The 60,948-nt window shown below is 41.8% G+C and overlaps 4 protein-coding genes and 2 pseudogenes across 5 annotated transcripts; 2 read left to right on the plus strand and 4 right to left on the minus strand.

Moving 5' to 3' along the window:
* Positions 1 to 9,969: 9,969 nt before the first annotated feature.
* LOC135707516 (low density lipoprotein receptor adapter protein 1-A-like) lies at positions 9,970 to 60,648 on the plus strand. 2 transcript variants are annotated; one of them, XM_065229366.1, is made up of 5 exons: positions 9,970 to 10,420; positions 10,580 to 11,033; positions 44,805 to 44,993; positions 59,809 to 60,368; positions 60,440 to 60,648. In XM_065229366.1, the coding sequence occupies exons 2-5, from the start codon at positions 10,988 to 10,990 to the stop codon at positions 60,533 to 60,535; spliced, it is 891 nt and encodes a 296-aa protein (XP_065085438.1). In that variant the 5' UTR covers positions 9,970 to 10,420; positions 10,580 to 10,987; the 3' UTR covers positions 60,536 to 60,648. The 2 variants fall into 2 exon arrangements, with proteins under 2 accessions (XP_065085438.1, XP_065085434.1); XM_065229362.1 differs by having other exon boundaries at positions 9,970 to 11,033.
* On the minus strand, positions 26,023 to 47,176 carry LOC135707488 (uncharacterized; annotated as a pseudogene).
* LOC135707159 (luciferin 4-monooxygenase-like) lies at positions 39,659 to 41,871 on the minus strand. Its single transcript, XM_065228905.1, has one exon. It carries the CDS (start codon positions 41,540 to 41,542, stop codon positions 39,896 to 39,898), a length of 1,647 nt encoding a protein of 548 aa, XP_065084977.1. The 5' UTR covers positions 41,543 to 41,871; the 3' UTR covers positions 39,659 to 39,895.
* LOC135707168 (probable 4-coumarate--CoA ligase 3) lies at positions 42,145 to 44,727 on the minus strand. The gene has a single exon (XM_065228916.1). The coding sequence runs from the start codon at positions 43,874 to 43,876 to the stop codon at positions 42,263 to 42,265; it is 1,614 nt and encodes a 537-aa protein (XP_065084988.1). The 5' UTR covers positions 43,877 to 44,727; the 3' UTR covers positions 42,145 to 42,262.
* Positions 49,274 to 50,427, plus strand: LOC135707174 (uncharacterized; annotated as a pseudogene).
* LOC135707234 (uncharacterized) lies at positions 50,355 to 51,447 on the minus strand (the record flags this gene model as incomplete). The annotated part of the gene is made up of 1 exon (XM_065229007.1): positions 50,355 to 51,447. A coding segment is annotated over one exon (981 nt), but the record flags the coding sequence as incomplete, so codon positions are not given.
* Positions 60,649 to 60,948: the final 300 nt, after the last annotated feature.

Below are 60,948 nucleotides of genomic sequence, written 5' to 3' on the forward strand. Positions count from 1 at the left end.
TTTTACCAGAGGCATGGTGTTCGGAGTGTTAATAGAACTTCAGAGAATTGTGTAGAACTAACTTCAGAAAGTTCAACGGCGCCGGTGGTGTAGTGGTAAGCGTGATTACCTCTCACCCCAGCAGGCCTGGTTTCAATCCCAGTCGGCGCCGCCGGGATGTTCTGAGGCATAACATCTCTGATCACGCCCTTCCTTCGGATGGGAAGTAAAGCCGTTGGTCCCCGGTTCATGAGTTGATGGGTCGATAGGTAGGGTCCAGGTGTGGGAGCTGCTTTCCTGGCACGTCGGTAGCATTGGTGCTCAGCACGGAAAACAAAATCGACGGAAAAAACAAATCAAAGGAAAAAAAAAAAAAACTTCAGAAAGTTTAATAGTTGAGTACTGTGGAGGCTGTATATGTTTTGACTAGACTAGACTATACTCACTTTAGCATGTTTTATAGAAAATCAGATAACTTTGTAGAACTTCATAAAACATTGTTGATAATTTGCAAACTTTAGATAAATTAAGCGAATTTTGTAGAAGTTCCTCGTTTAAGCTGAACGATTTTTCTTAAGCTTTATTGGACTTTTTAGAAGTTCAAGGATTTTGTTCAAGGGACATTGTAGAAACTCTGGAAATTAAATATAAATTTCAGGAACTTCATAGAGGCTCAGAGAATTTAGAAAGAAATTTAGGGTGCTTTGGAAAAAATCGGAGAACCTTTGTACAAGTTTGGAAAACTTCGTTGAATATTAGGGAACTTTTTTTAATTTGCAGAAACTTCATATAAGTTCTTTAAGCTTCAGGGGATTTCTTTAAAGTTCAATGGGCTTAGAATAGAGCAAACAATAGAGCTCAAAACTCTTTCTTCATGAATAGCCTTTTGATAGACCTTGGATCAGTGACCACATTGGCCACTCTGAGAACCACGGGGATGTCCTCGGGGGAATCTGTATCAGGGTACAACTGCAAGTTTACGCCAAACATGCCGTGCGACAGCTCTTTATTCATGTTTACCCTTTATCCCATTGTTCCGAAAGGTACACGACGTTAGGCATAATGTACGATAGGCATAATGGACATTGGGCATAAAGGACGTTAGGCATAATGGACGTTAGGCATAATCTACCCGATGAATTCCAGAAGGATGATAATGGGGACCGTCTATTGATTGCTGACTTCGGTGACAATAATTAAAGAGCCTTAATTTTTGGAACTCATAAAAATTTGCGACGTCTTGGATAGGCAAAGTATTGGGTTACAGATGGTACGTTTGCCACAGTTTCTTGTTTGTTTCGGCAACTCATCACTGTTCATGGAAGCATCGCTCCCTCAAATCAGCAGACGGTTTCGCTAGTGATCGACATGATGACAGAATCGTTGTATGGAAAAGTATGGCAGGAAATCCTGGAAGCAGCAGGTATGTTTTATTTTTGTTTTTGAATGAAAAATCACAGAATTCACCATTATTTATTTCATGAGTTGTTCTTTGAGGACAACCTTTTCTTCTTTGAAAATTGCAGTATGTGTGTAAGAATATATTACAACAAATGTGTGATTTTTTTATTTCTAGATGCGATTGATTTCAAGATAAACTATGCTGAGTTTTCATTGCCAGATTACTTAACCGCTATCGCTACTAATCTTGGATCTAAGTAAATATGTAGGTACGTCACTTATGATATGATAAATAATGGATTCCAAACTGTGCTTATTAAATAAACTATGTTTGTTTAACTTGTATCATTTTTTATTCAACGCTTAGCCTAATATATACATTGTTTACAATGCTCGAAACAGGTTTCTAGAGTTGCACAGCAGCAAGATATTTTATGCCATTATGCCTAACGTATATTATGCCTAACGTCCTCCTCCTCCTTCTTCGAATTTCAAGCTTATTGCATATCGCATATTAGCTTATTGCGTGCTCTCAACTTAATGTTCTACTAGATGCACTTCCACAGTTATTAATTGAGAGCTTTCGATGTCTGTACCATTTTTGCATTGGTATAATTGTGTGGCAAGTCCAATCATTCTTCTAAGCTCAGGGAAGTTGAGAAATTTTCCAACCCGAAAAATTCCTAGACCGGACCGGGAATTGAACCCAGCCACCTCCAGCATGGTCTTGCTTTGTAGCTGCGCCTTTACCGACTGAGCTAAGGGAGGCCTCCGTCCATTATGCCTAATGACTTTATGCCTAACGTCCATTATGCCTAACGTCCGTATGCCTAATGGGGTACACTCTGTTCCGAATGCGACCAATGTGGTCAATGATCCATTGAAAGTTTATGGAAAGCCATTTCATGAAAATAATGAAGAATGAGCTGTCGCACGGCATGTTTTGAGTCAAATTGAGTGATTAAAAGTTTGCCGCATTCAGAACCCTCCATCACAACCGATTCCAGGGAGTTGGACATATCTCAGAAGATTATAAGTCAATTTCAATTCTTGGAATATTATTCTATTTGGAAAAGGTTCTGTATATTCACTAAAAATATAGATTTTTAATCGGTATCCTATATAAAATCTTATGAAAAATTTAGTAAGTTAGACAAGCCCTGCGTTACAGCAGTTACGACACTCCGTATGTTGACCTATACTTGCGTATACTAATTATTTTGAGCATCCCCTGTAAGTTGGAAGGGTTGTATACTAGATACGACCGCAGGGTTGGCGTTGGATAACGTCTGTTATGTGTTGTACTTAATTGTGTATATTATATTTTAGGAATATTCCTTAATAACTCTTTTGCGAAAGTTTGGTGGCCCTGAAAAGGGCCGTTTTGTTGGGCTGATGTTGTTGGGTTTGCTCTACTCTGTCGCCCTGGAGGAGCTTTGGAATGATGTTGGTAGTTCGAAGACAGACAGCATCTCCCCTTCCAGCGTTCCCACACCCCAGTATAGTCCCCAAATTTAAGTGTAACTGTGATATTCTGGAAAGAAATTGTCTTCAAAACTAACTCTTTGTCGAATTATAGGTGGCCCTGAAAAGGGCCGTTTTGGTTGTGGTTTTGGAATGATGGTTATGCCGAGCATGGGTACCGGATGGCGATGGCGATTTTGATGAGCGGTTTGCATGCCGGGCGCTTTGCTTCAACCACGAGTGCGGTGAACTCCGGGTAAATATTATTACCAATCAGTAGAACAGCGCTAGGTGGTATGATGAACCGGGAAATCCACTCGAGATGTCGAGAGGGTAGATGGTTGTTTTGGAGGATGTGATGAGGACGATTTTGGAACGGAACGGGTTGTGCTCGATGATGCATCGTTCTTCTTCACACAGTCTGTGAAGACGAGTTCGATTCTGAAATAAGCTTTGTAGAAATGCAATAAAAATGGAATCTATGGCTCTGCGAAGATTCAACTTTCGATATTCAAGTGTCGGAAAGGCATTAGAAAATTAATCGTTAAACTCTTTCTTGATAATATTGTGGCCCTGAAAAGGGCCATTTTTCCAACGCGTTCGGCGTAGTTGCCCTTGCGGAGCAGACGGTGTGAATACAACCGACTGAGAACTGCAGCAGCTGGGCATTCCATGACGGCGGCCCAGTATACCGGAGCAATGGCACCAACGCACTCGGCGTAGTTGCCCTTTCGCCCCCAGGCTCTGCTGCCGCTGCTCTGCTGCCGTTGCTCTGGTACTGCTGCTCTGCTGCTGGGTCGATGATCGGATAGACAATGATGGAACGGGCGACTTTTGACTTTAAATGATCTATATTTCTTGAATTTGTGTGGTTTACATGTATAACTTATCAAGTGACACAGATGCGTCTTTTCAACTTTAGTTCCTGTGAAATTTCAATTATTATTAATTACAGTTCCTAGTCCTATCAGGCCTGTTTTAGAGAATGACCACCTTGGTGGGATTGGTTTGCTTGTAAATTTGAAAAAGAAGACTACTTATAACTACTATTTACAACTACAACTATCCTACAACTACTATGTACACCTAACCTACTATATACAAGTTGCTTATCAAAGCATGTTCTGATAAATTACATTTTTGTGCAAATTTAGTCTTAATTTCGTTAATTTTGGAATCTATTTTGGCAATGCCTGCCTCTTCATGTAAATTTGTTATTCTAGTGTCGAAAGGACGATCAAGAACCATCCTCAGCACTCTATTCTGAGCGACCTGGATTTTGTTCCTGTGAGTCTGTGCACATGATTCCCACACCGGAGCTGCGTAGAGGATCGCAGGTGCTATGATTTGTTTGTAGACGGCCAGTTTGTTCACCCTTGAGAGGCGGGATCTGCGGCAAATCAGCGGATACAGACACCTAACCAAGGCAGAACACTTGACTACTGTTTTCTCTACATGCGACCGGAAGAGGAGCTTTTCATCGAACAACATCCCGAGATAGGTTACTTCGGCGGACCACTCAACCCTTGTGCCATCCATGATTACAGTACAAGATGGAGCCGGTTTCAGTTTGGGCGATTGCCGATGGAGGAACATGATCGCTTGTGTTTTGGTGGCATTGATTTTGATTTTCCACGTGGTGGCATAATCAGCAAAGGCGTTAAGGCATCGTTGAAGTTTGTTCGTTATTTCGCGAGGCATCCTTCCTTTGACGGCTATTGCGGTATCATCTGCGAACAGGAAAAACACGCAACCGTCACCGAGGGGAGGAATGTCGGAAGTGTAAATGCTGTAAAGCAAGGGGCCCAGCAGACTACCTTGCGGGACTCCTGCTGGGATCGAAAACGTGTCTGAGAGACAACCATTCAACGATACCTTAAACGACCTTTGCTGGAGGTAGTTACGGGTGATTTTAATAAGATGTAAAGGAAAGTTGAAGTTACAAAGCTTGTACACAAGTCCATCATGCCAAACATTGTCAAACGCCTTTTCAACGTCTAACAAGGCCATGGCTGTGGACTTGGATACAGCTTTGTTACTTCGGATGTTATTCATCACCCGTACTAGCTGATGATTGGTGGAGTGCCCCTTTCTGAATCCAAACTGTTCCGGAAGGAGAATGTTATTTTCCTCGACAAACTTGAGCAAACGATTGAGAATAAGTTTCTCGAACAATTTGCTCAGCGCTGAAAGGAGGCTGATTGGTCTGTAGCTTGAAGGCAATGTTGGATCCTTACCGGGTTTGCGGATTGGTATGATTTTTGCTACTTTCCAGATGCTTGGAAAGTAGTGCAGTTCCAAACATCTGTTGAAGATAGCGGTTAGAAGAGACTGCACTTTCATGCTGAGTCTCTTCAATATCAAGTTGAATATACCGTCAAACCCGGGAGCCTTCATGTTCTTGGTGCATTTCAGCGCTGAGCAAATTTGTTGTACTGTAATCATATCCGCCGGAGGCACGACACAAGGGGAGGCATCTAGGTTTTGAACGCATTGCGCAACCTGATCATCGAGCGGACTTTGGATAGTCGAGCCAAGCAAATGCGATGAAGCGACATGTTTGCCGATCGCATTTGCTTTCTCCTGTGGGGTAATTAAAAGCCGATCGTCATCATTTTCGACTTTGAGAGGTGGAACGGGTTTGGGATGATTTTTCAGGACCTTGGCTACCTTCCAGAATGGTCTGGAGCGGTCGTCCAGATTCTGGACAACACGCCCGAAACTTTCATTTCGGAGTGAGTCCATTCTGGAAGCAATCTGCCTGTTCAGATCGGCCATTTCACGTTTTTTGCCCAGGTCTCCAGTCCTCTGAAACTGGCGTCTACGCACATTTCTCAATCGAATCAATAATTGGGTGTGGGAATCAATAGCAACAAACTTACCCCTCACAGGAACTTGTCGAACGCATGTCTCGTCAGCCTGGGATATGGCCTGTTGGAGTCCTTCCAACGCCCGGTCGATGTCATCTACGGTGTCGAGTAGTGGATTTTCATCGATGTTGCTGTCCACCATTCGACCGTACTGCACCCAGTTGACATGGTGGTAGTCTTTACGCAGGCAGCCTCTAGCAGGAACCACGTTGACACCGACTTCAGTCACCACCGGTTGGTGGTCGGAGCTGAGATCGTTGTGCGCCTCCGGCTTGGATAGTCCGATGTTTGACAGGAAAAAGTCTAGCGTGGAGGGATTTCCCGCTGGAGAGATGAAAGTTGGCTCGTCCGGAAATTGCACTGTGTACAGTCCATGTTGTGCGTGGTCGAACAATAGAAATCCGTTTCGATTCCTCTGGTAGTTCCGCCAAGCTTCATGGCGGGCGTTCAGGTCGCCCCCAACGATGAATCGGGAGCTAGTACGGGTGATGGCGGTCAGGTCCTTCTTGAATTGGATTCCTAATCCGTTGCTTGCGGTACACTGGCGTGGGCAGTAAACAGCGATGAACCGGACGTTTCCAGTTGGTGATTCCACCTCCACACTAATGGCCTCGATGATAGAAGTGCGGATGTGGGGCAGAGTGCAAAACTTGATTCCCTTTCTGACGATGACCGCTACACCACCCCCCCTGGAGCTGGTGCGATCAAGCCGGATAATGTTGTGGTCAGGCAACCAGAAGCTGTCACCGAACTTTAGGTGGGTTTCGGTTAGAAGACCCACGTCGATGCTATGCTTGCGGAGGAAGTCGGCAAGCTCAATCTGTTTAGCTCTTACAGAGCAAGCGTTCCAGGTAGCGATGGTTAGCGGTTTAGACACCATATTGGATGATGAACTTACCGAGCACTTGGATCTGTTCGGGCTTATTGCGGCACTTACGTAGAGCACCGGTCATGTTGATAAAAATCTCCATCAGTTCGTCTGCTGAGAACAGATCGGGATTGTTTGTTTGAGCTGTTGGTTGCCTCCAGAATCCAGGGGGGGATGGAGAGCTTTGTCCAGCAGAAGATCCAGACGTTTCTTGAGGGGGCGTGGATCGCACCCTGGGATTCGCTTGTCCACGAAGAGGTGGAAAGTCCTCTGTCCTGAAAGCCGGGGCCTTATCCTTCCTTCGTGCTGGTTGATTGTTGGTGGACGCTTGATTTCGGATGCGCTTGAAATCCTCGCGTTTAGGGCACTGCTTGTTGGATCCTTGGTGAGCACCACCACAGTTGGCGCATTTGGACGCCACAGTTTCATCCGCAGCACATTCGGAGGTGGCATGGTCTTGAGCGCAATTTCCGCACCGTGGTTTAATGTTGCAGTTGCGGGTACCGTGTCCGAAGTTCAGACACCGCTGGCACTGAGTCACATCGCGATGGCCGCCACGGTATGGCTCCCAGCGAACGATGATGGAATTGATGGACCGGATGGCTTTCAGTGCGTTGAGCGTCACCGTTCCCTTCTGGAAGTGTACCAGGAAAAGGCTATCCGGATACGCCTTCACATTCTCGTCTCTTCTTGTCATTCGATACACGGCACTTGGGGCCAGCTTGTACCGGTCCCTGATTTCTGATTCGATAAACTTCGGGTCGAAGTTTGGTAGGCCCCTGATGACGACCTTGAACGGCTTCTCACCGGGAATGTCGTGGGTAAAGAATTCCACCTTGGAAGTCCTCAGGTGGGCGACGACCACGTCAAACTCCATTTTGGTACGGAGCATCACTTTAGTGCCGACTCTGCCCAACTTGTATTCGGCTTTAACACCCAGCGTCGCTAGATCCGCAATGAGCACATTAAGATGGGCATTTTTCACTACCAATGGAGGTAGCTTCACTTTTGCCGAGCTCATTTCGGCAGTATTCACGGTTTCGGCAGCGTCACCGAAATCTCCAACATCGCTGTTGTTCGTCGCAGTGACATCGGACTGGCCTCGATTCTTCTTCCTCTTCTTACTGCGTTTTTCCAACACAGCTGGCTGGATATTCCCATCCATGGGGAGAACAGCAAACCTGTTCGAGGTAGGCACACCGGAGCTTCCTTCTCCGGGGTTCTGGACCTTCGCCGGGCTTCGCGACCGATGCTTCCCCATTACGGGGCACACACACACGCACGACAAACCGCGAAAGAGAGAGCGCGAACACTATCGCAATGAACTTTTCAAACAACTCGAGAGAGCGAGCTAACACCGAACTGAACTGCTTGACGATCAAGCAGAGAATGTGATGGAACGGGCGACCTTGTTGGACGCTTATATAGTAGAACAGAAAATATCAGAGGTGTCAGATACTCGCATCTGATGTCTCGGTTGGAGAAAGTATAAGAATATAAAAAAATCAATCGATTTTCACCATCTTTAGACAATGGTTTACTTTTAACCATTTTTGAATAGTTTACAGAATGAAATCAATAGTTTTGAAACATTCAGCTATAATTGCTATAAATATTTCCGATCGATTGATGCCATTATCTCGTAAATCTATCGAGAGACGGTTGAGTTATTATCGTTCAAAACCTTTTAATTTTTTGTAACGCATCCAAAATGACTGTTTTCAATTTTGTACCCCCGTATGTTGCCGAAAGACGTTATCCAACGTCAAAAAATGTAACAGAGGGGTCCCGATTTTAATATTATGTATGCTTATGCCTTCAATTATGTTCAATTTAGTGACATTAAGAGTTGGTGCACAAACATCCACATTAAAAAGAATAGCTTAGACAAAATATTATAACTTTAAATTCACTGTTTATCACATTGGTGTCATAAAAATAGTTGGTGTCTTCAGAAAAGTTGCTTATTTTGATATTATCTAAAACTTTGTAGAATATATGAATACAATACTAAATAACTCAATAAACTAGTTTTAAGGTAGTCCTAGGAGAAAACCAATTATATCTCTTTAAGGTTAAGATGATTCTTTGCAGAGCCCACTTCAAGTTTTCTAGAGCATACATAAATCTCGGACACTGTTGCGACACCGCTCATGAAATTGAAAGTCCCCATTTGATGCACTGCAGCAAACGTTAAGTTCCAGTTTCCTTGTTGTATGTTGTGTAGGTAAGTGCTGATATGTGTGCTCTTGAAATTGCGAAGTGTAAATGATATAAAGCCTTTGACTGGTTTATTTTGAAGGATTTTCACGGAAATTTCTTCCAACATATCCTGGAAGTTTTTCTAATTTGCCCTGGAAAATTCTTCCATCGTTCAACGGAAGTTTCAACAACACTGACTTCACCCAAAAGTCCTACTGGCCTCCACTGAAAGCGGAAAATATTTTTTTATTATTTATTATTTAAAAGTTTCTTCTGGCGTCACACAGATGACGCTTCTGAATTCTTCTGAAAGTGTCTTTCAACATTCCCAGAAGTCCCTGTCACAGCCATTGATTCTGTCTTCTGTCTCGCAGAAGTTCCTTTAAACTTTTTCTGGAAGTCTCTTTCAACGTCCACTGAAAATATCTCACAGCCCCGCAAGCATCTACCGGTTTCGATTGGAAGTTTCTTTACCTGGCAGCTTCTCTAACTTTGCACTAAAGATTCTTGCAACTTGCCCAGGAAATTTCTTTCAACTTTCTCTAAACAAAATTTCAGGCTTTCTCCGTGAGAGTGGCTCCCAATTTCCATGGGAAGTTTATTCAGAGTTCCGCATGAAATTGATTTAAACTTTTCCCGGCAGTGTCCTCCAACATCCGCCAGTAGTTTCTGCCAGCTTCCTCCGGAAGTTTCTACTGGCTCCTCGCAGAGACATGCACATTTGACCAAGTGCATGATTTCTAAACTCAAATAACAGACTATAAACCGAAGATTAGCAGTTTAATTCATTAAAGACGAGATCTTAATAAAATTAATAGAAAAGAGAAAAAAATCCATCATTGCTCAAAACAGCTCATCTATCCATCCTCCCCTATTGAATCATTCATTGAGACCGTGATAATCCAACATTCCATCGACCCAATGAAAGTGACGGATTTCTTAATTAATTGATTTTCACCCAAATCACAAACACACCCTAGTGAGTCCACTAGAGCAGTGCTTACAAGGCTGCGGTCATTGTGTTGGGTGGTTGTTGATCAAAGATCGGAAAAATATGAACAGCCACACAAAGACTGCGGAAAACCACAACCACCCATATATCAATGCAGTGCAGTGCAGTGAGTGAGTGCGCGAAGCAACAAACCGTCCGCCCGTCGCCGATCAGCCGCCCGTCGTCGTCGTTGTTTGGGCTCTGCACTGCTGCGCACCGCCTAAAGAGTGACTATGCTGGCTGAACGAACGAAAATTGCAATTCACTCTCCTCATTGCAAGACTGATCGCCGACCAGGACGGACGTGTGTACAACCTTTCTCCGCTCGTGATCTTAGCGATCCTGTTCTGATCTAGTTTCGCGATTCTCGCCGTTTTCGAACGTGATCGTATCTAATTTGCTGTTTGATTTACTGTCTCGAACGCAAAACCCAACGTTACGCCACCATAAACATTATCACCCAGGCCCACCAACTGGGGTGGTATGTAACTGGAAGCAGGAAAAGCGTGCTTTTATTTTCCATTCGTGTGCACTGCGTGGAATGTGTTATTCGCTATCAGCTCATGTAATACGCGTGTGAAAAGTTTAGTGGCTCCATTGAAAGTGCCACAGACAAGGAAGCACACCGCAGCACGTGGAGGAAAAGTGAGTGCGAGAAAATCAAAAATCCATCTCTCGGAAAATCTTGCGTGCATGGACCTCGAATCTACCTCGGCTAAAGACGCACAGCCAAGAGCCGAGACCGTCACATGTCAGTCAACCTTGCGGTTATTTATCTTTTTTGTTTGCAATTCCATTTTCCAGCGCACCTCCGCCACCAAGTGCGATATTTGGCGCGATTAATTAAATCCATAAATTAAAAGTGAAACTCGTGCGATTTGAGACGCGGTCAGAAGCAAAAGTGGTGCATCATCGCTCGCAAATACCAGCCCATATCGGACGGTTGTTGTTGTTGTTGAGGTGGTTGCGGCGAACTCCAGTACAAGCGCGCTAAAGGTTTGACGTCGATGATCGACTGCAATCGCAACATAATAATTCCACGGCATAAACGCTGAGTGTGGGTTGTATGGAAAAGCTGAATCATTCGCATCGATAGAGGCGATCTTGGAGGAAAGGAGGAACGAGTGGAAGAAGGCGATTTTGGGTGATAATCAACTACCGATATCCGCAGGAAACTACCAAACTCGGAACCGAAACTTGTCGGGTGCGAAGATGGCGTTCTTCAAGAGTATTTGGAAAAACAATTCCAAGCACAAAAGTAAGTAATTGATCAAATCTGTCACGGGGGTATTCTGAAGCATGTAAATATAATATATGCATTAGTGTGGATTAATATAGCTGTTCTGGCCATTCTCCCTAAATGTGAACGCTTTTGGTTGAGCAGTCGATTAATCATGTCAGAAAGCTAACGTTTTTGTCATCAATTAATAGCTAATTTGTTGACGTTCAACCAAAAAGTGGTCTTCAGAAAAGTTGTTTAGCTGATTGCATCTGAAACTGAACTGTCCCAAAAATGCAAAAAGTGTGATAAAAGTGCACATTTCCGTCGAATCGCTTTTGCTTTCGGAGCACTTATTGCTTGCATCATAAGGAATAAGTGCACCGAAGACACCAATACACATTGCACTTTTTAATAGGTGAAAACGCACTTATTAGTCCAGTTTGGTGTAAATGCGCAATAGTTGGGAAAATGTGTAATTCCCATATAAACTTCGAAGGGCCAGTGTCAGTACGAGTTCGCAAACAAATGAGCTCAAATTTTGGGAGAATTATCAGGACCTGATTTGGAATAGATTGAGTGGGATGGAGCAAAATGCAAGTAAATACCGTATGCGTGATAATGTTTGCACCATTCAGCAATGTCAAAATTTAAAAAATTCTCAAAAATTTCGTTTTTTTTTTATTTATTCAAAGGGGGGATGTTTCTCAGAGTCTTAAAATATGTTAATCAACGATCGACTTTCCACTTGCTGCAATTACGGCCTCCCGACGCTTCTGGAATGCACGGCAGGTTCTAATAATGTAGTCTGGATCCATTTCTCTCCAGGTACGGGTCAATGTTTGTCTGATGCTTGCTGTACTCGGGTGGCGTTTAGAACAGGCCTTGGCCTTCATGACGCGCCATATTGAGTAATCCAGCGGATTAAGATCGGGGCTGGATGGCGGCCACATATCCTTCGCCTAGAACGGAAGATGTTCCTGCAAGCACTTCTGAGTGCGGTTCGAGGTGTGGCACGGAGCCCTATTTTGTGGAGATACAACATTTGGCTTCGGACCGTACTGTTCTTTGGTCCACGGAAGAACATACTTACTTAAAATCCCGATGTAGACCTCCGTGTTGACCTTGTCGCCTTCTGGAATGAACACCGGGTCCATTTTTTTGCCATCGGAAGCCACCAATCCAAACACCATAACGCTAGCAGGATGCTTGGTCAGATACACGTTCTTGTGCTCGTCGGCCACGTCTTTTACCGGAAGAGAACTAATATAACGGTTGGTTCTGGAATTTGATACGGGATCGACGGTAAACATGCTCTCGTCAGTGAATAGGATTACCGGATTTTTTCACTTAATGAAGTTCAAGATTTTCTTGCATCGTTCGACTCGTAGCTCCCGGATGCGGTTGGTAATCATGTGAGTTTTTTTCCGTGCCCTCGACTTCGCCCTGCAATCTTCCTTTACGAGCTTCCGTGCCGTAAAGTCACTGATCCCGTGTTCCTTTGCCATTTTCCTTATTGAACGCACGGGATTCACCCGAATCTTCCTTTTGATAGCAGCGACAACCCTCGGAACAAGAGCTGACCTAGGACGACCTGTGGCCACCTTCGAGGATAGTTGTCCTTTTTGTTCTCGGTCTGAAACCCTTTTGACGGTCCACCGGGACACTCCCACGGCGATTGAAATGTCTTTTTGCAACATTTGCGCGTGGGACAAATCACGAATACGCTGCCACTTCGTCATGGTGCAACTGTCAAACTAAGTAAATCATTTTCTTTTATACACAGCCTACTACCATAGAGGTAACTCTAAGACTAGTAGGTCCCGAAATAACGTGCTCAACTTTTTGGCTCAGCTCTGGTACTCTCTTCGATCCCAAGCTAATCGATTCACCCCTCGAAACATAAGAAAATCCACTAACCCCTCATTTTATCCGTCAAACTTTCATAGCGAATCAAAACAAACATTCTGTAGTACTAGAATTTCGACTAGAATGGGGTACGTTAATCGATTTGCTTGGGACCAATAGGCTAGTCAAGTAGTGAGCCAATTTAAAATCGTTAGTTTCGTATTGATTGTTGCTACTACGGTATGAGCTATTGACCTTTTTGACGTTTAATCATCTTTCTCTATCTAGCACACATGGATGAATGGACGGTTTGTTTTCCCACTAATCTGTCTCCTTCTTGCTCGCACTCGTTCGCTTTAAATGGTACAGTAGTGTGCGCCGATTAAACGTCAAAAAGCTCTATAGTTTACGTGCATGCAAAGAAAACCAAGGCATTGTATGCACAGGTGAAACGAGAACCTTATTTGTACGATGGTGCAAAGATTATCACGCGTAAGGTATGTTTCTCAGTGCACAGCTGCGAAACTGGAAAAAGCAAAACATTCTTACAATTGTGTATAAAAGATTTGCGAAATCTGTAATAAATCAATACAAATGAGCAGTTTATTGGAAAATTTCTCCGAAAAACTGGAATCTGACACCAGCCTCTCCGATTTTGATGAAACATTGATAAGACTTTCCATTTTTTGAGTGATTTTAATACCCACCTCCCCTGCGTCGACAGTTCATAATAAAATTGCCAAAAGTTTAGACAATCGCTAATATTACTGAGCAAATATTTTTTGTACAGAAGTGGTGTAAAATGTGCAATACTGGCCAGAAAAACATAACGTCTTATGGGTACTTTACTACCTATAATCGCATAAGATACATTGGGGGAATTGTGACCGGGAAAATCAAAGCTCGCTACACCAATACTGTGTAGGGTAGGACGGATACAGATTGCCACCCTGAGTTTAGCATTATTTTTATATGTCAAGAGCAAATTTTCATTATGTCGTAAGTAACATTCGCACCGATCCGAGAAAAATAAAGTTTTGTTTTGATGACCGAAATGTTATTCCTATTTCCAATTAAACACATATAATCTCATAGTGATAGCAATGTTTAACATATTTAGCCGGGTTTTAATCATACAAAGGCAAATCGCTAGCTTTCGTTTGGTGGCCCCTATTGTTACTTAAGTCATAGTGTATTTACCAGGATATTCGGGAGAATTATCAATTACGTCTCCTTACGTGCAGCCCATTCATCATTTTAGGACCACCGAAATCATCTTAGCAACAAACAGTTCTATTTATTCACTTTAATAATGAGAAAGCGAAACGACGAAATTACACTTTTCACGGGTTTCTCAGTGCTGTTACTTAAGGCAAACGGCATCTCCATAGAAATCGGGTGCTTAAATAACATCGAAAACTATTTTGATCGGAAGGTGATTACGTCAAAAAGCAGTTCGACTGGTAAATAAATTTAAAAATGGGATGTGATCCTATATTCGTACAGTATATAGTGTAATAACAGGAGCCTCGATTGACACTGATAGCTCGACTTTGTTTACCTTTGTTACATTCGACGTAATGAAAATTTGCTCTTGATGTAATGATCGCAATTAAAGACTACACTCAAAAAAAAAAAGTGAGACACACAAAAATGATCCTCAAAAATTAATAAAATTTTCTTACAATATAAACTACAACATTATAGTTGGGTTTCTATTTCATTGCTTTATTGGATCTCCGCTCCATAACCGAATGACCGCACTTTGCTCTTGACACCACTCATAAGGTTTTGGGCAATGGTGGGGCCGACTTCTATTGATACTTTTCTTTGCCTTATTCGTTTAGCTGTACGGAGCCGATAGTTCATTGTTCATTGCTTTTACCAAAATTTACTTATTAGACATAGATAGTAGAAGTTGGGCCTAATACTTGCGGCTTACCCGAGGTTTCCTAGTGGATTCAGCATGCGGCTAGGGGAAATGGCTCGAAAGGGTTTTTATTGTTGCTAAATAGCTTTTATTGTAGCTTTCAATTGGTTCTCAATGCGTTCGTCATACAACCTTTTGCAGTAAATCAATCCTGAAGAACTTCGAGAGTACACCCTTCAGAACCTTTTCCAGGGTGGACCAACTAGACATATTTTAGTGTTAATGAGGTTTTGGTGGATGCATTAATGACAAAATAGCCTTGACCAGGGTTTTATGAATGTTGTTTTATAGTTGCTTTGTAGTATTTCATAAAACTTAAAATGTTACTTGGGAATGTAATACGCTTTGGAACTTAGATGAATATATATAAGTTTTAAATAAATTTCATGTCAGATAATTTCACTTAGATTCTACATGAATTTATAGTGTGAAAATTGCTTTTTGTTGAATTTTCTGATAAGTATGATGTTTTATTTTTGTCATGATATACCATTTATTTATGGTATGTTTTTAGAACGAGGAATTGACGAGGAATGATCTCACCCGAAAGATTGGCAGAGGAAGTGCAGCTGGCCGGAAGTTGCTGGAACACATAAGACATCCCTAATAAAATTGTTATGGTTATTTTGCTTAACGAAGTATTTAGGTATCATCCAAACCATTTGTGGAATAGTTCTATTATTTGGGTTATCGTTATCTATTATTTTATAAGGAATATATTATCAGCTTTCTGAACGATACAATTTTTATTATCTTGAAAAATTATTTTAAAATTCCTAACCATGGATGATACTACGAAGAAATTTACTAAAATTTAAGTGAAAACATAATAAAATTTACTTAGCAAGTACCATAAAATCTATGTTGTTTTCTAGTGGATTGGGCGAAGATCTTTTCACTTTGAGTAATTTTCACTTAGATGCTACATGAAAATGAAGTAAAATGTACTTCCAAAACCTATACTACCTATTAGAGTTGTATGTGGATTAAAATTTGAACTTTCATATGTAAAACGTAAAATTTACGTGAAAAACTAGATGGAAATTTTTTTTGTGTGTTTTCATGTTACATCTAAGTGAAAAAATTTCTGAGTGTATGAGATGTGAATCTCGGGATGCTAAAAGTAAGGTGCGAATAAAGCCCTCTAGTTAAAGTATGAACGACTGTCACCACAAAACTGAAAAAAAGCTGTTCCAATCGAGAAAAGCTGTGCATTTTTAAGGATCGATTAGAACAATTTTTGACAAACGTCCATACTTTCACTGTAGGGCTTTAGGTGCGAATGGTGTAGACAGAACTTCTAATTCAGCTCTGATCAGCCTAAATTACTGCAGTCAGGGTTACTTCCACTCACTTGCTATAAAAAAAATTGTTTTTCAGAATTATGAAATCATTGGATGTTATAATGATATTTAGAACTTGTAAGTTACGAGAAGAGGTCGTGAAGTTTTTTTGTTTGACACATAAAATCTGTCAATATTGCTTTCAGAGCGTCAAAATCAGTGATTTTACGATTCGTGCAATATTGACAGGTATTATGTGTCAAACACATACTTTACATAACTTAAAAGTACCAAATATCATTATAACATCTACCTAATGGTTAAATAATTCGGGAAAACTTTTATTTATAGCAAGGGAGTGAAAGCAACCCTGTTTGAAACAATGAATCTAATATTGGTTGCAATTTTAATTCCAATTAACAGTTTATCAATTTTAAGAGTAGCACCCCAAAGAACTATTAAAGGCTTGTCGGGGCACCAAGTGATCTGCTAAGCTTAGTCTGTAAGCCATTGCCCCATACTTTTAAAAGGCATTCTCAGCAAAAGAAAACTTTTGGAATTTATTTTGCATTTGTTTTGATTTTTGACGTAGGACTACGTCTTTGATTTCTATATGGGGGTACACTTTGTGAAAACCGAAAATGGAACATGTAACAAATTAAGAAAGATTTTGAACGTTAATAACTCAGCTGCCCCTGGTCCAATTTCAATACTTTTATCACCTATGGCTACGCATCGATAACAATGCTTCCGAATGTTGATTTTCAACAAGAAACTAGTGAAACACTGGTAAATGTCCAGCATTGTCCAAAAGCGTCGAATTAACTATTAAATCCACCAATTACCTGCATGCATATGCTGCTTCTCCAGCACAGTCGTCAGAGAGTAGTAAGTAGACGAAACAAGTCGAAGTGGCATTCGCCTCCGATCCTCGGGCGCGTGCGAATAGGGAGGATGGAATTGCGTAATATTTTGCACACTCATCGCCATACTCAGAACCACACGCTCCCAACGACCACACCACTGTGTAGTGGTGTTCGGTCGTCGAAATTAGTAGCAGCAGTAGCAGCAGAACTAGCTAGGATTTGTTTTACTTCATATTTCACAAAATTGCTTTCGAGTGTTAAGACATCGTCTCCCGCAAAGTTTATATTTTTTCCTCTACCAACACATACATCAGGGCTAGATAGATCTCCACAGGATCTATAGAATCCACGCAATTTCAAAAAACCAAAATGCAAAGCATTAGTTAATTTTCAATAGGTCACCATTGAAAAATACGAAATGTCCAACTGTTGCAATGGTGATCAAAATTATCACCGTATGTCTGAAAACAGCGCATTCCCTAACACAGACTTCAAAATCGACTTCGATGCGGTCCCACTGAACGGTGCTCATTAAATCACCGTAAGTGGTGGTGTCCAGTCCAGCAGCAGCAGTAGTAGCAGCAGCAACAGCCGCAGGAGTGCTTTCAACAACAACGAAAGGCTGCCTGCAAGCAGCGAGCTGCAGAGCTCATATAAGCAACCAAAGAGAAGAAGTCCCACCGCTAGGCTAGGATCGGAATCAGTAGCTCGTCGTGCTCAGCTCAGCATTACTCAACCATCACTACAAAACGGTCCTTTTCAGGACCACCATAAATTTGTTAAGAGTATTATTTTGAAATTTGTCAAGGTCATCAGTTCCCGCAAGCAGCTAGCTATCAAGGCTCAAATTGGTATCTATAGAAGGTGTGGAATTGTAGGCCCGAATGTATTGGTGAGATTAATCATCGTCCGACCATTTTCCAGAACACTTTGAATTTGAGAGAAGTGGGAATAATTCGCTTTGGGTGTATATTCAGTCCCCAGAAAGCCAATAAAATCAAATATATGAGAAAATTAGCTCTCACGAGTTTAATTTCTCGAAGTCCCTCCTTTTTTACATACTCTGCACAAACGATACTTTCCGCCCCGCCCCATTCATATAATTTGGAAGGAAATCCTGTGAGGGGTGAATTGAATACACTTTAATACCAAAATGCACAAAACTTAAAAATTCATAAATAACAAAAAAAAATCAAAATACACCTTTTAAAGTCGTAGATCAATCGAAAATACTCAAGATGACAGTCCCTTGGATTCTCTTCATCAACTTTCTCTTTGAAATACGCTTACAAATAAAAAACGGAAAGAGTTAAGATAATTGATGATTGATCAATTAAAAGAACTAAATGTTAACATTTGTTCCGTCCACTAGCGGTCCTACGTCAAGCTTCCGTTCGTGCCCCTAGGCACAGACCCTTCTACTTTTTTGTATTGTAATAACTTTAACACATTATTCCAAAAAATGTCCGTAAAATTATTGTAAAATGTAGCTTCTGAGATGTTTTTCAAAGTCCGACACATTGAATATTTCTGTAAGTCCCATTGACGTGTAGATTTCTCCAAGTCTGAAAATTTAACTATGTCCAAGAGTCCTGAAGAATTTCAGGATTCAAGGATTAAAAAAAAAAAACTAAGATCAATTTTCACTATACATGACCAAAGCAGCCCAATAACTAAAAACTCCATGCTCATGGTGCTCATGTAAATTTTGAGCTTCGGAGACATGAACACAGCTAATTACATACAAATTAATGAAAGCGACCATATCCGAAGTCACATTGGCCACACCCAAACATGTTACGGGACGTCCTGGCAAGAGGTCAAAATCTGACAGGAGCCAATACGCATAATCCCATGAGAATTCGACAACAAGACCATAGACTGTGACTGGGAATAAATTGGACACATTTATTTATGTTCAGGGAGTTCCCGGAGGAGCAACCCTTTTGAATGTAGGTTGAAGTGATGTTGTCGAAATTTAATTAAATAAGAAAAGGTCAGAGTTGCAAAATCTCACTAGTGTCACGAGAGCGTACGTAGCCAAAGGAAAAGATCAAAGCATAATTAAACGAATCTCACCGATGACACTCACCACACCAAACTCCGACTGACTTGTTGAGCTAAAGGGCGAACACGAAATTATTGCGACACCGAAAATCACTTCAAAAATCAAAAGAAAAGTTAATCGATGGAGCCTTGAGTGTAAAATTGAACGCATTTTCGCTTGATGCCCTCCATCAAAGTCTTTACAGTGTCATCCGGTACCAGTTTCTCAGTTTTTTTTCCATTTAACATTGTTAACTTAACATGTCTTCTCGTCTTTGACTGTCTTCTTGCTCTTCCGAAGTTCCCGCTTCATTATTGCCCAGTACTGCTCCACCGGGCGCAGCTCCGGACAGTTTGGCGGATTCATGTCCTTTGGAACAAAATGGACAGAATTGGCCTCATACCACTCCAGGACACTTTTAGAATAGTGGCATGATGCCAAATCTGGCCAAAATAGCGGAGCTTCGTCGTGCTGCTGCAATAACGACAAAAGGCGCTTCTCGAGGCACTCAGATTTGTAGATCTCGCCATTTACTGTGCCCTTTGTCACGAAAGGCTCACTCCTCAGTCCGCAAGAGCAGATGGCCTGCCAAATGAGATATTTGGAGGCGAACTTCGACATTTTCTTCTTCTTAAATTTGTCGTCCACATCGAACTTGCTCTTGCCGGTGAAAAACTCCAACCCCGGAATTTGCTTAAAATCGGCTTTTATATACGTTTCGTCGTCCATCACACAGCAACCATATTTTGTCAGCATCTTCTCGTAGAGCTTCCGTGCCCGAGTTTTAGCCGTCGATTGTTGCCGCTCATCGCGGTTTGGGAAGTTCTGTACCTTGTATGTATGTAGTCCAGCTCTCTTCTTTGCATTCTGGACGTAGCTCTGCGACATGCCGATCTTTTAAGCCAAATCACGGCTTGAGACGTTGGGATTTGCTTTAATCATGCGCTTCACCTTACCCTCCGTCTTTTTGTTCTCCGGTCCCGGTTTTCTTCCAGCTCCTTTGCCGTGGTCCAACGTCAACCGCTCCTAGAACCGCTTCAACACTCTGGAGACGGTTGAATGGTGAATGTTCAACATTTTTCCCAACTGCCGGTGCGACAGGTCAGGAAATTCCAGGTGTTTGGAAAGAATTTGTTCTCTCAACTCGCGTTGGTTCACCTCCATTTTCGTTGAATCGAAAAACACGACTTCGAGTTTGACAGCATGTACACAATACACATCAATGAGAAAGTGTGCAAAATTTGGTTGATTTTTACCCAATGGTAAAAAAGTTATGCCCTGTTGAATGTGTCGCAATAATTTCGTGTTCGCCCTTTATCTGACAATCCTTCGAAAGAGTTACGTTCATATCAAACATTCAGAACCTGAGTGTCGACTGAGTGACTAGATGATGAGATGTCAAGACTAAGTGTGACACAGACAACATATAATGATGGTTGTTGTTTTGATGATCGTTAGCTTCGTTTTTATGTTTACAAATCATTTGAGATTTGGACGTATTTACTTTTGTAACAAAACACGTCTATCATCGATTTCTCGCAAATAAAATCTCAACCTCGAAAGCATACACAACAAACAGGTAGATGAATGATTCCTATATCATTTGGTATTGTCTCCTTGCGAGATCGAACTTTTATTTGCGAGAAATCGATGATTCGCGTGTTTGGTTACAAAATAAAATACGTTCAAATCTCAAAGTTCTCCAGATTTATTGACAGAAAAACGAACCAGGCTTCAAAATTACCCGGATAGGGATAATATCCAATGATGGATTGGATAATGGATGATAGATTGATGGATTGATGCCTAAGCAGCTCAGCGCTGCAAAAGCTGATCAAAGTCTCCCCTGCGATCAAAGACACCCCGTTTAACGGTAACTTTTTCTAACAACCGTTGAAAAAGCAGAATCCTTCAGGCGATATTAATCAATGAAATTTTCTTCAGTTTCTTCGTGGAAAGTATACAAAAACTGTGCGCTAGAACCGGAGGCTACTATAGGAAAAATGAATGTCACGATCAGGGCTGGTAAATGCCATTTTCAATGAAAGGTCTCACGCAATATTTACAGAGATACTTCTGTCACTATCATTGGATCAGAAAACGATGATAGAGATTTTCTTCAAAATCTCATCGAATTTTTTGTCATGACAGAACGTGACAGTGTTGTGATCGTGGTAATTACTAGCTCATTTAATGCTATTAAAGTTACTTGTACCGAGGAAATCTTAATAATGTATTCACTTTACCGATTACATACGGTTGTTTGCTTAAATTCATCTAAATCAGTTAGAAATGTTGATGTCATAACCATATAAAAATTATTCTCATGAGTGCTTGATCATTGAAAATGACAAGAAAGCTAATGATAGGTAGTTTCGTCTCGTGATAGTGAGAGGACCTGTTTTCTCATCGTCAGATGACGGCGGTGATATTTACCAGCACTGGTCACGATTATCATCAATGATAGGTAAACGAATGTCAACAATACTGATTGATAGAAAAATTGCTGCTGAGACTCACTATGAAGAAGAGTGTAAACGACTGATTGAGTGGAGCGGTGAAAGACCAACTTTCATTGTCAACTGTCAAAAGCAACTGGTACGTTGCTTGAGTGAGCGTCCGATTCGAGAGTGATAAAAAAATGGTGACTATGATCAATCATTTTGTGACTTCTACAGTGACAGTTTTCAAGACTGGAAGGGGTAGATCAAACCATAGGTGGAAAACCCAATTTTTTTTTATTTGATTTGTTTATTATTTGTAGTTTACTTTTTAAGAAGGACATAACATAAATAATTGAAGATCTTTTTATCATTTTTAAATATTTTCTATCGATTAGAACATGTGAAAGGGGCCTATGTGCCAGGTGAAAAAAGTGATAGTATCTTTTAGTCGTGGAACTGGTCGAGGTCCGGGTCGTTTGCAGCCATTTCTGAACCAAGTGAGTGCAGAGGTGGTGCGATTTGAATTCAAAAATTGGCCATCGATTGTGGTTGGATTTGGTGAGTTTGTTCCTGTTGGGAGACAAGCTCATAAATGTGAAGTTCGCGCGTCGTGTGTAGTTCGATTAGATGCGTATGTTGATTTTGAAATTTCGGAAAGGGTGTATGCGTGATCCAGTTGAAAAAAAAATGTTAATTGCTTTCGGGAACGTCATTTAATTTGAATAGCTTTTTGTTAAGTCGGTCGTAGATTGTGGTAATGCCAGGGGCACGGTGACTATAGAACAACCGTTTTTGCCTGTTGAGCAGAAGATCATGGGTTAGAACCCAAGCCTCGTTACATAGCGGAGTTGACCTATCCCAGCCTTTTATTGTAGAAAATCTTATAATAGAACTCGGCGGAACGATGTTGGCCTATGCATCTAAGATTGGGCCCATGGCTAAAAATCTGCTATTTATCAATTATATCTAGATGAACGCGTCATTGGGACGGTACTAATGGATATTTTTGGTCGCTATTGAAAATTTAGTCGAATGCTGAATGATGTATGGGCCCAAATTAGTGGCATGTAGGTCGACATTACATACTTTTCCCCTATGTTTAGACAAAAGTGACGTACGCTTGATCCGGTTCGGAAGACATTGTTAACTGCTTCCGGGTATGTCATTTCAATTTAACCCTTCGTTACTCGCGCTGTTGTACTTTGTACAACACACATGAGTTTTCCATTGCCATTTTGTTGCTGAGTTACCAATCGATCTGAAACCAACGAGAATTCCTCAAAAAACTTGTTTTGATCTAAACAAGCTAAACTTTGATTACAGTAAGCACCTAAAAAATGCGGATAACAGGGAAAATGTCAATGGAAACCGCGTAAACTGTGACTATACATACTACGTGGGATTTGACTTAATTGATTACAACATGGAATATATCGAGATCCTGACCAGATAGAAAGTTACTGTCTCGGACAAAGTTGTTCAGGAGCTCATAGCCTTGTCGCTGACGAACAGTAGTTCAGAATTTTCTCCCTACGTAGTGCTAGTATACACGTGAAATTCTCATATAAAATATCTCGAGTTCCCTTCCAGATAGAAAGGTACTATCTTCGGCATAGTTGTTCAGGAGGTCAAGGCTTTTTCGCAGGTGGACAGTAGTTCAGAGTTTTCTCACTTTGCGGCGCTACTATACATGTGAAACTTTTTCATATAAAATATCTCTAGTTCCTGACCAGATAGAAAGTAAATGTATTCGGCAAAGTTTTTGAGGAAGTCAACATCTTTTTGTTGGGTTACAATAGTTCAGAATTTTCTCACTATGCGGTGCTAGCACAGACAAACAGACATAACACATTGAATATTTCTCACTGTAAAACATCGTCGCTAAAACATTACCGCCATCTGTTGAGTACACTGTGGTGGGTAGTACGCTGAACAGATGGCGGTAGTGTGTAAACGTCAAACGCAAGGGAATTGACTATGCGCGCCACAGGTGGGGGTACTACCAACTATGATACTTTAAAATTGACCGTTAAATGCATGTTCGATGAACAACTTGCGAGTGTTATGTCTGTTTGTCTGTGGTGCTAGTATATACGTGCCTTTCTCGTATATTCAATAGTTCGAGATCTTGATCAGCTAGAAAGTTTCTGTCTTCGGTAAAGATGTTTAGGGGGTCAAGATTTTTTGGCTGGTAAACAGAAGTTAAGAATTTTCTCACCACGTGGTGTTAGTATACATGTACACTTCTCGCATATGCTATATCTCGAGATCCTGATCAGATAGAAAGTTACTGTCTACGACAAAGTTGTTCAGGAGGCCAAGGTCTTTTGGCTGGTGGACAGTGGTTCAGAATTTTCTCACTTCATGGTGCTAGTATACATGTAAAATTTTCGCATATAAAATATCTCAAGTTCTTGACCAGATAGAAAATTATTGTCATCGGCAAAGTTGTTCAGGATATCACACAATTTTTGCTCGTGGATAGTTGTTCAAAATTTTCTCACTACGAAGCGCTAAGGAAATGTGAAATTCTCGGCTGTGATATATCTCGAGATCCTGACCAGATAGAAAGTTACTGTCTTGAACAAAGTTGTTCAGGAGGTTAATGCCTAGAGTTTGTGAGAAAATTCTAAACTACTGTTCACCAGCCAAAAGACCTTGACCTCCTGAACAACTTTGTTGTAGACAGTAACTTTCTATCTGATCAGGATCTCGAAACAAGCCACATGCGAGAATTTCACATGTATTCTAGCGCTACGTAGTGAGAAAATTTTGGACTACTGTCCACTAGCGAAATCTATCTGATCAGATACTCGAGATATTTTACATGCGAGAATTTCGCTTATATACTAATTCCACGTAGTGTAAAAATTCTGAACTGTTGTGCACCACGCAATAAGCATTGACCTCATGAACAACTTCTTCGAATACAGTAATTTTCTACCTGGTCAGAATCTCAAGCTTAGCATACGCGAGAATTGTGCACGTTTCCACCAGCCAAAAAGTCTTGACCCCCTGAACAAGTTTGCCAAAAACAGTAACTTTATATCTGCTCAGGATCTCGAGCTATTGTATATGCGAGAATTGCATGTGTATACTAGCACCGAGTAGTGAGAAAATTCTGAAATACTCCACCAACGAAAAGATCTTGATTTCCTGAAAAACTTTGCCAAAGAGATTTATTCTCTATTTGGTCAGGATCTAGTGATGTATCACATGCGAAAACTTAGCATGTATATGAGCACTATCTAGTGAGAAGATTCTGAACTACTGTTAACCAGCAAAAAGGCTATGATCTCCTGAATAGTTTTGCCTAAGACAGTAACTTTCTATCTGGTCAGGATCTCGAGATATTTTGTATGAGAATTTCACGTGTATACTAGCGCCGCGTAGTGAGAAAATTTTGAACTACTGTCCATCAGCCAAAAATACTTGACCCCCTGAACAAGTTTGCCGAAGACAGTAACTTTCTATCTGCTCAGGATCTCGAGCTAAAGGGTGTCCACGATAAAATTGCCACACTATGAAATTGCTCTAACTTTTTAACCGTTGGGTAGAATTTAATGAAAATTTGGGTGGATTTAGTTCATAGTGCATTATTTACATCCTGCAAGTTTTAAAGTCCTGTGATCAAAACTCGCGGAAATGGAGTCGAAAGAACAGCTCGTGCGTGATAAAATCTTGCGCATTCATCACGAGAACAAGGATCTCTCGCATCGTTCCATCGCTAAAACGTTGAGAATCGCGAATTCCACGGTGTCGCGAGTGATTAAGCGGTTCGAGGAACGGTTGACCGCCGATCGGAAGCCCAGAAGTGAAGGAAAAAGTATTCCGTACAACACCAAAAATCACAACCGCGTAGTTGGGGCCTTCAACCGAAATCCGAACGCCTCCGTTAGGGATGTGGCTAAGAAGCTGCACCTAAGCCGAAGTTTTGTCCAGAAGGCCAAAACTAAGGCTGGGCTTCGAACGTTCAAGGTACAAAAGGCTCCTAATCGCGACGAGAAGCAGAACAAGTCCGCCAAAACCCGTGCCAGGAAGTTGTACCTCAACATGCTGACGAAAGTTGAATGCTGCATCATGGACGACGAAACATATGTGAAGGCCGACTTCAAACAGATCCCCGGCAACCTGTTTTTCACGGCCAAGGATAAGTTCAGCGTTCCGGAGCATGTCCGCACTCAGAAGATGTCCAAATTTGCGAAGAAATTCCTGGTTTGGCAAGCCATCTGCACGTGCGGGAAGCGTAGTGCACCTTTCGTGACCCAGGACACGATGAACGGACAGGTGTACATAAAAGAGTGCCTCCAGAAGCGGCTGCTTCCTCTCCTGAAGGCCCACAACGTCCCAACAATCTTCTGGCCGGATTTGGCCTCATGCCACTACTCCAAGGACGTGCTGAAGTGGTATGCGGACAATAAGGTCAATTTCGTGCCGAAAATGTTCAACCCTCCCAACACTCCGGAGCTCCGCCCCATCGAGAAGTACTGGGCGATTATGAAGCAGCACCTTCTTAAACGACCTAAGGTAGTGAAGACAGCCGAGGAACTGAAGAAAGTATGGGTTTACATGCAAAAAACGGTTGATTCACAGGTTGTGCAGAATCTTATGGCCTGCGGGCATTTGCGTATGGACTGTAAATAAAATACGAGTAAAATGGTAAAATGAAGTTAAATAGTTATTTCTCAATCCCTGAAAATTTGATGGCAATCGGATGAAAACTCGAATTTTGCGAATCAATTTTGTGTGTGGCAATTTCATCGTGGACACCCTCTATTGTATATGCGGAAATTGCACGTAGTGAGAATTTTCTGAACTACTCCACCAACGAAAAGATCTTGACTTCCTGAAAAACGTTGCCGAAGACAGTAACTTTTTATATGGTACGGATCTAGAGATATTTTATATATGCGAGAATTTTACATGTATTCTAGCGCTACGTAGTGAGAAAATTCTGAACTACTCTCCTCATGCGAAAAGGTTATGATCTCTAGAACAACTTTGCCGAAGACAGTAACTTTCTATCTGGTCAGGATCTCGAGATTTTCTATGTTGTAACCAATTAAATCAAATCCCACGTAGTACGGACACCGTTTACGCGGATTCCATTCACATTTTCTCTATTATTCGCATTTTACTGTGATAAAACTTTAGCTGTTTTAGTTAAAACTAAGTTTTTTAAGGAATACCCGTTGGTTTCATTTCGATTGGTAGCTCGACTGCAAAATGGCAATGGAAAACTCACATTGTTGTACAAAGTACAACGCGCGAGTACTCGTGTTACAAAAGTTGGCGCGAGTAACGGAGGGTTAATATCTTCTTGTAACCAGTGTTGTAAGCGGTCACGGTAGTCGACACATTTTCTGTGATAATCGACTACCTTTGCCTCCGACACTTGCAAAACAAGCTTTCATAGTACAGTACCAAACTAAACTGTAATTTGACAGGCTTTGTCATACGACACTGGCGCCGAAGATCGTCACGAATGTATGTATTTTAGTTTTTCTCATAATAAGAGCTGCTGATGTGGTGCTATCTGAAGATAGCAAGCAATGATGTCCTAGTAATAACATTTCGTATCAGAAATGGTTTAATTTACACCAAATTGAGGAATTAGAAAGAAATCATACATGTAATATGATAGCTATTTGATAATTTTCATTTTGCTCGAATGTTATTCTACCGGTTGTGTTGTGTGAGAAAGACGACGGTAGAGCATGTCAGTACGAATACAAACAGACTGTCACGCACGACAACGAAGCAAGTGTAGTAAAAAACGTCAACTGTTTCAACCCCTGCTTGTAACCGATAATGAACGATCGTCTGTCGTAGCTTATTGTGATGTGAGGGGCACGGTGGCCTTAGAGCGACCGTTTTTGCTTACTGTGCAAAGATCGTGGGTTAGCACTCAAGTCTCTTTACATTATTTAATTTATAGGGTCGTGTTGCATCACTTAACAATGTGAATCCAGATCTAATCCACCCTTCCCACTAACGAAAATGTCCTTCTCATGACAACCGTGGAGATGGTCTCGGTCTCTAGTAACAATCGTTTCCCTCCCCGATGACCGTAAGAACGTGACCGGCACCGTTATTGACTTAAACAATAGAACTATTGGATTGCTAATCTAAAGCCCCATTCACATGGTGCCCATTTCGATAAATCTAGTCAATCACGGAGTAGCAACTACTGAAATGTATGGTAGACAATGCTCATGCTCATACATTAAAATATTTTGTTTCGATTAGGAAAGAAAAATGGGTTTATAATTAATTTTCGATAAGTCGTTATTTTTAAAACACTACCTGTTTTAATCCTGACTTATGAAAATCTTGTTGTACAAGAACATGAAATGGTGGAAAACACGTTTAAATCACAACAAATTGAATAAAACCGCTGTGCTCAACAAATTCATACTCCTTTCACTTGGATGTTAGTTTCTGTACAGAATTCATCTTGACCCTTACAATCATAACAAAACAAAATTCCCGGTATTCAACGGACAATCACCTATACTGCGGCCCACTGAGCATGACTAACATTTTTTCCCCCATAAAATTGGGTTCAAGCCCATTTTTTCGTCAATTTTTGCCCAATCTAGTTCGCGGCTGAACGAAAAAATAAAAGTTCTAACAAAGAGTGCAAACGAAGCAGAACATTAAAATCATCCGATCCGATCAAATTTGCACACGTGCAAGGACGTCGGATGATTTCGAAAAATTAGACTTGATTCAATAATAAACACCATACACACAGTATAGCGTCAGAGCGTAAATGCTTCGACGCGGTTGATGTTATGGGTTTCTTTATATGCAGTCAACCCGGATCGACCGTGGTGTGTTCAACGAAATGAAATGATCCTCAATAAGAACCTCAAACTCTACTTTTGCTCGCGTTTCGTCCGCCGGCTGCAGAAATAGCTGAGTGCCAATGCAGTTCGTTCAGCAAAGCACAAACAAAATAAACGCCGATCCGATTTGCCCGTTTCGCTTGTGGATCTGTTTTGTGGTTACAATTGGCTTTGCGCAATCAAATAATTAATCAAAATTGCAAATTAGCCAAATTAAAGCTTCCCCGGTTGGAGTGGTTGTGTGGTGAAGTGAAGTGAAGGAGATTGGCTGTCAAAACTAGCGACAAAGCATGGTGGCAGATGGATGATCAATTTGGTGAACGATCAGTTTAGCTTGCAAAAGTTATTCGCTTTCACGAAGAGCATCGACGGCCGGACAATCTCTGCAGGTTGGAGCGGTTATCGATCTTCAAAATTTGCATTTTGGTTCCAATATATCCGGTGATCATTGGCAAGAGATAGGCTCGGTAGGCCTGACGCGTGTGCATTTAATTGCATTGTAGCGCAGTTTAGAAAGTGGATCAATCATAGTTGAACGCGATATTAGATGCATTTGCGCTTGGTGGTGTGCCGAGTGGCAGGTAATTGTTGATCACGATCGAGATTTACATAAAATTAATTATGCAACTAAGCTAATGACACTAACGACGGCTAAGGTGCAAACTCAATGCAAAATTGTTTAGACTCAATGGCCATTGGCTATCGCACCACAGCCGCTAGATTGAAGTCAAGTGGATAAGATTACAGTGTCGAGGATCACCAGATATTTCTCGTTGGTCTTTTACTTATGGTAGGTACATGTAATTTTTCGTGTCTGCGTAGTCATTAACTAGACTTTTCAGGGGGAAAGTAGATAGACTAGTGTCAATGCATTAATCTACATACAAATTCAGTGGACGTTGTTTATCTACGCAAGTGTTTTCGGACAGCTTCAAAACCGAATTGACAGTTCAACAAGATTTAATAAACAATCACAATTTTTTTCCGGTCCGCGTATTATTGAAATCTTTCAATTCAAATTTTACATTCAAAATATTAAATTTAAAAGCATTTTATGCCCAGCATTCCGTTACCTTATCTCGCAAAACTTTCCCCGTAGTTCCAAGGGGTAGTTTGTCACAAAAAATCACTCCGCCTCTCAAATGTTTATGATCCGAAACCTGTCCGTTGACCATTGTCAAAATCTCATCCTCCGTTAGTTTACAATGCTTCTCCTTCACGACTACCGCCGTCAATAGGTCCGACGCTTCCCATCCGTCCTCTGGTACTCCAACGACGCAGGCGTGCTTCACCCCTTCAATGCTCTCGATAACCCACTCCAAGGTAGACGGAATTACTAGCATGTTCCGGTAGCTCAGTAGGTCTCTCTTCCGTTCACTCATGTAGAAATAATGCTCCTCATCAAAGTAGCCACAGTCTTCCGTTCGCAACCAACCAATCCTCAGTGATCAAACTATTCATTGCCTCCGGTTCATCAAAGTAACCAAGGAACGGATCACTTTTCTTCAACTGTAACTCACCTAATTGCCCAACGCCTACTGTTTGACCTGCTGCATTGATGATCCTCGCCTGAACCAGCGGAGCCAATTGTCCACTCGCTCCAGCCTTCCGTCCCATTTGATCGTGTATCACCAAGCCACATTCTGACAAACCGTAGTCATTTATCGTTCTACCGTTTGGCAGAAGCGCTTCGAGCTTGTCCCTGAGCAAATCCGATGCCAAACTCCCGAGGACTACCCACGTTTTAATGCTAGAAAAATCCGCCTCCGCACAACGTGGATGACAGACAACCGATTTACTATAGCTTGGTTGCAAGTTCACCGTTTCTATGGGATACTTTGCAAGCAGATCGAAGAACTTGTCTTCGCTGAACTCATACCGCGTGTACAGACGTGGAGTGCTGGTAGCGATGGATTGATAAATGCCAACGAATCCCGTTGCCCAGGACATTGAAGAAAAGTTGAAAGTGATACCCCGGTTGACCTCAAAATATGACATACTCCAATTGATGACCTGAGCATGCGAAAGACGCACTCCTTTCGGTGTGCCAGTTGTACCGGATGTATTCAGAATGGCCGCAACTGTTGACCTGGCATCACCAAGATACGACGCTTGGAATCTACACTCCTCTCCAGTTTCCTGAAGCAACGCCTCCACCTTGAGCACATCCCTTCGTTCGCATTCTGTCACGAAAAAGGTTGGCTTCCACTCGACTTCATCCTGGCAAGCCTTTTTCAAATTTTCGTAATTTTCATCGTCGCAAAATACCACCTTCGGCTGATACTTTTTAACTGGTTGCTTCAAGGTGTCCAGTCTGAAATACGTTGGCATCAGCACAAACTGTGCTCCGATCGTCAACAGGGCCACCATCAACGGTGCTACGTTCTCACTATTGCGACAGGCTAGAATCACCATTTCACCTTTGGCCATTCCCCACGCTTCCAAATTCTGCACGATACGAATCGTTCTGAGGCGGAATTCTCCGCAAGTCATTCTCCGACCGGTATCGCCATCGATTTGTGTCACCTTATCAGGGGTACGCTCCAACATGTTCAACAGCATTTGGCCAACACTGATCTGTGGGTTGAACAGCGGTGGCTGAGCTGGTCCGGACCAAACTTTTCCAACCGGGTCGTAGCGAGACATCTTGTGGCACTTGACTCGGTTGGGTCGATGCGTGCGGAGTTTAAATATATGGTTTTATCCAGCCCTTGTGTGCTTTTGTTTTACGAGGTTTGATAAACCATTTGTAAATCAGGTGTTAGTAGCATTGCCAGCTGGAGATAAGATCTTATGTCGAAATTTTGATAACAATGATGAGCCTGTTAATTGTTCATTTAATTCATTGCGGAACGAGCTGAAGCCAGTAAGTACCTCTTGTTAGGAAAACAGAAGGAGTAGTGTGAGTAGAATCAGTCAGGAAATATCAATAGTGACGAACGGAAGCGAATAAAAGTGTCTAGAATAAACCAAAATATATTTCGTAAACTTAATTCCGCAAAGACTATCAAATCTCTGGTGGCAAGATCCTACAGCAACCATGAAGAATTTATGTTCGAAAATCGTTTGATAATACAGGCAGTTTGAGCATGATTTTTTAACTGTCGCATTTAGCTGACCCAAAGTAGATATTTAAAATTAATTAAAATTAAATTTTAATTGTTGCATTGCATACCCAATAGATAGGAGAACAATACTCTAAACTTGTTACTCCATGCAAGCTCCCAAAATTGCGGTATTAATTCAATTTTGACTGTTTTTCCATCGTGCAAAATCGCTCGAAATAATCGTTGCAGTTAGCGATGGGCCCAATCTTAGATCCATAGGCCAACATTAGAGCCGTTTCCCCTATCAGTTGATTTTGCTAAATTTAGGATTCGTTTAAATAGTTCCGTCCATTTCAATGTTTTTTTCAATTATTATTCCAATATATAAATTGGCCGCGATTATTTGTGATCTTCGAGGTCTTGTATCATAAAAATATCGAGCCAAAATAGATAAATCTAACATAAAACGATCACAAATGCATTTACTATTCTCATCTTTTGCATGAAATTTTATAGATTGCTAGTAATGAAGATTTGGGTATGCAATTTGATCAAAAAAGGGCAGGCCTTGTATTTTAGTGGCTTCAAAATTTATGTTTTTAAAACTTGAATCACGTTAACAACTTCCTGTATTGAGAAGCCATTAAAGGTAAAAATGTTACTTATTAATTGATCTTTTTACCAATTATGTATAGAAATGCACTGAAAAAATATAAAGAGAAAAAATATGTTGAAAATAATTGTGTTGAAAGTATTTTTACGTAAAATTCCCAGCTCAAGTTTCACGAGTTTTTTTCTTTCAGTGTACATTGGTTTATTTTTTTTTCTTTTTATAGTATACATTGTTCTCAACACTTCGTCTTTTAACGGCAACTTAACCAGCAAATAACTTTTCAATGTACAAATTTTCGAAAACTTCTCCAGAAAAAGACCCTTCCTGTCACAACATGACCCAGCCCCTGTTTGACCTCAAATAATTATAACTATATAATAAAAGAGCGTTTTTGACAAGTTAGGGTGGCTTAATATTTTGGCCAGCTGGAATGGAAAAAATAACCCACTGTGTGTCGCTAAGAAGCTGAACTACCGCCGACTAGAGTGGCTGTGAGAATAAAATAAAGTTACGAGTACGGAGCAGGATATCGGAGTACATACTTTAGCATCCTGGCATGTTTTATCACTCTTGGAATTATCACCTAGCTGAACGGTCTTTTTTATACAGGGGGGAATCTGCTCACAGACACCTGAGAAAGAACTCAGGGTGTGGGGATGGGAGGATTGCACTCCCGACCCACTAAACCTTACCCTGTGCGCTTGGCTCTTGACCTCCTCGGAACCGCCCGAAGGTATTACTTCGTGGGAGGGGCCGCTATAGCGCTTTTCTAGCAATATTCTATCGATCTAGTCGGGCAGTAGGCAATTGCTGCTCGGCACGCCACTGTCGTTGTAGTTCCGAAAATATGAGGGTGACCGCAATCACCACCGCGCTCCAGTTCTCGGTGGTACCACACATCCTAGGGACGATGTTATCCGGACTGGTATCCACTCCGCATATCGCTAGCATAACGCTCGATACTGGCTCGAAGCGTGGACAGGCGAACACAACGTGTTCGGCAGTCTCTTCGACGCCAGCACACGCGGGGCAGGTGGGAGTACTTGCATGTCCGAACCTATACAAGTAACTCCTAAAGCAGCCATGGCCTGACAGGAACTGTGTCAGGTGGAAGTTTACGTCCCCTTGGCGCCTGTTCACCCAGCTTGATACGGAAGGTATCAAGCGGTAGGTCCACCTCCCCTTTGTGGAGTTTTCCCACTCCGACTGCCACCTCGCAATCGATACCGCGCGCGCGTTGTTGTGCACCCCTCGAACGGTCCTCGTGTCATAGCACACAACGTCCCCCTTAATGATGAGGCCGATTGGCATCATCCCTGCTATGACACAGACGGCCTCCCTCGAGATGGTGCGGTATGCACTGGCCACCCTCAAGCACATTAGCCTGTGTGCACTCTCTAATTTCCGCCTGTGACAGTCAATATCCAGTATCGCAGCCCACGCAGGGCCGCCGTATCTGAGGATAGATACTACGACCCCAGCGAGGAGCCTGCGCTTACTAGCACTCACTGCCGAGCTGTTTGACATCATGCGGGATAATGCCCCCACAGCAGTAGATGCTCTCTTGCAGGCGTACTCGACGTGGCAGCCGAAGCTGAGCTTATCATCGAGCATAACCCCCAAGAGTTTCAGAGAGCGCACAGACCTAATTGTGCTCTCGCCGACATGCGATTGTTGACTACAACCACTTCCGTCTTGTGATGGGCAAGCTCCAGTTTCCTGGATCTCATCCATTCCTCCACAAGCTTGACGGAGTGAGCCGCTGTCAGCTCTACCTCTTCGAGGGATTCACCATAGACTACCAGCGTGACATCGTCGGCCAAACCTACAATTTTCACGCCTACTGGGAATCTTATCCTCAACACTCCGTCGTACATGACGTTCCACAACACCGGGCCCAGGATGGAGCCTTGTGGCACTCCTGCGGTGACTCTAACGCATTTTTCGCCATCTTCTGTGTCGTACGTCAACACACGATTCAGGAAGTAGCTTTCCAGAATCTTGTACAGCCATCCGGGAATTTGGAGCTGGTGCAGCGAGCGGGCTATCACCCCCCAGCACGCGCTGTTGAACGCGGTCTTCACGTCTAGAGTTACCACCGCGCAGTAACTAATACCCCTTCGTTTCCGGTGAACCATCTCTGCCGTCTGGATGACGTAGCGGATGGCTTCCACCGTAGATCTGCCTTTACGGAACCCGTACTGGCTGCTTGACAGGCCGTCTACACCTTCGGTGTAGGCCGACAACCTGTTGAGGATGACCCTCTCAAGCAGTTTACCAGTGGTGACCAGCAAACAAATGAGCCTGTATGCTGACAGGTCCCCAGGGGGTTTTCCTGGCTTCGGGAGCAGCACCAGCCTCTGCCGCTACCACGCATCTGGGAAGATGCCTACGTCCAGACAGGTCTGAAAAACAGAACGGAACGTCTGAATTTTCCGCAACGGCCACCCTCAGAGCCACAACCGGGATCCTATCTGGGCCCGGGGCCTTCCCCACCACCACCACCGACTTGGCAATATCGCCCAGTTCTCTGTTTGTCACTCTAGACACTTCTCCCGCCACGCCACGGGTCTTGGCCATGACCACTTTGTAGGCATCCCCCAATGGGTTTGTGTTGGCGCTTTGGCATAAGCTGTCAAAGCACGCAAGCTTGCGTCTGGCGATCTCTTTGTTGAGGACCACCTTAGCCGCTCGAAGAGCGACGCGGCGTTCCGATTCGGTCGTACGAGCTCGTTGCATCCTCCTTCTCACATGGAGGCAAGACGCCCTGAGGATAGCAATCGACTCGCTCCACCAGTACACCGGTCTATCGCCATGCCTGGGATAGGCTCTCCTAGGCATGGTTGTATCGCACGCCCTTGTCAGCGATGCTACCAGTTCTTCCCCCGTCAGATCCGGGGTTATTCGCTCCCGCCTCAGTGCTTCGCCGAAGACCTCTTCATCAAAGAACGACGTCCGCCAGCCTCGAACGCAGGAAGGATTCCCTCCTGCCACTTGCCTCTCACCTAGCCCCACACTGTAGCGAATCGCCTGATGGTCACTATGGGTGTAACCCTCATCGACCCTCCAGTGTAAGTTGCCCTCCAAACACGAGCTGCAGTACGTCACATCAATGACGGATTCTGCACCATTCCTTCTGTAGGTACTGACCGAGCCGGTGTTGGCTAGTACAACGCCCAGTTTGGCCATTTGGCCAGTAGGATGCATCCTCTCTGGTTGGTGTGATGGCTGCCCCACTCCACCGCTCATGCGTTAAGGTCGCCCGCAATGACCACCGGTCTTAGTCCGACAAGTACCGCAGTGAGTCTGTCCACCATTTGCAAGAACTGCTCGATAGACCACCTAGGCGGAGCATAACAGCTACTTAAATATACTCCATTAACCCTGGCGATCACGAATCCCTCGCTCGAGTTGGACGAGACTACCTCCTGAACGAGGAAGCTCCCCATCGTGCATATCGCCGCCATCCCCAACGCGTCCGTCACCTAATTCTCGTTGCCGGATGGGACGCGGTACGGGTCGGAGATGATTGCGACATCCACTCCCCATTCCGCTGCCGATTTCCATGCTGGGCAGCCGAGCAGTGCAGTGGTTCAGGTTCAACTGCGCTACCTCGAACATGCCTGAGCATTGCTCTTGGCCCTTGGGCAGCGTGAGCCACCTGCCATGTGGTTGGTAGGGGATTTCCCTTTCACCGCGCATATAGTGCACCTCGGCGACTTTTGGCAACCTTGCGCCTTATGGCCCTCCGAGCCGCACCATCTGCACAGCTTGCTGAACGGTCTACGCTATCTAGCTTGTAAACTAGCATCGGTCTGGTACAAATGCCAGTTATTTTGTCAGGTAACAAATACTGGGATATTTCTGGCCGAAGCCAGAAATAATAAGCGCCTGAACTTTCACGTTTTTTTGCACTAATCCATGCTCTCCGGTCCCACTTCTGTCATCATCATGGAACAGCGTTCAGGCTCCGACTACATTATTCGGAATTCGTACGGCTCTACATCGGATTCATGCTCTCTGGCTCCAAAACAAACTACAAGGTCTCGTAGAAATACCAGTTATTTTGGCAGATAACGAATATTGGTATATGTCTGGCCGAAGCCAGAGATAATACGCCCCTCATGAACTTTTCTGTTTTTCGAGTACTGGTTACATTTGCACCACTCCACATGGTTTTTGATCCATGTTCTACGGCTCCAGTTGCATTCGTATCATCCGATTCGAAAGCAAATTACAAGGTTTGGTCGAAATGCCGATTATTCTTTCAGGTAACGAATACTGGTATATGTCTACTAGAGATACTACGCTCCTAATGAACTTCCACGGTTTTCGAGTACTGGTAAGATTTGCACCACTCCACATTGTTATGGATCTATGTTCTACGGCTCCAGCTCCACTCTTCAGCATTCACACGGCTCTGCATTGTTCTGAGTCCATGTGCCATTCCTCCCGGCTCCAAAGATAACAATAAGGTCTGGTAGAAATACCAGTTATTCTCTCAGGTAACGAATACTGGTATATGTCTGACCGATGCCAGAGATACTACGATCCTAATGAACTTCTACGTTTTTCGAGTTTCCATCTGCACTGTTCAACAAAGCAACTGTTTTGATCTTTTGTCATCACCTTTGCATGGGTCCCATCTCATTGCTAAGGTGGGCGCTATGCAAGGCGATATTTACGATCGACAAATCGCCTTCAATGAATTTTTCTTCATTTATCGTCAACAGTCGCTCGCCAACTGGCAGAATAAATGGAGTGATGGGAGTTTGGGACGATGGCTATATTCGATCATCCCTAAGGTGTCGAAGAGTCCTTGGTTCAAAGGATTTGATGTGGGTCGAGACTTCATTCGTGTGATGTTTCGCCTCATGTCCAATCACTACTCGTTAAACGCTCACTTGTTCCGTGTTGGGCTGGGGGACAGCAATCTCTGTGAATGTGGACAAGGTTACCAGGACGCAGATCACATCATTTGGTCTTGTGCTGAGCATCGTGGAGTCAGATCTGAGCTGTAGGATTCCCTTCGGGCTCGAGGTAGATAACCTAATGTTCCAGTTCGGGATGTTTTGACTAGACGCGATCTGGAGTTTATGAAACTCATATATGTTTTTCTGGAGAATATTAACCTTAGATTGTAAGTTTGATTAACTTTGTGTCTAGTTTGTATTTTGTGTGTTTGGGTTTTTTAAATTTTTGTTTTTGTAATAATTGTACAATTATACAGCTGATAACAAGTTGAATAGAAATAAGTTCATGTTTTAGTAATAGTGAAATCTCCTTCTCTCTCTCCCCATCCATAAAATTGTAAACCTCCACTAACCTCGAGACGACCGCGAGTATTCGGTTCAATCCCTGTAACTCTAGATTTACGATTAGGATTAAGTATGTATAACGAAAATGATAACTTGGCTCTGTAAAGTTTATTCGATTGAGCCTGTACAAATAAATCAATAAGGTATTAATATAGGTAATTAATCCATCCATAAGGTATTTTCTCCTGCTCGGGGTCCTGCTCCCGAGCAGGAACCAATAGCTAATCGATAACAAATGAATATCTTAATGTGGTATGATACCAGATTTCGGTATGCTTGTGGTATAAAACCTTGTTTTGATATTATTCAGTTATCGAAATATTTTGTAAAATATCAAATGAATACCAAAGTAACAAAATGTGATCTTTCAGTTTTTAGACAATAACACCTAAAAGAATTATTGAATTGGTATTAGAAGACCTTCAAAATAACAAATTATGGTATTCTGGCATCTGTAAAAGCGCCTGTTATCCGTTTGTTATTGTAATAACTAAATTATTTATTAGTTCGTTATTCGAAGAACATGTTTGAGGTATTATTTCTGGTATTTTACCTCTTATGTCAGCCTCACTAATACCATATTTAGGTTGCCAGTATATTTCATACCTGAATTTGGTATTAATAAGCTATTTTTTCCTGCTCGGGCTCGAGTTTCCGGGCTCGGGCTAGAAATGGCTCTAATGTTGGCCCATGGATCTAAGATTGGGCCCATCTAATGGATCATTGGGGTACTAATGGATTTTTTTGGTCGCTATTGAAAATTCAGTCGATTGCTGAATTTATTTATGGGCCCAAGTTAGGGGCATAATAGCTGTGTGGTATTGTTTTGGTATTGCATTTGCATAATTAGTTATTGGAATGGTATTGTGGGATCATAACACCAACAAGTATGGTATTAATTGTTGGTAATTTACCTCTTGTGTCAGGCTCATCCATACCAGTTTAAGGTTTCGAGATTTTCGTTTCTGCTCGGAAACGCATTGAAACACCACTGAATTTACTTTGGTCTACACTGAAAATAGTTTTCACTTAGTTCCTATTAGGAACACACAAATTATGTTAGCAATATCAAAAATAATGATTTTTATCTGAATATCACATAGCATAAGAAATTCTATAAGAGAAATCATATAGATTTCATTGGACACATAACGTTCATGTGATTTAGTGGTGCAATTTCCAATTATGGGATCACATAAAATGTATGTGAAATTCACATGAATATTTTCCACTGGTTATGTGATTTAGTTTTTTGAGTGTACGGATGAAGAAAAAAAAAGATGTAAACTTTCAAACTTCGCGCTCTTGAAGACTTTGTGTTGTAGCTCGTGAACTGAAGCATCATACCAAAGATACACTTAACTCATTAATGCCGAAATCATAGATTTTTTTCTCCGTCGATCTTGTTTTCCGTGCTGAGCACCAATGCTACCGACGTGCCAGGAAGGCAGCTCCCACACCTGGACCCTACCTATCGACCCATCAACTCATGAACCGGGGACCAACGGCTTTACTTCCCATCCGAAGGAAGGCGTGATCAGAGATGTTATGCCTCAGAACATCCCTGCGGCGCCGACTGGTATTGAACCCAGGCCCTGCTGGGGTGAGAGGTAATCACGCTTACCACTACACCACCGGCGCCGTTATAAATCATAGATATATGTGATGTTTTCTGCTCGATAGGCCCAAAATGGGCGATTAGGCGGAAGTAGCTCTCTACGCTATGCCTTGAACATAAGAACGAGAAAAATGCTATTCTAATGTTTTAGTCGGTACCTTAATCACAACTATTAAGATGTTCATAATACTTTGGTGTATGCCGAAATCATGCCGTAGAATAGGAACGTTGGAATCAAATAAAAAAAAAACCTATGGGCATAGTTTTAAACGCAGTAGAGAAGCAATTTACCATCAACCCTTTGGGGGAGAGGGGAGGGGCGTTCTAGAATTTGTGACAGTAAGTGTAATACACGGTTAGAAAAAAGTACCCAAAATTAAATTCTTTTCACTCATCAAGGCTCTACAGTGCAGGAACCCAAAAGTAGGTAAAGCGGGTCAAAGTAATTTTCATTTACTTGTGTGCAGTTCGTATGGAATTTTCCACTTGCTTTTTAACCAAAAGTAAGTTAGTTGTACCCAACAGTAGGTAAATATGATTTACCCAACGTTGGGTTCCCACACTTTACTAGCCCTGTTGGGTGGTCTTGCTCCTTCTTTTTTGACAACATTAGAAGGAGAAAATGAGACAAACTAGTCAAAAGTAGGTAAAAGTGAACTGGCCCGTTGGGTACTTTTTTCTTACCGTGTAAGTATGAGAAAAAGCGTGAGGATAGGGGAGGGGGTTTAACAATCTAAAAACTAGTGGTTATTATTTGAGTTGCCCCTTAAGCAGAATGTGGTAGTAGTAGAAAGAAAGACATTTTAATAATTTAACAACAAAGTTGAATTAATTATAGAAGAATGAATTTCACATATTATTCAAATATTAAATACAGTTCTACATTCTAGCTGTTTAATCTAAAAACATCCCAACAAATATTGAAAGTTGAATAAGAGTTCATTCAGGCAAAAATTTGCTTCTTCAGCAAAAAAAACAATGCTTATCCAGCTTTCAATCAGTTCAAATTGTTTGTTGGGATTATATTCCTAACGAATCAGATCTTCACAGCCTCCATTGCCAGAACGAGTTCCTTCACCTTATCTCGTAGAACTTTTCCAGTACTGCCGAGGGGTAGTTCATCGCGAAAAATCACTCCACCTCTCAAATGTTTATAATCTGGAACCTGTCCGTTGACAAAAGCCAAAATTGCATCCTCCGTCAGTTTACAATCCTTTTCTTTCACGACTACCGCCGTCAATAGGTCCGACGCTTCCCATCCGTCCTCCGGTACTCCAACGACGCAGGTGTGCTTCACCCCTTCAATTCTCTCGATCACCCACTCCAAGGAAGACGGAATCACTAGCATATTCCGGTAGCTCAGTAGATCCTTCTTCCGTTCACTCATGTAGAAATAATGCTCCTCATCAAAGTAGCCACAGTCTTGCGTTCGCAACCAACCATCCTCAGTGATCAAACTACTCATTGCCTCCGGTTCATCAAAGTAACCAAGGAACGGATCACTTTTCTTCAACTGTAACTCACCTAATTGCCCGACGCCTACTGTTAGACCAGCTGCATTGATGATCCTCGCCTGAATCTGCGGAGCCAATTGCCCACTCGCTCCAGCCTTCCGTCCCATTGGATCGTGTATCACCAAGCCACATTCTGATAAACCGTAGTCATTTGTCGTTCTACCGTTCGGCAGTAGAGCCTCGATTTTGTCCCTGAGCAAATCGGATGCCAAACTTCCGAGGACTACCCACGTTTTAATGCTAGAAAAATCCGCCTCCGCACAACGTGGATGACAGACAACCGATTTACTATAGCTTGGTTGCAAGTTGACCGTTTCTATGGGATACTTTGCGAGCATCTCGAAGAACTTGTTTTCACTGAACATATATCGCGTGTACAGACGTGGAGTGCTGGTAGCGATGGACTGATAGATGCTAAAGAATCCCGTTCCCCATGACAATGGACAAAAGTTGAAAGTGATACCCCGGTTGACCTGAAAATATGAGCAACTCCAATTGATGACCTGAGCATGTGAAAGGCGCACTCCTTTCGGCTTGTTAGTTGTACCGGATGAGCTCAAAATAACCGCAACTGTTGACCTGGCATCACCTAGATACGACGCTTGGAATTTAAACTCCTCTCCAGTTTCCTGAAGCAACGCCTCCATCTTGTGCACATCGGTTCGTTCACATTCTGTCACGAAAAATACTGGCTCCCGCTCGACCTCATTCCGGCAAGCTATTTTAAAATTTTCGCAATTTTCCTCGTCACAGAATACGACCTTCGGCTGATACTTCTTCAATAAATGATTCAACTCGGGCAGCCTGAAATACATTGGCATCAGCACGAACTGCGCTCCGATCGTCAACAGAGCCACCACCAATGGTGCTACGTTCTCACTATTGCGACAAGCCACGATCACCATTTCACCTTTGGTCATTCCCCTCCCATTCAGGTTCTGCGCGATACGGATCGTTCTGGTGCGAAATTCTCCACAAGTCATTCTCCGACCGGTATCGCCATCGATTTGTGTCACCTTATCGGGGGTACGCTCCAACATGTTCAGCAGCATTTGGCCAACACTGACCTGCGGGTTGAACAGCGGTGGCTGAGCTGGTCCGGACCACACTTTTTCAATCGGGTCGTAGCGAGACATCTTGTGGCACTGAATTCGGTTGGGTCGATGCATGTGGATTTTATATGGCGTTTATCTCGCCCTTGTATGCTTCTGCCCTAGTCGTTTGAGATATTTACCATTTGTAAATCATATCTCCATTCTTATCTTAGCGCCATTATGTCGGTGAGAGATAATGTTTTGTGGCGATGTTAGGTGATTATGTAGTTGTGTGCCGATTTTGAAACAAACTAACCTCGGTAAATGTACACGGTCCATACAATTAAAACATATATATGGGTCATTCCAAGCAGCGCCGGTGGTGTAGTGGTAAGCGTGATTACCTCTGAGCCCAGCAGGCCTGGGTTCAATCGCAGGCGGCGCCGCCGGGATGTTATGAGGCATAACATCTCTGATCACGTCTTCCTACGGAAAGGAAGTAAAACCGTTGGTCCCCGGTCCATGAGTTGATGGGTCGACAGTTAGGGTCAAGGGGTGGGAGCTGCCTCCCTGGCGTCGGTAGCATTGGTGCTCAGCACGGAAAACAAGATCGACGGAAAACAAATCAAGGAAAAAAATATCTGTAGTAGTTATCTACACAAACTTCAGTAAATTGCATGGCCGCTACTGCTCTACGCAGGGAATGTCATCCAAATTTGAAAAAATTCTTCATAATTGATTGAAGTTAGAACAGATTCTATAACCAATCACAAATAAATTCATGTCTGCATCCAAATCTTCAATACAGTTATGTATTCTAAATGTTCTATCTAAAAACATAATAAACCTAACGAATCAGATCCTCACAGCCTCCATTTCCAAAACGAGTTCCTGCACCTTATCTCGCAAAACTTTTCCGGTCCTACCGAGGGGTAGTTCATCGCGAAAAATCACTCCACCTCTCAAATGTTTATAATCTGGAACCTGTCCGTTGACCACAGCCAAAATCTCATCCTTCGTCAGTTCAGAATCATTTTCTTTCACGACTACCGCCGTCAATAGGTCCGACGCTTCCCATCCGTCCTCCGGTACTCCAACGACGCAGGCGTGCTTCACCCCTTCAATTCTCTCGATTACCCACTCCACGCTAGACGGAATCACTAACTGGTTCCGGTAGCTCAGTAGATCCTTCTTCCGTTCACTCATGTAGAAATAATGCTCCTCATCAAAGTAGCCACAGTCTTGCGTTCGCAACCAACCATCCTCAGTGATCAAACTACTCATTGCTTCCGGTTCATCAAAGTAACCAAGGAAAGGATCACTTTTCTTCAACTGTAACTCACCTAATTGCCCGACGCCTACTGTTTGACCAGCTGCATTGATGATCCTGGCCTGAATTTGCGGTGCCAATTGTCCACTCGCACCAGCCTTCCGTCCCATTAAATCGTGTACCACCAGGCCACATTCGGACAAACCGTAGACATTTATCGTTCTGCCGTTCGGCAGCAGAGCCTCAATTTTGTCCCGAAGTAAATCGGATGGCATACTTCCGAGGACTACCCATGTTTGAATGTTGGAAAAATCCGCCTCCGTACAACGTGGATGACAAAGAACTGATTGACTGTAGCTTGGTTGCAGGTAAACCGTTTCCAAGGGATACTTTGCGAGCAGATCGAAAAATTTGTCTTCACTGAACGCGCACCGCGAAAACAAACGTGGAGAGCTGATAGCGATACAATGAAAAACGGTAAAGAATCCCGTTCCCCAGGACAATGGAGAAAAGTTAAATGTGATGCCCCGGTTTACGTGAAAATACGAAATGTTCCAATTGATGACCTGTGCATGCGAAAGGCATACCCCTTTCGGCATGCTGGTTGTACCGGATGTGCTCAGAATGACCGCAACTGTTGACCTGGAATCACCTAGATACGGTGCATGGAATCTACGCTCATTTCCAGTTTTCTCAAGCAACGCCTCTACCCTGCGCACATCAATTCGTTCGCTTTCTGCCACGAAAAAGGTTGGCTCCCGCTCGACTTCATCCTGGCAAGCTCTTTTCAAATCTTCGTAATTTTCATCGCCGCAGAATACGACCTTCGGCTGATACTTCTTCACTGAATGCTTCAACTCGCCCAGCACTAGATGTATTGGAATCAGGACAAACTGCGCTCCAATCGTCAACAGAGCCACCACCAACGGTGCTACGTTCTCACTATTGCGACAAGCCACGATCACCATATCACCTTTGGCCATTCCCCACGCTTCCAAATTCTGCGCGATACGAATCGTTCTAAGGCGAAATTCTCCACACGTCATTATCTGGCCGGTATCGCCATCGATTTGTGTCACCTTATCGGGAGTACGTTCCAACATGTTGAGCAGCATTTGGCCAACACTGACCTGCGGGTTGAACAGCGATGGCTGAGCTGGTCCGGACCATACTTTTCCAACCGGGTCGTAACGAGACATCTTGTGACACTGAACTCGGTTGGGTCGATGCGTATGGAGTTTATATCGTCTTTATCTCGTACTTGTATGCCTTTACCTTAGTAGGATGAGATATAACTTGTAAATCACATTTTAGCAGCACAGGCGGGAGATAAGAATTTTTGCATATAATTACGGAGAACCTGTTGAATATTTAATGGGATCAACATGCAGTACCACGCAAACGTATTTTGGTGAATAATGTTTTGAATGCTTTTCTTTTTCTTAAATAATACACATGCATGCTTAAGGATTGATTGAATTTGATTCAACTCACCTGGCGTGGCATTTTATAATTGGAAATTATTTTCGTATCAGTCCTCCCCACCGAACACGACCTACCACTCGGGCTCCTATCCATTATAGGTGAGGTAACTGCACCCTGTTAAGGCTAAGATAACCCACCACAGACGTCCATTATCAGTCGCCCCTATTCCCACTGCAGCCACTATCAACTGCAGTGGACCACATCAACTGCATGCAATTTGTTTATTAATATTTAGTCCGATATCGTTAGGAGCTGTCGGGCCCTGCTGCACGGCTTCATGCTATGTGTTATTAAAAATAATTATTGTCTATCGGTCCAGTCCGACCGACCGACGACGCTGTCCGGCATGGTCCATTTCATAATTTCTGCTGCAACAGCGAACTGCATTCAATCAATGAATGGCGTGAACCCTCGTGTTCTGTTGTTGCTGCTGCCATGCTTATCTTAAGAGGGCGCCCCGACGCAACGGTCAGTCGGAAGAAATCATGCCAAGTACACGCGCTTCGATCGCGGAATATGCCACACCTCGAAAAATACACAATGTATTTCAGTTCAATTTAAAATCAATATGACTATCGACCGCCGTGAGTTTTGCTGTTTAACTTCACTAATATGTTGCATTCCATTCATTCCTTGTTTCAGAACTGTGCGAGGAGCTGGCCCTCGCCAACAACATCCGGGACTTTTCGGATAACCACGAAGAGCTGGAAGATGGCTTTGGCGAGGCAATCGCCTACAGTGTCAAGTATCTGGGCAATACGGCGATTCCGACGCCACGCGCGGAGAACTCCACCGCCGATGCCGTGAAGAAGATCATCACAGCTGCCAAAGGTATGTATATGCGAGAAAAAATCGTTCCTATTGAAGATTTGTTCGTTCAGTTTTCTCTATTAGGAGAGATTTTCAGCCGTTCATCACTTATAGCGAATTCGTTTATTATTCAGTTCCAACCTGGATCGGGTATCAAGATTGGGTCTGCTTGTTTTCTGACAAACGTCAGTTTGCTTGTTTGTTTTTAAAACCTAGCTCAGGTTGAGGTTAACACTGACAAAAAGTTCGGTTTCGCACTGGGTTGGAACTGGTGTTAACCCCGATAATTCGCTATTAGTTAACTGACAAAACCCCAAGGCTGCAAACAGCGTGTCTATACATGTTCGCATGGCTTGTACTCGACAATGCGATGATCAATCGTTATGGCTATCTACTTTTATTTGAAACAGCTAGAAACTCGATTGACCTGAGGTTGGTCAACCGGAACGGGAAAAACCTGGAAAAGTCCAGACCAAAATGCGTGTTGGTTCATGTTGACATGGCTAATTCTCAGCAATTTGGATGCCAAATTTTAAGATTGAAGCACTATTTGAAAGGTATGACTATCTACTTTCGAACGGAACTGACAGCGAACCGATTGGACTTGTGGTTGGTCAGTCGCAACAGGCATACCCGTTATAGGTGGCGTTGGGGAAATTCAGATTTATCGGGAAAATGGTCAATTCCTTAAAGTAGATCTAGAGATCCGCAATTTTTTCTAAATCGCAAATCATGAGCATAGAGGCATATGCCATCACCATATCGATTCTGCTACCGGGTGGCGATAAAGCGGTCCTCTAAATGTCCGGAATCACCGAGAAACTGGTCATTTCCTGAAAGTAGACCTAGAGATCCACGATTTTTTTTCTAAATCGCATACGTAGTTCCAAAAGGATGTCGAGTGTAGCTTAAGTTTGCGTTGGATGCCTCGTTGGAAACTTGAAAAGCATTCACGACTGACTCGTTGGTACATGTGATTCAGCCTCACATAATTAAGTTTCAGAGGAAGCGTGCTATACTTTGTAAATCTTCTCAATGCTGCTTTCTTGATTGTCTACCAGAGAGAGTATCTGTCAATGACATATGTCAAGACTTGTGAAAAGGTTTGCGCTGCAGCCTCAACGTCATCAGGATCAAGAATGTTCTCCCATTCCATGCTAGACAATACATCTATGTCCTTAACAGTGACAATTAGAGGAGGGTGATGCGGTACCGAGATGTTTTGAAGACAGGTGGGCAGGAACTCACGGTCTCCCAGTGTTGGTGAGTTCTTTGCCGTTAATGTTCACGAAAAGTTCACTATTTTGCCATACAGAAATACAAAACAAAATTTTGTATCTGCGGATATGTACAGTTTTTGACCTGTTTCATACGACCGGAAGGTGTATGCTGGTTACAAATGCCGTGCCAAACTGATTTCCTACGCAATTAATCAATCTTTGATGTGAATTTCGCTAATAAACACGAGGAGCATTTCTTATAGCAAAACTTCCCTAATAAAAATTGTATGGTTAATTTGCTTAACGACGTGTTCTGGGTATCATCCAAACCATTTGTGGAATAGTTCAATGATTTGGGTTATCGTTCGTTTATGGTGGGCGGTTCATTTTAGTAAACTAAACTAACACTTCTTTCGACTGTGGCACCTCTCTTACTCGCCTAGATGCGGTACTGCCTTAGTTAGTGCACAAGGAGCCGAGAAAATGAATGGAGCCTTGTCCTGAGTGGTCATGAAGCAGAGGTCCAAACTACGATTATTTTCGTTAACTACCTACATGGTTAATTTAAGAAAGCGTTGCTGCGCTGTAGTTGTCAAGAAGACTAATAGCTCCTTGTTAGGATTCCGATCGCAACGAAAGACCTCGTAGTCAGGTCCGAAGACTTGACTGGAAAGCGAGAATCGAGCCACGATCCGATACAGCTAGTCGGTACTCATCAACATCAGAATTCATTTCACTGGCGTATTGGTAGCAGATCACGACGTCCTGCTTACGGCAGGGAGCGAACGACTGTTCTCGCTGGAAATCACAGATACATCAGGCTACACCATCAACTGACCATCATCGAGTTCGCCCGAGCAAAGTCGGTTAGCAAAATGAAAGCAAATTGATATTAAAGTTTGCAGTTCCTATCATAATGAAAACTGATTTTGATTTCAATTGTCACGACATTAGTCTGATATCATTATGCAATCAAGACTTTTTAAATGAAAGTAACTAAACTAAATTCAGCTGTTAACGTCTTGTTTAAAATTTAATTTAAGCTCATTTGTCGTTGAACTAACGATTATTGTTTATTTGTTTTGTTTAACACATTTTAGATCATTCGTTACTTGCCCGGAGTGAAATATTTGCTCAAGTCTTTCAGCGTGTTAAGCATGGATGCTAACGATTTATGCCAGGCCCGTATTCAGTTGAACATTATGAATGCAAAATTATAAATCAAATTGATTTCTTTGAAAGCAAGATTAGTTTTCCGTTTGATTCAACAGTGTAAAAGTTTGCACTCATTTTACTGTGTTAACCGTTAAGTCAACCAAAATGAGATCAACTGCAGTATTCAAAATAAGTTACATCATAACAGCAAATTTTGATTTCAATTTGACCTCCTCCTTTGCTCGGGCTCCTCTCCATATCTCATAGCAGGTCCGGAACGACTATGACGAACGAAGGTTGCTGGTAACAAGACTGCGACGGACGGATTGGGGGCTTTCATGAGGCTTTCTACGGCGCTTTCCAGGTCCCCAGGATTAGGAGTTACTGAGCTAACATATGTAGTCCAAATTTCTGAAAATTTAATCGGTATCAGGCAGTGAATGGTCAATATATTGATTGTACTTTCCTGTAGAAGCGATCTGGAAGACTCTTAATCCATATCCAGTCACATGTCCAGGACGACTATGCTGAAAATCCAGGAACTTTCAAAAAGCGGTCTACTGTTCGTCCCGGAGATGAATTAAGATGGTTCGAAGAGTAAAGCGGATGTTGAACATTAGCAGTATCAGAAGTGCTTATCAACTGGAACTGGTTCAGTCCGAAGATGGGAGTTGAGAACTCGAAAGGTCCCAGAACAGGAGAGATCGTGATAGTAGGCGTGTTCAAACGAGGCATCAACATGTTTTTTTAACCGTCTTCTAATTCATGGAACAAAATTCCTTTCGGCCATGTATCAAATCTAAGAGCAACTTCGCGTAGTTTGGAAGCTATGCCAACTCATACGGCTGATGTTGGATCCTTTTTTGACTAGCGACACAATCTTAGTCGGATTCTCGCACTGTACACAGCCTTTGGCCAGCTTCGCGATTGATTCCGATCTCACGCCAGGATGTATACGAGAAAGGTACAGCCAAAACAGCTCGGTGAGCTCAGGGATCGTTAGGAACTCGGTAAAGCCATTGTCATCCGGTACTGCTTTAGTACCACCAACAAGTGGTTTCCAGGTAAGCGAGCCTTCATCGCGGCGGCGTTTTGATGGCGGTGGCAATTCGTTTCGATAGCTGAGCGATCTGCTGTCCTTGCTTAGCTATTTTCTTCATATAAATACTCAGCGTGTGCGGTTTCTTGTCTCTCGGTGATACAATTAATCACAGTACCAAACGACGAGAGGGCAGTTATTTTTTTTTGTTTATTAATTTATTTGATAAGGCTCAACCGAATTAACTTTACAGAGCCGAGGATTCTTGGTCACTATACAATACATCTTAAAACTATAGTCAAAAGGTACAACACAATAAATACTTTATCTTCCGCTATCCAAAAAGCCTCCTCCATCAGAACTGGAGCCGCTTCCAGTGGTTTCATTGTATGGCAAATTGTTGTACGCCAACGAGGGTCAGAGCGCGTCCATTGCAGCAATGGACGCAAAACGTGGTCAGCACTCACACACTCATCACGAAACGGTTGCTTTCCAAAGTCGACGACGCATCGACCGAAAGAACTGCTGATGAAGAACAATGAGGAGGACCACACAATGGTTGCTGCCGAGAAAACAGACGATCGCGTAGCACACATCGAGAGTGGCCTGCTTTTGTCGACAGCCGAGTGAACACTGTGAGAGGGCAGTTATGAACCGAGTACATTTCTTCTGCTTGGCGGAAGTTCGGATTAGTGTGGACGGACAATATTCAGAAAAACCTTACCACCGCACATCAGATAAATCATCCTGTCGCAAAAAAGCCATGCAGGAGACGGAGTTGTTGCTTTTCAGTTGAGTTTTTTTTTCTTTTGATAAATAAACAAAACCTAACGTGGAGTTGATACGCAGATATACTGCTCCAGATTCGTAGATTAGATTTCAATAATTATTTATTCAAACTCAAGGCTATGGCCGATATTCAGGAGAGAGTTTCACATCAACATACATCCTCCAACACCGTATATCATTGTTTATACGGGTTCTACTTTTTGGGCCTTAAAAAAAGTCAGCTGGAAAAAATATATGCGAAACATCCGTCGACAATCTCAAACTGGATTACATTGTACGAGCAGAACAAGGTTTTTTCCGTAAGGAAAAAGCTAAGGTTTTCCTTCGTTTTGGAGCCGAGGAAAGAACGTGGCTAATTAATCTGTACAAAATGAATCCGGTTATGTTTCTCGATGAAGCGAAACACAAATTCATGCAATATTTTCATAAATCTATCAGAAGAATTCTTCTATCAGAAGGTTATACCTGGAAGGTCCCAGAACGACGTGCAATCCAACTACGGCAGGAGGAGATCTATCGCTTTTTTACTGAATTGAATGAGACCAGCTGGGATATTCACAATTTACTATTCTTGGATGAGGTCTCATGCGACAATAGGACATGCTTCGCACTAAAGGTTATGCTAAGGTTGGTGAAAAGCTAGTGTACAGAGGAGAATTTGTGAGACGTCCACGTTGTTCCCTTCTAAGCTTCCTCGGTGTCAATGGAATACTGGAAACTTTTTCAACGGAAGGTACATTCACACGAGCTATATTTTTCAATTGTGTTCGACAGCTAATAGGATCTGGAAAAGTGAAAAGACATCCCGGAGAATATTCCGTATGGATACTCGACGGGGCCAGAATCCTTTGCCACCGATCCATAACGGAATACCTTCGTTCATTGGGAATCGTAGTCATCTTTCTGCCGGCGTACGCGCCCTTTTTTAACCCTATTGAATTGGTCTTCGGCTATTTGAAGGCATATCTGAGACGGACATACGTGGAAAATAGTTCCAAGGATATTGCAATAACGATAGCAAAAGCTTTGAATGATTTCAAAGACAGAAGCTGTGTGAATATTTTCCGAAAGTGCGGGTATCTACAAGGGGGAACTTTTGATCCTAGTGTTGGATTGGGCCAAAACATGAGAGACATTGGATTTTCGAGGTGAATTTGACTAGTGCTGGTGAACTGATTAAGTAATTTCTGATATGTGATTTTGTGTAATAAAATACTCATTACGAAAATGTTTTTATTGATAATTTTATTCGAGCATTTGGAAACATAAAAAATTCGGAGTCAATCGCAGTCTATGCATGGTCAACATCGATGCAATCACTCAAAGTTTTGGCTAACTCCATGGAAAAGCGATTCTCCTTCGCTGCGACGGAGTTATTCATGGCCTGTAGCATCTCTGCATATTCTCTTTGCTTATCCTCCATTAATCCAATCCTTTTTCCCATGACAGCATGGTCATTGTTCAGGTCTCTCAAGATCCTGCTGTAGGCTTTGTTGATATTGTTTACGATCTGTAGATCAAGGCGAGCTTTTTCCAATAGAGTGTCACTGTGGACTGGTACAGAGCTAAACAGGCTGATCAGATGTTCAGGGGGTGTCTCGTGCATCAGTTTGTCTCTGACGCCAACTGGCTTAGTAGCAATCCAGCTAGCCCAGCAACCCCAGTTTACATCGTCGCCGCTCAAGTGCCGTCCATGATTTACTTTAAGCTCAGCCTTGATCTTATTCACGGAAACCAAAGACTCTGCTCCAGCGCGGTCTTTTTCCAAAGGCCGTTTCAAGCTCTGTTCCAATAAGTTCCATCTGTGAAGACTTGTTACAGAGTCTGAATACCTGTACACTACAACAGTGATTTCCTTTGACATCCAACTTTGCAGCATTGCTTTATCGACCTTCGCTGGACCAAAACTACGTTTGCTAGTTTTGTCTTGAAAAATCAGAAAGTTGTCGCAATTCTCATAGGATGGAGCTTCTTCGTCCCACGACACTTTTGCAAAAGAGACACTAGTCTCTGCATCCATACTCTCATGAATGGTGTCTTGGAAAACAGCCGCCCGGTACACAAACTTCGAACAGTAGATCCATATTTGTCTGACAACATCATCGGCACTATCGCCTCCCACAGCAAGAGATCCACAACGATCTTGATTTTTCAGGTTCTTGAAGCGTTTCTCGTAAACTGACCCCTTAAATGTCAGTTTGTGTTTTCTTGATGCAGGACGCTCAGTATCCGGGTACTTTCTCTGAATCAAAAACAAAACACACGCTATAATTCAAGTTACAGATAAAATCATTCAATGCGAAATACCTTTGTTGATGATGTTGAAGCTACGGGTTTCAATTCAACCATCAATGAGACCACTGGTTCTGGTTCTGGTTCCACATCCAGAAGGTATTCTTCATTGTACAACTCCTGGAAAAAATCGGATGCTTTTCCAGCCGAATCTAGGCTTATATCGTAATCGATTTTGAGTGGATCACTTTCTTTTGCATCGTTCTCGAATTTTAATGAGGATACACTTTCAGAATCACTAATCTTTCGTGTTGATACTCGCACAATATTCTTAAACTACGGGCAAACCCGGGCAAACGAATGATTATTCTGGGAAAGTTCAAGATGTTTATGAGATGAAAGGTGTTCCCGATAACACTAGTTTACAGCATTTTTGAACTCGGTAAGATGATGATCATTTCCAATGCAAAATCCTACGCTGAATTCAATGCCGGGGTTAGAAAAAAATTAAAGTAGAGCCATTTTTGAGATATACAAAAATTTTGATTTTTTGAATTTTGGACAAAAGTACGATTACTAAAATGTCAATATCTTTGGAACTAGTGCACCAATTTTAAATATTTTTTTATGGAGATGAAGCTAAATAAATTTGCTATCGTTCAAAAGAATATTATGTCTTAATTAAAAATTTAATTTTGAAGTCATTTAAAAATTTACAGCATTTTTTTTTATTTTTCCTGCGACTTTTCCATAAAAATTTTGTTTTAATCAACATTTTTAATGGGATAAAAAGATTCAAAAAATCATTCCATAATTTATTCTTAAAGTCCATTCAAAATCGGAGAAAATGAGCCTTTAATGGATGAAATCGGTTGGAAATTGTCGAAGTTATGAGCATTTTTGTAAAACACTTAAAAATGTTGCTGAAATACAACAGCTTTAGAGTTCCTTTTCTAGGCGTCGTTGTAAGCATCCAAATCGCATGTAAAGTTTTCATGGGAGATTCTTTTCTCTACATATCAATTTGATTAAGGCATATCAGGATTTAAAACCGAGTTGATATAAAAGAAATTTATTTAGGTTTTATTAAAAATGATTGAGAATCGAATGACTTTGTCTTCAATGTTTTGAACTTGTTTCTCGAATCAGAAACCAACAATAGTCACCCATCATTGCTTCATTCCAAAACCCTTGGTAACGACGTTCCATCATCTTCATTTGTTGGTGAAAACGTTCGCCGTGCTCATCACTCTCGTCACCAAGATTTTCCGGGAAAAAATCCATGTGAGAATGTAGGAAATGTATCTTCATAGACATATTCACACCTGTGTTCAGTGAAATAAAAGGATTTGAAATTAATTATATGTAACAAACACAATATTTTTGATTTATACCTATTTTCTCATAATTTTTGAGCAATTCATCGACGGCTTCCTTATAATCTGGGCTTCTGAAATTTCCTAAAAAGGTTGTGACAACACGCTGGAACGATTTCCACGCTTCTTCCTCATCTGGTGTCAAAACTGTATTGAATGCGGAATCATTGAGCAGTTTTTTGATCTGTGGGCCAACAAATACACCTTCCTTTATCTTTGCGTCAGATTAATTTGGAAATACTGATTTCAAGTACTGGAATGCCGGCCCTTCTTTTTGCAACGCTTTGACGAAATTTTTGAATAGCCCAAGTTTTATATGTAGTGGTGGAAGTATTATGCGTTCTTTTACCACAAGAGGGTCATTTTTAACGTTGTCTTTACAAATTGTGAAATTATCCGATTTTGGTCAATCTTTTCGGACGTAGTGTTCCTTACGAGCTCGACTGTCCCATTTACACAAAAAAACACATATATTTTGTGTATCCCTGTTGCAATCCAGGTAACATGGCAACCACTTTAAGATCGGAATAAATTTTCCAATTGTGTTGATTGTAATTTATCAAATTGAGCAATAGAGCCATTGATTCATACGTTTCCTTCATATTAACGGCATGAGCTAATGGAATAGAAGGTTTCTCATTCCCTTGATGCAGTAAAACGGCTTTCAAGCTCAACTTGCTGCTATCGATGAATAAACGCCATTCAGCTGGATCATTTGGCTCACCAAACTCTTCAAACAAGCCGTTTACGTCATGGCAAAAACATGCCTTGTCCTTTGTAGAATAATATTTGTCAAATTTCTTGTGACGATTCTTGTGACAAGAAATTTTGACCTCCTTGCTCAGCATGTTGTGTTCTTTCAAGCGTGATGCCAGCAATTCGGATTTCTCCTTCGATAAGTCGAGATCTCGCATCCAAAAATTCGGATTGTGTAAACAGTTTTGGGTTTCTTTCCAACTCCACCTCGAAGTCTTCCTCGCATTCCTCCTTGAATTCCTCCTCACTTTTTGTAACGGTCGATTCAACAGAGGGCGCTCGTTTCCGCTTTGGATAAACAGGATACGGGACCGAACTTGAATGTGGAACAGGTTTTGTCATAGAAGCCACTTGTGGATACTCAACTGTTTTGTGACGTCCTTGTTACTTAACTTTTGTCAAGCAGAAATTACAATTCGTTGCATGACAAAACGGTCGACGCCATATGGTGGGCATGTCAAAGGACAAATAGCGACTGACAGATAACAAATAAGTGAGTTAGTAAGTAAGACATTAACACTTATCAAAAATAGATGAAGTAAGTTAATGTCGATCAGGAAAGAACAAAGCACTACCATGTTGTACTTCAATTGTTTATATGAAAGTTATTCAAAAAATCAATATACCTTGCGCCTGACATCCACCTAGCCAAGCACGTTTTGCACAAACTACATAATACTTTTGGAATCCACGGTTCGTCAAAGTCTCCAGGATCAATTTTAAAATAAAGCCTCTATGCAGTTTGCAACGAAGCAGTGAAATTGACCGATTTTGTAAATATATAGTTGCCACACGCGTAACAAAACTTTTGAGGATCATTTTTACACTTGGATTCACGTTTTGTCGTATACATCGTTAAACAATGTTAAAGAAAGAAAGCTGTCAAATTGAGTTGGTTGCGTTAGGTTCTCGACGAGCGGTCTCACAAACACTAGCGTAAATTATATTGTTGAAAATATCCCATTTAATTTTGCGTGACAGCTGGTAGTGTTAGTGAAATGCACCGTATGCGTACACGTCCGCAGAAAGGCTTACTGGAAGTGGTGCATGAACCTAGGAGCGGGACAACGGCCAATCTTGGAACATTCAATTTCCATGATTTTACAAAAAATTTCATAACTTCGACAATTTCCAACCGATTTCATCCATTAAAGGCTCATTTTCTCCAGTTTTTAATGTACTTCAAGAATAAATTATGGAATGATTTTTTGAATCTTTTTATCCCATTAAAAATGTTGATTAAAACAAGATTTTTATGGAAAATTCGCAGGAAAAATAAAAAAAAATGCTGTAAATTTTTAAATGACTTCAAAGTTAAATTTTTAATTAAGACATAATATTCCATTGAACGATAGCAAATTTATTTAGCTTCACTTTCATAAAAAAAGATTTAAAATTGGTGCACTAGTTCCAAAGATATTGACATTTTAGTAATCGTACTTTTGTCCAAAATTCAAAAAATCATTTTTTTTTTGTATATCTCAAAAATGGCTCTACTTTAATTTTTTCTGACCACGGCATTGAATTCAGCGTAGGATTTTGCATTAGAAACGTTGGTCAACTACTAAAGTTCACACTTTTTATGTTGTTTTGTAAACTAGTGATAATCAAATTGACATTGCTAGTCAAATAATAATAATGATTATTCTTGTAGTGCGTTGGTGTATATTCTGCTTACAAACATTTAACAGCTGACTCAGCACGTCACCCAATCAGTATCTTGAGTGTGTGTGAGCAAATTGTTTGTCTCTTTCACCTTTCTTATTCCGCTGTTTACCGCTCCCTACTTTTGCTTTATCTTCAAAGTGAGCATTTGGGAGCACCTTTTATATTGAGAACACCTTGGGTGATACAAGAGCATGGAGTCACTTGATTTTTAAACAGTATGTTTTTGGTGATTCCATACTAATGCTTATGTAAGGGTAAATCTCTGATGTTGAGGAACTTTGCGGGTATTATTTCGCTGTTAATCAGCTGTCATCGAAGATAGCCGCTGCTTTTGGATTAATCGTGAGATGTACAATAAAATTTAGTGCAAAAACACGACGATGCGAATAACAACAATAATCGATAGTCTTATAAAACAATATAGCGAGGAAAATGACGGCTTCGACAATACCTTTACTTATTATCATCAGACAAAGTCCAGGAGCGCTACATTTTGGCGCCAACCCTGAAACATGATGTATTCTCATGCAAAAAATAAGCACTCAATGACTTTATCACCTCCTGACGATAATAGGTAGGTAAAGGTATTAAAGGGTGTCCACAGTTAAATTGAATCACTTAGAAGTACTCGCCAAAAATAAGTCTCTCAACCGATTGTCATGAAATATTCAGGGAATGTAATATAGCTATATATAAGCTTGGTCTACGTATTTTTATTTCACTCTATTTCTTCACCAAATCCAAATGCAGGGCTGTTACAAGATTTTCTAAATTTGATCCGCGAAATCCGCGATTTCTCAAAAGAAATCCGCGACTTCAAATACTAATCCGCGACAAAAAAAAAAACGGTTTTCATAGACTAAAAATAGCATTTGCATACTACTACATGGCATTTCAAGCTTATTGCTGATAACATATTAGATTTTTGCCTGCTCTCAACTTTGAAGTACTTTCACATTTTAATTGAGAGCTTCCTATGCCTGTACCATCCTATGCCCTAGAAAGTAGAGAAATTTTCCAACTCGAAAAATTAATAGACCGGACGGGAATCAGTCGCCTCCAGCATGGACTTGCTTTGTAGCTGCGCCTTTACCGACTGAGCTAAAGGAGTATCGTTTGTAACCTTTGAAATTAAAAAAAAATAACATTGTATCATTTTCAGTTATATATGTATAGTATAAATTCTTAGTAATTAATAAACATAATAAAACACCCTTACATTATGAGATTCTATTGAATAATACCGGCCAAGATTTAAAAAATAAATAATTCATTTTCATTTGAAATGCAATTTTTTTTTGAAAATTTACCTTTGCGTCTCTGACGTATTTTTCTGTCCTAAATGTTGCAGTTAATTTGGCTCTAGTTTTCTCACTTTTAACCGATTCAAACCAAACACCCTGCACATAATCGAGAAATTACCAGAGTTTCATAAGTCACACTTGTTGGTCACGAAATTATAGGTTTTCCAAATCGTCCAGCACGGAGAACAAATTCGTTAAGTTAAGATAACAATCCTAATAGTTACCTTCACATGGAAAAATATTGTTGTTTGAAAGAAACCTATAGTTATTCCAACATTAATTTGACCGTCAGCTCAATCATATCTGCCTTATAGATTCAACTGTTCATCTTATACTCAATTCAACTATAACTTTGATCAATTATAACAACCGTCAAATGTAATTTAGTTATATAATTTGGTTTCAAGTGATTATCATAAATCCACATACTTTTAACTTGTGATGCGTAGAGCAGGCGATAAGATAGCTTGCTCTCACGCAAACACGGTTCAAATCTTAGTTGAATATTCTTGTTCACCTTTTTTTATGATTTTTCAGTTGTGTTTTTGAGATCGATAAAGAAGCAAAACAAACTTCCTTAATATGTCGATAATGAAGAGCAGTTCGTTTAATGAACATTGTAATCTAGATGTTCAAGGTTCTTCAAATCGTCCTGGAGTGCAGATAATTTGATCTACTAGGTCAACCGAGATTAGGACAATGTCTCTAGTATCGAAAGATTTCCAGACAGATGCACAGTGTCTATGTGGATCATGCATGAACTATTGTCATGTATACCAGATGTTTTAAGTCCTCCAAATTTTTCTGGAGTTCAGATGATTTATTCTACTAGATCAACCATGACTGGGATAAAGTCTGTGGTATCGAAATATGTCCAAACAGATTCATGGTGTCTATACAGATAATGTTTAATTATTTCCACGTATACCAGATGATCTAGGTTCTCCAATTCGTCCAGCAGTTCAGATGATTGGTTTTACTAGATCAACAAAGACTAGGATAATATCTGTATTATCGAAATATCGACTTGGGCATCCTAGAACATTTGGCATACAAGGAAATAGATTGGCATGATCGACATAGACACTGCAAATTTGTTTGGGCATATTTCGATACTACAGATATTGAATTAGTCTTGGGTGATCTAATAGAAAAATAATCTGATCTCCAGAATGATTTCAGATCATCTTGTATACGTAGCAATTGGTCGGGTACAATCCACATAGACACTTTGAATCTGTTTGGACATATTTCGATAGTACAGACACTATTGGAGTCTTGGTTGATATAGTAGAACAAATCACCTGACGATTTTGAGAACCTAGAATATCCGGTATACATGGAAAAATTACTCGCATATATACGATTCGTTTATGATTTGACAACGAAAAATACTATGTTCATATTGTAAAAAAAGGAAAATGTCTCACATTGGACAGACCTCAGGAAATTTCCGTGTAAATCCGGTGTGACTAATGGAATTGAGATCATTTCTCGATTATTTGCAGCGTGTTTGGTTCGAAACGGTTAAAAATTGAGAGCCAAATGAACAACAAAATTGATGACAGCAAAATAATCCGGGACGGAAAGGTTACAATGAATTCCACATTTTTTGTGACAGCACATCAGTCCCTTCGCGATTTTCGCGACATCATTTAATTTTTCCGCGATTTTCGCGACTGAAAGTTCAAATCCGCGACAAATCCGCGAAAATCGCGAAATCCGCGAAATTCGCGAAATCCGCGCCTGTTGTAACAGCCCTGCAAATGCCTGAACTTTCTTCTTAATTCCACCCATAAGGTTTTGTACAACGGTTGAACCGACTTTTTTTTTTGCTTTCAACCATGATTTCAACATTTCCTGCTCCATAGTGACAACTTTAGGATGCTTACGGAGTTCGTGTTTCATTATAGCTAAGTATCTTTCGATCGACCGCAACTCTGGTGTGTTTGAGGGATCCTTCGGCACGAAATTGACCCCATTCGTCTTGTACCACACCATAACGTCCTTGGAGTAGTGACAAGAGCCTAGATCCCGTTAAAAATTGTAGGAACGTTGTGTGATTTGAGAAACTGAAGCTGTCGTTTGGGCAGGCACTCATTCACGTAGACTTGGCCATTTACGGTTGTAGTTGCTACGAAAATTTTGTGCAGTTTTCCGCACGAACAAGCCTGCCAAATCATGAATTTATTGGGGAACTTCGACACTTGCTGTTTCCTGAGGGAACTTGTCTTTCGCAGTCACAGACTGGTTTCCCGGAATTTGTTTGAAGTCCGCTTTTACGTATGTTTCATTGTCCTTATACAGCAGCACAGAACAGAAGGTGCAAACAAATCGGTGAATAACAAAATGGTATGTTTTTCTGCTCAACAAGCGATGCGTTGTGGTAGCGTTCCACACGCACTCACACTATCATAGCTTGCTGCCTATCTTAACTGCAGACAGAAGATGCTTTCTACCGCTAGGTGGGCTAGTGTTCTCTAATGAAACGTGGAGCCACTTTCTGAACCGTAGTTCCCCTTCTGTCAACATGTGTGAGTACAGCTTATACCCGCTTTCTGGCTGTACTATTCTGTCGTTCATTGCCGTTTGGTGCTTTCTGAACCTTGAATGCACGTAGTCTTGCTCGTTTCTTGGCTTTCTGCACGAAACTTTTTGTCAGGTACAGTTTTTTTTTGCGACATCCCGAACGGAACAGTTGGGTTTGCGTTTAAATGCAGCAACCACTCGCTTGTGATCTTCAAAGCAGTATACGGTACACTTTTTTTTACTCACTTGCTTCCGATTGACAGTTAAACCAAAAAAGAATATGTACTCCGAAACGTTTTATGACCCGAGAAACAGTAGATTGTTGGATTCCCAACATCTTTCCGACGGCTCGGTGCGAAAAATGTGGGTTGTTGAGGTGAGTGTGCAAAAATCCATTTTCAAAACTACAAGAAATTTCACAATTAAACTCACGCTTTGTAAAGAATACACGCTGAGACTATTTCACCCAGAATTATAGCCATCTCCCCTAGAATATGGCATGATCAAATTTTCTATGCGCTCTACAGAAGTGTAAAAATCCTAGAAGAAGGAGAAGATTTCAGAGAACGTTTGCTGTTGATTGAGGAATGGTTGTGATTGTGGTTTGCGAAAAAAGGTTTGCAATGTTTTCAGCGCACTTCTAACGTCATTGCTTTCTTCTTGGTCTTAAAACCCATGCTTTTATATATGTAACTGGGATCTATATCATAATGACATTTTATGACGAAAACGCTAAAATATACCTCCTTTCTTTTCTTCCCCCCACAGGAAACAAAAAACTTCAACGCGTAACACTGTCGATCTCGCCGAAGGGCATCGAAATGTTGGACCTTACAACGGGTGAAACTCTGTTGCAGGTGTCGATCTACAACATTTCCTACTGCTCGGCGGACGCCGCCCACGATCACGTGTTCGCGTTCGTCGGCACTGTCACCAATCCGGAAGCGGAGGTAAAGGAAATGTGCTTCCGCAAGGACGCCGAAGAGGTCGAATTCGAAGGACCGCTGATTTGCTATGCTTTCCTATGCCAGAAGCGCAAAATGGCCCAAACCGTAACGCTGACCGTGGCACGTAGCTTCGAGAGGGCCTATCAGATTTGGCAGAGCAAGCAATTTCACGCCGAACGGAAGCGAAAGGAGCTGGCGAAGCTGAATGCAACCAATCGAGTGGAAAGTAGTAACAGCGGTAGCAGTAGCAGTAGCGGCAGCAACAGAAAAACGGGGCTGCGAGATGAAGCGGACAGTCCTAGTTTACTGATCGATTTCAACTCGGATCTGACGGCGGAGATTTGCTCCAAGGATCATCGGGAGCTATTGCAGAATACTTGGGTAATTGTGTGCATATCAAACATTGATAAGTTAACTTTGTTAAAATTTGATTCTTTCCACTTTGAAAACAGGTTTCATTTGAAGATGATCAATCGCAAGAATTCTTCGCAGTGCCAAATCTCAATACTGCCAATGGATGGAGCAGGACGGCTATTTGCTCAAACTGAGGGAATCTTCAGCTGACTATGTTTAAGATAGTTTGTAGTTGTTTTTTATGATTATATTTTACGATTTTGAATAAAACGAAAATCCAAAAAAGAAACCTTCATCGAGCACAATATGAGAATAGTCTTAAATATAATTGTGATAAATCTGGATATTTGTACTTTTTTATGTAAAGCTAAAAATGACCCAATAAATCAGAACGTTTAAGTCGAACCAAAAAGGGGTGAGCTTTTCTGTGTGACAGGGATTATCAACAATTTTTAACCATTTTTGGTAAGGTCAAGTTATGGTTCGCGTTTATGCGGGTTGATGGCTTTGGTTATCATCGTTCACAGTGATTGGCAGCTGGCAAATCGTCGAATAACCTTAAAATCCACCATAACTCCTTGCAGCTCTCCGGAATAGCGACGTACTC

This window comes from Ochlerotatus camptorhynchus, unplaced genomic scaffold (assembly GCF_037179485.1).
Source record: "Ochlerotatus camptorhynchus isolate MF236.1 unplaced genomic scaffold, CSIRO-AGI_Acam_v1.1 ptg000024l, whole genome shotgun sequence".
Classification (NCBI taxonomy): Eukaryota; Metazoa; Arthropoda; class Insecta; order Diptera; family Culicidae; genus Ochlerotatus; species Ochlerotatus camptorhynchus.

Coding starts and splice junctions, on each gene's coding strand:
- LOC135707168 (XM_065228916.1), bottom strand. CDS start 43,876: ATGTCTCGTTACGACCCGGTTGGAAAAGTATGGTCCGGACCAGCTCAG.
- LOC135707516 (XM_065229362.1), top strand. CDS start 10,988: ATGGCGTTCTTCAAGAGTATTTGGAAAAACAATTCCAAGCACAAAA. Junction 44,994..59,808: donor GATCATCACAGCTGCCAAAG/GTATGTATATGC, acceptor TTCCCCCCACAG/GAAACAAAAAACTTCAACGC. Junction 60,369..60,439: donor AGCTATTGCAGAATACTTGG/GTAATTGTGTGC, acceptor CTTTGAAAACAG/GTTTCATTTGAAGATGATCA.
- LOC135707159 (XM_065228905.1), bottom strand. CDS start 41,542: ATGCATCGACCCAACCGAATTCAGTGCCACAAGATGTCTCGCTACGAC.